This window comes from Caretta caretta, chromosome 2 (assembly GCF_965140235.1).
Source record: "Caretta caretta isolate rCarCar2 chromosome 2, rCarCar1.hap1, whole genome shotgun sequence".
Lineage (NCBI taxonomy): Eukaryota > Metazoa > Chordata > Testudines > Cheloniidae > Caretta > Caretta caretta.
The window spans coordinates 129573329-129645417 of record NC_134207.1 but is presented as its reverse complement, the minus strand read 5'-3'; positions in this window follow the sequence as shown (position 1 = coordinate 129645417).

Here is a 72089-nt window from a genome sequence, read left to right as displayed (position 1 = left end):
CCACCCGCCTTCTCCTCTTGGGAGTGGTGGTCGTGGAACCCCCAACCTCAGGACATCGCATCTCATACCTTCCAACCAGCGGAGTCTCCTTCTGCTTTCTCGCCCCAGACATATCATCTGGTCCACTCTCCGCAATGGTACGTGTGGAGAGAACAGGTGGACAAACTGTGGAGTTTGTCTTACTGTGGTTCTGAATGGTGGTACAGAGGATCCAGTGATCACTGTCTTGTGGAAGAAAAACAGTGTCTGCCTTTCAAAGTCCAGGTAAGGGTTTCCATGGCAGATCTTTTATTTGAGAAGCAGCCAAATGTTGTCTGAATCAGAGATTATGAACGGTTCAAAACCAGGCCATTTCATACCTAAGAAGTCATAGGAATTTTTTTTCCTTGTTCCTATAATTGTTTTTTAAACATGTATTGAGTGCTAGCAAAAGGTGCTGGTTTGACAGTTCTGGAGACCAAAATATCAGTCCCCAGAAAGGGTGTGCTGTGTACATCCTGGCTCTCCAAACATCTTCTCGTTGCTTTGCTTCATTGTGCCTCAACATGGGAGGCATACACTTCTAGAAGTGAAAGAGCCACTGTACTGAAATAAAGCTGGTCTGTAACTTGATGCCAATCTAAAATAATTTTTTCCCACTGTTGCTTCTGTTCCTTGCTATGCTCAATTTATTCTACTATAAACATTCCAGACACTACAGTATATATCTCTCCCATTTTGTTTTAAAAATATTAATGGGTGGTGGTGGTGGGGGATAATCCAGTAAAATCCTCCCTGCCAGCAACCTTTGTCCTGCAATGTAATTTATGCCAAAACTATATACTGAGGCCATGACCGTACTCAGTATTCAAAGAGAACTATATGATTATGTTGAAAATTAACACTTTACAAAGCTGAGTTAATTGAATACCATTTATTATTTGTCATTACAACCTTTTTCCCTGAAAGAGTGAGGTAACACAGAATGATAATGCATGATTATTCTGTGAAACATGATAATGTGATGTAAATGTTTGACCTTTTCAGCATTTAAGCAATAAGACGCTCCAGGGTGTTCTGTTGAAGCATAATATTAACACACCTCACTTGCACTGAGCTTAGTATGAATGCTGATATTGTACAGTAATGGGCACCCCCTGGAGTGTTTATGGGAATATAAAATGTCAAATTAAATGTTCGAAAGGATTTCTTAAGTCTGTGCTCTTCTGTTTTTCAACAGTCTTTATATACGAGAGAAATCAGATATGAAAATAATTTGCAATTTAAATAATTGCAGACTTGTAATATTGCTTTAATTGTTTTGCTGATGTTTTTGTGTTGTTCATAGTCTATATTGTGTTAAGTGTCTCGGTAATACTTGAGCTATTGTTTTCTTGTGGTCCTACGCATGGGACCGGACAGACGCTTTCTTTGCATTTCCCGGGGTTTTACAATGTCACAACTGCCATGCACTAGTTTTTGAATCTAAGTCAATTGTTTTTCTCAGGTATGTGAACCAATGTAGGTGGCTTGTTAATATGGCAATGTAATGTGCAAGGAAGCTCATCCAGATTCTTGTTGCATATGTTGGCATTTGAAATATAACACAGAATGTTATGTGCAATAGCGTCCGAGTCACTGCTTTGTTCTCAAGGAGTACAGATGATGATTCAGTTTAAGGAATTGTTCAAATATAGAAAAAAACAAACAACTAAAGTAATGGAGAGAAATGTTAGGAACCCATTTGCGCAGGGCCGGCTCTAGGCACCAGCAAAACAAGCTGGTGCTTGGGGCGGCACATTTCTAGGGGTGGTCTTCCAGCGCCAGCCATGCTGCCCCTAAAAATGTGTCCCCACCGCCCCAGCTCACCTTTGCTCCCCCTCCACCTGCTCCCGTGAGCGCTCCACTTCCGCTCTGCTTCTTCCCCCTCCCCCCTCGCGTGAAACAGCTGTTTCGCGCTGGGAAGCCTGGAAGGGAGGGAAGGAGGAGAAGCCGAGTGGCGGCGCGCTCGGGGGAGGCGGCAGTGGTGGAGTGGAGGTGAACTGGGGCAGGGAGCAGTTCCTCTACCCCCCCGTTATTTCCTGTGCTTCCCCCCACCCTCACTCCCCTCTGCTCCGCCTGCTCCCCTGAACATGCTGCCTCTCCCTCGCCTGAGAGGGAGTGGGGAGAAGTGGAGCGGCAGCACGTTCAGGGGAGCAGGCGGAACAGAGGTGAGCTGTTGCAGGGGGGGCGCGTAGGAAGCAATGGGGGGGAAATGCAGCACGCCCGGGGCAGGAGGCGGGGTGGGGATTTGGGGAAAGGGCGGAGCTGGGGGGCACAAAAAAAACCAGGGGTAGCCAAAATTTGTTTTTGCTTGAGGCAGCAAAAATCCTAGAGCCGGCCCTGCATTTGCTCAATACAAATGTGGCATTTTGATAGTGGTTATTCTGCAACACATTTTGTCTATAGTTTTAAAAATTAGGTTAACCAGCAGCTTAGCAATATTGGTTGATCTTGTTGTCAAGGTTCCTTCCCACTCTGAACTCTAGGGTACAGATGTGGGGACCTGCATGAAAACCTCCTAAGCTTATTTTTATCAGCTTAGGTTAAAACTTCCCCAGGGTACAAATTAATTTTACCCTTTGCCCTTGGATTTCCACTGCCACCACCAAACTTTATCTGGTTTCCTGAAAAAACAGAGTTTGGACACGTCTTTCCCCCCAAAATCCTCCCAACCCTTGCACCCCACTTCCTGGGGAAGGTTTGGTAAAAATCCTCACCAATTTGCATAGGTGACCACAGACCCAAACCCTTGGATCTTAGAACAATGAAAAAGCATTCAGTTTCTTTACACGAAGACTTTTAATAGAAGTACAAAGAACAGAATCACCTCTGTAAAATCAGGATGGTGAATACCTTACGGGGTAATTAGATTCAAAACATAGAGAATCCCTCTAGGCAAAACCTTAAGTTACAAAAAAGACACACAGACAGGAATATTCATTCTATTCAGCACAGCTATTTTCTCAGACATTTAAAAATATCATAATCTAACACATACCTAGCTAGATTACTTACTAAATTCTAAGTCTCCATTCCTGTTCTGTCTCTGGCAAAAGCATCACACAGACAGACAGAGACCCTTTGTTTTCCTCCCTCCTCCCAGCTTTTGAAAATATCTTGTCTCCTCATTGGTCATTTTGGTCAGGTGCCAGCGAGGTTACCTTTAGCTTCTTAACCCTTTACAGGTGAGAGGATTTTTCCTCTGGCCAGGAGGGATTTTAAAGGGGTTTTACCCTTTCCTTTATTCTTATGACACTTGTCATCTAGGAAAGTTGGACAATAAAGATTCACGAGATTCACATTTCAAAAATGTGATGGCAGCGTATGACCCATAAATAAATGTTGTTCACTTATCAGCATCTGTGGTGCTACTAGAAAAGGCTATAACAGCACACATCTACTGTTCCCAACTAGGTACAGTTTAGTATATAGTAGGGCAGCTTTTGAGTAGGAACAGGATGAATGGAATAACCGATATAAAGATGTACAATAAATCACAAAGTTGACTTCCTGATGAGCAAGACCAGTTGTTTAAACTCTAAGCTGCTTCTTCCTGTTGACTGTTACTATATGACACCACAGGAGTACAGTAGAAGAAAATATTTTTATTTAGGTATAACATAGAACTATTATGACCCCCAAGAATGTAAGAGCTTACAGATGCTCTGAGTAGTTCAGCACATTGTAGGAGATATTAGTCTATTGGAAATCAGGCTGACAAAAAAAAATCTGTTTCATGAAAAAGTTGGGGAGTTAATTTTGTTTTGTTCCTCATCAGGATGAAAATGCAATCATTTGAAATTGTTCATGAAAAATTTAGATACACTCATTCCAGATTAGACAATAGTGAAATGATTAGGACATTCTGCCTAATTCGGACCAGGGATTTGAATCTGTCTCCCACATCACAGATGGATGCCCTAATCTCTCTTTCACTTGTTTTGACCAGAAATTCCATTCTGGACCTGACCAAACTTCCTGACATTTTTTTTTTTTTGTCGAAACCAATATGTTTCTATGAAAGGTTTTCATTTCATAGACTTTAAGGTGAGAAGGAACCATTGTGATCATCTAGTTTGACCTCCTGTACATCATAGGCCACAGAACCTCACCCACTCACTCCTTTAATAGACCCATAACCTCTGGCTGAGTTACTGAAGTCCTCAAATCATGATTTTAAAGACTTCAAGTTATAGAGAATCCACCACTTACCCTAGTTCATACCAGCAAGTGACCTGTGCCCTATGCTGGTATGAGGAAGGCAAAACCAAAAAAAACAACAGGGTCTCAGCCAATCTGACCTGGGGGAAAACTCCCTCCTGACCCCAACTATGGTGATCAGTTAGACTCTAAGCATGTGGGCAAAACCTACCAGCCAGACACCTGGAAAATAATTCTGTGTAGTCACTCAGAGCCCTCCCTCTCTAGTGTTGCATCTCCAGCTGTTGGAAATATTTGCTATTAACAGATGGGCCAAATGCCATTGTAGGCAATCTCATTATATTGTCCCTCCATAAATTACAAGAAATGTTTCCTCAAAAAAATTTTAACCAGCTCCACTTGGAACCCAAATTAAGGTATTAATGACTTTGAATTGTTTTATCAGATGTGATTTTTTTTCTATAGAACAAGCCCAAATTAACTAGCATTCAGTACTGTCCAAGACAGAAGACTCAAGACTCCACCTATGTAGTAAATTAAACTGTATTTTATTGCTATCCATTAAATTGCACAGTTCATAATTGCACTATATACCAACCAAAATGCAAATTATGGATCATTTCACATTCCCATAAATTAGGAACATTCATTGTCAATTACAGAAACAACAGAGTTAATTTAGACAAGGTTTCTTATTGTATTACTCAAGTAAGATGTTAAAATTTATAGTACTAAGCAATTAATGTAGGCAGGGCTGGTAAAACCACCTATTAAGGTAGCCCATCACTTCCAATTATGAGGCCTTGTTTTCAGTTGCTCATAACTTTGTCAAACCTAAATTGTTGGGTCTGAAAATCTTCATTCTAGGTGCTTGCCTCCGCCTGAATTATTTTAGAAAATTTCAGCTAAAATAGCTCAGCCATTCCTAAGAACAAGGTTAGGAAATATGCATTGCTTTTCAGTGCTAAAAAAAATTAATGCTATCTGGTGGTCTTTGGTTTGGAAAGCCCTAGTTCACCCATGCTCTGGAGCAGGGGCTTTAAATTTGGCAGAGGGGTGACTTGACTTCACCATGAAAATCTGGCCAAATTATAACCCTTTGACAAATTAGTTTAAACATGCTCAGTTGAGACTTGCTAGTTTAACAGTAAAATCTTTGAAAAATCCATCCTCACTGAGCACGAGCCACCTCCGCAGAGTGCCTATGTATTTTCCATCCTCTTACTTTCCTACACATGACAGGACTGCATAAGTGCCATCTCCACATAGCAATTGCATAGGCAACCTTCATTCTAGGCATTCCTAATGATTGAGGGCTTGAGTGTGCATCCTTAATGCTCTTTTAGTGAAGTTTTTGGGTGTAATTATATTCTGTATTCTTATACCAGACTCATCACTCTATTCTGCGATTGCCCTGCAGCTGTGTATTAAGTGATGTGACTAAGGTGTCACATGGTCTGTTGCTTCTCTCATCCTCTGCCCAGGGGTAGACTTGTGTGCAGTGTTGTGTTTGCTTTGGTTGTTTTTAATTTATGCATTGCTGTGTGTTTGTATTAGAGAAGACAGGTCAAAGAAGTACACCTGGTACTTAGAGCAGAAGTTGATGGTCAAAATTCTTAGTTCCTGTGGCAGGTCATTCCCCAGTCTTGGACTGACCACCATGGAACCGCCATCTTCTGCGTAGATTAGCTTATTGTTATGGGTAGGAAATTCTGAGGGGCAGACTTGTTAACCACGGTCCTCATTCCAGAGCTTTAGATGATCTTGTAGCTGTCCTGGGCCAAGGCCTTAAGAGGTCCTTATCTTTGTTACAAGCGTTATGGTGCACAGCATGGTATTTTCTGATTTCTGCGAGGTGAAAAAGTCTGTGTTTCTCTGTTTTTTACATTCCTTGTCCCCAAATACTTGTCTTCTCAATTCGTTCCTCCTCTTGTCACCTCTCCCAAAGCCCAGCGTGAAGAGAAGAATGTCTATGCCTCCTCAGGAGTATCAAGCAGCCCGTCTTAGCAGTAACGTCCTCCCTATTGTCTCTTCTTCTATCTCCCTGCTTTAGTTTACTGCGTTGAAACACTTGTGCAAATCAGGCCCCATGATCTCAAGTTGGATATACAGAAAACAAGGAACACAAAATTAGTGACCACCTTTGACATATATGGTTTTAATGACTTGCTTAGTATCTCTCAGGATTTCTGTGGCTGAGGCAGGGATAGAATCCAATTCTCCAGGGAAGCATTCAACATCTCTTAATCATGAGAACTTTCTCTTTCTGCAGTATCCTGCCTCATTCACTGTGCATCTTCTAACTTCTACAACAAAAGAAAACAAGCAATAGGCCTAAAGACAGCAATCTCCTTCACTACACAGCCTTGATTCATCCACAGAGCTGGTCGGTACTGTATACTGAATGAGGCAGAGTTCCTGTGGAAAAAATATGACATGGTCATCATGTAATTTGAGACTGTATCATAATGCATACACACAAGGGGGCCCAATTAAATTTGCATAGGCAACCTTAATTTTGACATTTCCTAACTTTTAAGTGCTTGAGTTGCAATCTTAATATTTTTAACAGTTTGCGTGAGAGAGAAAATCTGTGTTGTTTTTTTTTTGTTTTTTTTTAAAAAAAGCCCTGAAAAAAACAATTTCCATCATGTGGCATCCGATTGACATCTACATGTATCATCAGCAGAGTACATCCATCATACAGACCCTCTGCCACTTGAGCTACTAAAATAACCAATAGCAATAGGTTGTCATTCCCTATGTAGACTGGAATGAGAGACACACTTTGACAGTGACTTTCAGATATTTGCTGATAGCAGAGGAATGGTGAGATTCTGGAATCTTGGGTTCCATTCCAGGCTTTGGAGGTGAGTGTGCTCTAATAGTCACAGACTCTTCTGCCCATTTCCCCCAAGCTTTTGACCACTTCAGTCCAATCCACTCCAACATATCCCTGTCTGAGTCCTGTCTTTTCCCCACCTCTGGCTCCTTGTCCCAGTCTCTTTGTCCAGCCAATCCTGGTTTCCTCTTCCCCTCATCCAATCTCACTGATTTTTCCCCAGCTAACTGACTCCCAGAGCTCCCCATTTCCTTCACTGACTCTCAGTACCAGTCAGTCTTCCCAAGGCTCCCAGTCTCCCCTCTCCAACTCTCTTTCTCTCCTCTCTCCAATCCCAGTCTAAGCAGTATCCTGGTTCCAATCTACTCCTTTCCCTCACCCTGGTCCAGCATTTGTCCCCTCTACATTCAAATCAGACAGCTTCTTCCTCTGTGCTGTGTGGGTGCCAGCAGGGGGGCTTTGAGAACACAAGAGAGACAGTCTGGAGCAAACATTGCTTCAGAGAATTTAAGAGACAGGCTGACACTGCCTGCCAGAAATTTTTTTTAACATGAACAAAGCAATGTACTTTCTCCTAGCCTCATTCTCAGAAACAGCAGAACTGTTTTGTCTGAAATTTTCCAGAACAAATCAGTCTGAGGTAGATAACCAGCATGGAAAATGTCAGTCCAAATGATTACGAGTTTGGCAAAGTTATAAGCAATTGAAAACAGTGTCTTATAATGGGAATTGTCAGGCAACCTTAATAGGCAGTGTTACCAGCCCTGCCTAGAAAAATTGTTTATAATTTAGACATTGCAAGTAGCAACTTCCACCACAATTTCCTTGAAGCTTCAAGTTGCCATCTCTCATCTTAACATTATAAGTACTTCCTGGAGGATTTTGATCAACCTGTTGGTTCTCTGCTGTAATCAGGGCTCTTCCTCATTATAACAGAGAGTGTCTGAAGGATCCAGGAGGTTAATTCTTTTTTAGGACCTCATATTTTTATCCAAGATCTCTGGCTTTTTTAAGTGGGAAAAGGGTGGTGAATTATGTGGTGAATCAGCAGGTCCTTTATTTATTTGTGTGTGTGTGTGTGTGTGTATGAAAACAAACACCTGCTATGTTCAGTGTAGTGAAGGAATGCCATTAAAAGAATCTGAAGGGGGAGAATGAGCAAAAATAAATAGGATGTTTGCCCTTATCTATCACTATGTTAACATAATTTTACCTTCAATCTATGTGCATGTGTCTATTTTTATGTACTCGCATGCATACGGATAAGGTATTAAACTAAAATTATGTACCTATGGAATATGTATATATTTGGGCTGTCAGTAGACAATGCAAAAATATAATGAAGTATGCCAAATTTTGCTCCAATTTACTCACCTATAACCCCACTTCAGTGGGGCTGCGTGTATGCAACTGAGACCAGAATTTGCATCATTCCGCTGACAGAGATTCTGGTTTCATTTCGACCCATGCAAGCCCTCTGGCTTCAAAAAGGCTTTCAGAAGTGGAACTGAAGTCACATTTTGGCCAGTACTATTGTTATAATATTATGGAATTCCAGTAAGAATATATTACATTGTGTCATATCAGTGACAGAAAATGGGGCATTCATTTCATAAAAATATAAATTTTAGTGCAGAACATAGTCTTATCTAGGCCATGGGTAACCAGAAAAAAAGTTAATTGCCTGGAAAAAGAAGGAAGGTCAAATTCAAAGCTAATAGTTACAGGGACAAGACCTCTTTAAATGATAATGAGAGTAAAAATAAACATGAAATTTCATTACTAAGTGATAAATGTCTTAAGATTGATTTAGTTTTCACCATAGTTACACATTTCAAAATGTCATATTTACACTCAAATAACCTTTTTAGGGAAACAAGGATCTGTATGGATATATAAATATTTTGCTAAATGGTCTCATGCTTCACTGACTTCTCTCCATTTGCAATTCATTATTTTGTTAATTTAAATGACAAGTGATGTAGTATCTTGGGAAAAGTGTGTGTGTGGGGGGAGAATTTCTTTTAAAATATGAGAATCACTTCCTAACTGTTGAGATACAGTGCAAGATATCATTAAACCTAAATGAAACCCATAAAATCTGGACTCAAGGATGAGCTACTTCTAAAGAAATTTATAACAGTTATTTAGACCTCATAACATCAGATTCTTAAAAAAAAGCAGGTATCATGGAAGTCCACGGAGAGAATAGGAGAAAATAAACATTCATATGTTTAGAAGAAATTAATTGAATTAATTAAAAAACCCTTTTGACCTCTGTGCAAATTGCTGAGCCACTCAGGGTGACATACTATGGGCAGGTCATGGAGTAATTTAGTTTTAATTTCCAAGACAATTGTTCTAAAGATTAAATGCTGATATTTTCCTGCATCACTTTGCACTATAGGACACAGCAATAATCATAAAAAAAAACATTAGTGTACAATAGAAAAAAACAAACACAGTGGAAAGAAATACGTAGTAATTTCCTCTTCTGTTAGTATGCTCTTCAGTTGCCCATTAAACTTCAAGCTTGTCACTGTATCCACTTTCATCTGAGACTCTGAAAACTGGTATTATTCAGGGTACAGCAGTGCAGACGCTCTAAGCCAAGGGGAGAGAGTTCTCCTGTTGTCCTAATTACTCCAGCTCCTGCAAGTGGTGGTACCTGTGCTAGCTCTAGGGGAAATACTCCCAGAGAGTTTGAGATCTAGCCTTTTTGAATTAGTTTTTGATCCCTTATGCTTGGGTCTTTCATGTTGTACAAAGGCAAGTGGAAATAGAAACGTGTCAGGTTATGAAATTGGGATTTTCTCCCTCGTGAGCATCTGGTGCTCCATGATCCATTGCAACTGGATTATGTCTCCTCCTCTTCCGAATGTGGCAACTCCTCTTTATATAAAACAAAGAAACAAATCTCTCTGCCTTCCGAAAGGTTTGCGGGTGGAGCAGTATAGACAACTGGAAGCTTCACTAATGCCCCTGTGTTTTCCCTCTGCTCAGAGAAGCAGGAGGTTCCTCTCAGGCTCTTTTCCCTGTATTTCCAGGCAGGATATTTTTTTAGTGGTCTCCCTTTCCCCTTTTTTCCTCAGTGTCGATGGTAGGGAGAGGATTTTTGAGAACCGGAGTCTGCAGGAAAACAATGTTTGATAAGAAAACTCAGCACGCTAACTGTGCCGGCCAAGATGATAAGTTCTCCTCTTATACACCTATAATCGTGCATCACCTTCGCCACGCCACAACAATGTGGCAGGCAATCCTTGATCTGTTTGGAACAGAAATTCAGCAGCAGGAGCTGGCTTTTTAGAAGCCTGGTTACTCAGTGCTCCAGCCAAAGTGAAGCATTGAGATATTTCTCAAACTGAAATGTAATACAAATTAGGTGACACCATCCTAATCATTAGGTGATTCTCCTAATTGTGGAAGGGTTTAGAATACAAGGAAGACAAATAGAGAGGTTCAAATGACAGAAAATTCTGGCTTAGGCCTGAGAATGACCTTCTGTGGGAGGAGAAATGCACAGAAGGAATCCAGACAGATGGAGGCACTCAAAGTAGTGACTCTCCTGGGCAATGTAACCGTTAAGAGGGGAAAAAAAATAATAGTAAGTTTGGAGAAAATTCCTCCATACATTTTAAAAATAGTAATCATAAAAAAAAAATCTGAGATTACCTGAAGGATCAAATCATTCTCCTAGTCTCCTGGTGGCATCTCTGCAAAGGCACAGCTTTAAAGAATTGGAAAATTGAGGGTGTTATAAAACAGGGCTAAAACTGCAAGGAATATGCTGCAAGTCTCCTAACACTAAAACCTGGATGTTCAAGAAGCTTAGAACAGATGCAGTTAAGAACCTATTGAGAGGGAACTCCAGTATAACCCTGTTTGTGAGACAAATGGGATTCTTGTCCTTTTGAAGAGCAACATAAGCATGCAGTTCTCAAAAAGCCCTTGAAATACTCAGATGTGTACAGTTTGTACATTTGATCAGGAAGTCACAACTAAAAATTGCATTTATCCAGTATCTACCTATCTTTCCATTCAGTTAGCTAGTTCAGAAGACTACCTGTAATAGTGCCATCTGGTGATTCACAGTAATATCACACTTGGAAAAGAGTATCTCAAGAGAAATAATAGAAGTTCTTATAGTAAGGCTATGATTTAATCATGGGTATTTTTAGTAAGCCATGGACAGGTCACAGACAATAAACAAAAATTCACAGCCCGTGACCTGTCCACGACCTTTACTATAAATATCCCTGGCTAAATTTTAACTGGGAGATCCCCAGGATGCTGCTTTTTGGGGAGACCCCTGGGGCCAGTCGCACTGGCTGCTGCTCAGGTAGTCCCTGGGGCCAGCTGCTGGGGGCTGCCGAGCAGCAGCTGTCCCTGGGGCCGCTGCTCTGGCTGACCCCCAGGGCCACCCTCCTGCCACTGCTCTGGCCAACCCTGGGACCGCTGCTCAGGCAGTCCCTGGGGTCAGCCACAACGGCTGCTGCTCGGGTGGTCCCCGGGGCCAGCTGCTTGGGGCCCTGGGGTCAGCCACACTGGCTGCTGCAGAAGTCTGAGGTCATGGACATGCAGTCTTACTTATAGTACATTTGCAAGGAAATGGATTGGATTCTCTATATAGCTATTTTCAAATTCTAACTTTGTGATTTGCCCAGTTACAGTCTGATCAGTGCAGATAGACACTGATTTAAATATTGACTGGATTTAATATTTTCATAATATAAAAAACCCAACCACAATGAGAAACATATTTAGTGCAATCCTCAGTTTAAATAATTTAATTTTCTGAATAAGATTTTCAAAAATGCATGTGTGTAATTGCGTCCCTTATTCTTTGTACAGTTACCACAACTGTGCATATAATCTTGAGTTGCATGCACAATTTACCAGCTAGACACAAAACCGGACATCTGTGTGCACAATTACAGTCTGGCCATTGTTGACACAAGTTAGGGGCACAAATATATGTATCTCTGCACTTGAGCAACTCTGAACAAGTTTGAATGGACGTTCAAGAAACAGAACAAATAGGCTATTGCTGTGCTGAGACCACTCTGGAATCATACGGACCAGTATTGTCTCATAGTTGCCTTGTACTCCCCTATTTGTCTGTCTGTAGTCTCTTGTTTTATACTTAGAATGTAATCTCTTTGGGACCAGGACTGTCTTTTTGTTCTGTGTAGCCTCTAACACAATGAGGTATGGTCCATGATTAAGACTCTTAGGTGCTTCTGTAATGTAAATAAATAAATAAGCTCACTTTTTAAAAACACACCTCTATTTATTTGGATTTCCTTGTTCTCTCCAATACTTAACTAAATAAATGAGATTCATGGACAGAGACATAAGGTGAGTAAGGTAATATCTTTTGTTAGACCAACTTCTGTTGGTGACAGAGACAAACTTTATGTCACACAGAGCTCTTCTTCAGGACTGGGAAAAGTACTCCAGGCATCACAGCTAAATGCAAGGTGGAACAGATTGTTTAGCATGAGTAGTTAGCACATATTCTAAGGGATCATTCAAGCTAGAGTTGCCTATTACTACCTCTAAAGTCATAGAACAAAAAGAGGGAGTTAGTGCACTACAGATTGTTGTAATAAGCCGTAAATCTGTTGTCTCTGTTCAGTCCATTATTTTTAGTGTCTAGCAGTTATGAAGTTAAGATCCCAGTCTCATCTTTTGAAAGTGTTTTGCAGGTTTCCTTTGAGGATTAGGACTGATAAGTCAGATATAGAGTTATCACTTTGTGAAAAGTGTTCACCCACAGGTGATAGGGTGTTTTGTTGTTTATCATTTTCCTATGTGAGCTCATCTTAGAGTGTAGTGATTGTCTGGTTTCACCCATATAGTTATTGGGACATTTAGTGCACTGGATGAGGTATACCACATGAATAGTTATAGATATTTTCATGGATATATCCTATATATGGCTTCTCAAAAAGGTTTCTCTTTGTATTCAGATCTATAAGATTTACCAAGAAACTATTGATTCGGATCCTACAGTAAAAAATCATGGGTTTTTTTTTCAATTTAAAAATATAAATTGATGAGTTGGCTTTATTGGAAAACCAGCTTTATCCGTGAAATCCCAGTTTGGAGTTAGTCTCAATGTAGTCTCCCTTTTTGCAGGCAAAAATTATAGCACACAGACATTTCTTACTGCCTAGTTTGTGCCCACAAAAATGGCAATAATTTTAAAAAATCAGGCCCATAGAATTTTTTCCAAGCTTATCGAGTTCTCTCTGGTAACAAGAAATTGCTGGTGCCACGATGGAAAATAAATGTATACAAAGACATTTTTTGTAAAGTTTTATACATGTGTCTTGAAAAAAAACCTCATGAACCAAAATGTTCAGATTTTCTAGCTAGTTTATATAAAACAAAGTGCAAAAGGATCAACATTTCTAAATCGTTGTTTAGCAAAATTCAAAAGCTATTATACTGCAGATGCCTCATTTTATATGTTGATCTAAATTGTTTTTGGTAGTAAAATTGCTGTACGTGTAGGTCATAGCTTTACTAATCAGACTCAGTATATTCTGTAAAAAGAAATCTATCATCTTCACAACCCAGTCAAAGGTCAATTTTGGAACATAATTTAATCCAGATATGTCTTTAAAAAATGCTGCATGTTTTTTGGGTGTGGGTTTATCCAAATGACAAAGGTTTTTTTGTTTCTTTTTATTCACCCTTGCTATTACCTTTTTTTAAACAATAAAAGATTTACTTAAATTTCCAGTCTAGTGTATGGACTGGTTACAGATCCTCTTAATAATACTTGAACAAGTGTGTAAATACATAGCAATATATAAATTCCAATATTTAGTTCTCTGTGTATGTGCAATATATAAAACTGCTTTAGGGGAATACTAAAGTTGCAAAGTCAAGCATATAAAAGAAAGGAAATTCTGATATTAAAGTTTAATGTGCAGGATTTATTTTGCCCCTACTGTGATTATGCACTGTAATAAATTATATGCTTTAAGTCACAGGCTTGGATTAAGAGTGGTCCATGGACACATTTCTCTAGCCAGAGGTCTGAATGCTATTGCATTCAGTACTTACATATTGCCTTTTTATCTATGGATTTCAAAGTGCTTGATACAAGTGGCACAAACTAGTAATCCCATTTTATTGACAGCATATCTATAGAATAAGCACATAGGTTCAAACATTTTTTTCTAACAAGTATTATGGCATATTCCTAGCTTTGTGAGCCAGTTTCTCCATCTGTAAAACTATGATAATATTTAGCCATGCTGGTGTGCAGTCTTACTAAATAAAGGTTGTGAAGTACAAAGTAGTATCAAGGTTAACAAAAAGAATAGAATTTAGAATATCCTGACTCCCAGTGCTGAACATGTTCCCTTAAATCATGGAAGCAATTTGATGAGAAATACAGGAGGAAAATACTTTTTACCAGATCCTGGGGCTCACACAATGTTTAAGACTTGTGTCCTGGAGAGTTTTCTGCAGTCACAGACAGCTCCTGATGCTCATTCTCTCTGTCCCATAGAGGCTGGGGAGGGGAGTTGAAAGGTCTTTCCTCCAGAGAGGCATAAGAGAAAATCATTAATGTATGGTTTGTCACAAATGAGTGCAGATAAAATACTCATGTCACTCTGTCATGTGTTCTGCATATTCCACGTTACAAAAAAACTATTTTAGAAAATGAGATTTATTTTTCAAATGCCCAGAATTGAGGAGAGAAAAAAAAGAAACATTCCTTGGAATATTGTGTTAAAAAAACAAAATAGCTGTTTGAAGCTACTCACGTGTTAGAATACATCCCAGGAAGATAACTTGGTTGATATGGGGCAGATAAGGCAGTCACGTGTGGATTTAAAATTAATTCTGTAGTTTTTCACGTGGATATCATCATGACATATGTACATGGACACACACATTTATAGAGTATTAGTGTAATAATTGATACATATATAAAATACATAGAGGTGATAAAACTAATATCTACAGGTAGTAGTAGATATTAGGTATTCTGCTGTCTCAGATCTTTATAATCAATTGAATTTTAGTTATATTCCAGCATTCCTAGCCATCATCTTTACAGGCAATATCTGGTGTGCAGGGGAAAAAAAATGCAATTTAGGATAAGATCCAGCAGCCAGAATTCACTGTGAAATCAGGAAGAGTTTTGCTTGAGTGAGGACTAGTAGATAGGATCTGTCTGGTAGTAGTTGGCATCTGACTTACTGTATGTCTATAAAGGGGAGAGGGTGAGAATGAAGGTCTGAAAAGCTGTCTGAATTAGAAACAAGTTTTCAAAATATAGGGCCTAATCAAGCAGTATTAATGCAAAGAAAACTTCTGTCGCCATCCCCGTAAGCTTTACCTTCATAAGAACTACTGAACTAAATCTACAATGAGGTTCATTTTATGGATCTACTCATGATTTTTTTTAATTCTATGGTTGGAATCATTCTATATTACATTAAACCATAATATTGGGACCAGAAATGTTTTTCATGCATTTCCACAACACTAGCTTTTTTTTATCCATTTAATGACCCCATATATTCTTGAAGTTCAATCCAAAACTGTTCATTTCCTAAGGGTTTGTCTTCCCCTGTCATCTAAAACCTCTCGTATTTGAATTTCATTACAATAGCAGTACCCTTAACTTGTCATTTCATCAACCATGCCTGAGTTTTGTGGCACTGGACTGGTTATATAATCAGTGATGGAAATTCTCTGAATCTGCACGATGTCAATGTAAATGTAACCTATGCTGGGATGGGAGGGATACATCTTCCAGCCTGTGGATTAGCCACTCCAGAGCCACTGACAACAATGGCCCAAAGACGTTAATAGCTGCATCCCATTAAATTAAGTTACTCTTTGAGTGACGGTCCCTTTGTGTACCCCATTACGTCTGACAGGAGGATAGTGGAATTTCAGGCTTTGGTGGCTGATCCACCTCATAAGACTTATAAGGATAAAGTTAGTATCCAAATCCCAAATTTCTCACTAAGATGGTGTCGGATTTTCAAATACATCAGCCTGTATACTTCCCAAACTTTTTTTGAAACCTCGGTCTCACAAAGACGAGAAAAAACTCCATATTTTGGACAGTCATAGGGTGTTAGCTTTAAACAGTTTAGAATATTTTCACAATTATTCATCACCTTTGCTGACGGGATGAAGTGGCAACCTGTCACTTCACAGGAGACTTCTTCCTGGATCTCTTCTTGTAGTCATCTGTGCTGTGATATTACCAAGGTTCCACTACCTCAACGAGTTTTAGCACATTCTATGAGAGCGCAAACAGCACCAGCTGGTTTCTGTGGTCATTTTCCAACAAGTGATACTTGCAAAGCTATTAGTTGGTCATCTGTTCATACATTCACAGCTCATTATGCTCTCTCCAAGGCCTCAAGAGACCATGCGGGAATCGGAAGAGTGTTGTTGCAGGTCTTGTTTAATAGATGCTGATACCTACCTCCATCTGGAGCTGCTTGTATGTCAGCTGAAATGGAATGGGCATGTGCAAGCATTTGAAGAAGAAAAAATGGTTTCATACCTGTTGTTCTTCAAGATGTGTTGCCCATGCCCATTCCAGGACCTACCTTCCATCCCCTGTACAGTGAACTGACAACATATATTGGCTTCAGGTGTGAAGAAACTGAGTGGGGTCAAGATGGCTTCACACCTTTATGCCCTTGACTAACAGCATGAGCAGAAGAAGAGGGCATGCACCACCCTGATCAGTACTAGTAAGGGAAAAAAGTTCTCTGGCTTTGGTGCACGCACTCCTGAAATGTAGTGGATATGAGCAAAGAACAACCGTTATCAAACAGCTATGTAACTTTTTTCCCTTGTTGCTGCTGTTAAAGTCCAATCCCTTTTTGTAGAAGACAAAACAAGATAAATAGATAGAAGAGGGGAGAGTAAAGAACAACAAAAACAGAAAATACAACTTCACTTAATCTTGTTGCTGCAAAACACAGGTACAGTACATACTTTTATCAGCCACTTTGAGACCTAGCAAACTTGTACCAGGATTGACCTTGTGACAGTTCCCCCTGGGGTGCCACCTGGAACTGGGGTACCACTGAGTCCTCCAACCCACCAGCCTGCACTCCCTCTCACACTGGGCTGCTGTGACAAGCTGCAAAGCCCTCCAGCCTGCATCTCCACTAGCATATAAATAGGTAGGGACACACCCAACTGCAGTTAAGTGCAGGCTCTCTAACCACCAGCTTACTGGCCTAAGACCCCAGAGCAGATCATCCTGCCCTAGTCAAATCTGACCATTATATGGGTTTAATACCTGGTCCACCTCTCCCTCAATGTGAAGAGAACAATGCACACTTGTGGTAACCAAGCAGAGATTTTCCCCCAGAACTCCAGTCAATTCTAACCATTTTGGATTAAAACCATAAAATAAGTTTATTAACTACAAAAGATAGATTTTAAGTGATTATAAGTGATGGGTTACCTAGACAATAAACAAAACACAAACTAAGTCTAAGATACTACAAAGATGGGATATGAGGTAGCAAATTCTCACCTTGGCTGATGAGACAGGTGGGCTTCGATTCTTATGGGACAAGCTGCACTTGCTTTACAGTTTGGAATCCCCAGGTCTTTCATACAAATGCTAGCAATTCCTTTAGCCTGGCTCCAGCACTTCCCCCAGTTCAGTCTTTGTTCCTCAGGTGTTTTCAGGTGTCTTCATGGGGGGAGAGTGAAAATCCCCGCAGAGGATGTCACTCCCTGCCATATATAGCTTTTGCAGATGGCAGGAACTCTTTGTTTCAAAACTTGGTTCCCAAACCACTTTATGGAAAAATACTGACATCCCAAGATGGAATCCAGAGACATCGTCCGGTCACATGTCCTGGCTCAGTCATAGCAGCCATTACCTTCAGGCCGACTTGAGCATTTACAGGAGGACTAAGCTCTTTCTCAGTCCATTGTCTTTGCGGATGGGCTATCCATATTGTCTGGCTTCTTCATTGTTGTACCTGAAAGGCTGACGCTGTTTGTTTTTCAGAGTATGCCCATTTGATATAAAGACCCTAATCAATATTCATAACTTCAGATACAAAAATGATACATGCATACAAATAGGCTAATCATATTCAGCAAATCATAACTTTTCCAAAGACACCTCTTGGGCAAAATGCATCATAATTAGGCAGTAATCATATCATCCTATCCCGGTGAAGAATATGGGCTGCAGTGTCACAGGGCCGTTTTGGGCATTGCTTTTAGCTGCTTCATGGGTCACTGGATAACAGTAGTGTTGCAAAATATAGTCTTAGCCAGCTAAGCCAGATTTTAATACACAGGAGGAAAAAAAAGAGAAATGTGAAAGAGAAGCAGCAAGGTGGAGAATGAAAAGGACACATGGGTGGGGAAGAGAATGACAAAGTCTCGTAATTCAGATGGTGTTCAGAATTTACCCAGAGCCAGTGGAGGTGACAATGTCATCTAGATCCCCCTCTCTCTGGCCTGGTCTGATCAGGACATTTCTCAGCATTAGGGTGACAAAGACCCAATGGTGTCACAATGGATCCAAAGAGATTGTGGCATGACAATTGTGATTGACACTTGCTCCTTCTTTTTTAGTAAGCGATTGTTGAATTTGCTTCCGATCCCCACCCCAGGTTACTTTTACAGATCACAAAAAGCAGATGATTGGCATCCTCTCATTATTTTGTTCACCAATTAGGCCTAATTTCTAACAGACCAATTTTAGTTCTTTGTTTTCTGGTCCCATACTTGCCTTGTTAACAAGAATTCTTTCTTGTAGCACTCCTTGAATTATATCAGTAGGCCTTTTTGTTTTAACTTACTGTGTCTACGTCTACACTAGCAAGCTGACAGCGCAGCTGAAAGATCACTTGTGTGGCTGCTCTATGCCTATGGGAGAGAGCTCCCTGCAAACATAATAAAACCCCCTCCACAAGTGGCAGTAGCTATGTTGGCGGGAAAAGGCCCTGAAGCCCTCCTCATGGCAGGGAGAAAGGTTCATCTCCCCTATTTGGGGGTGAGCAACATAGGACCCTGGGCCAGGACCTGAGGGAGAAGGCTGAGATCAGGTCCCCCTTCAGCTTCCCCAACCAACAATCTAGGCACTGAAGGCTATATTACAAACCTATTTTTGATAGTTTCTAGATCGTTAGAATGATTAAGCACTTTTAGGGCTCTGGGGGTATCCCCCGCCAACAGCTCCCTGTATGGGTGTGGCTAATATGACCAAGATCCCAGGATTCAAGATCTGCATGGCTTTTCCAGTCATCGGCAACCATGACACTTGACTCTACAGTCTTGGGGAAGCTAATGGGGAAGCTAAGCCCCCAAGTGCAATATCTGCCAATCTTTTCATTGCTGTAGCTGTCAGTCCAACTAATTCAGACTTAAAAGTTTCCTAGTGGTCCACTTAGTGAGACCCCAGTCTGACCCAGCCCATCAGGCCGAGATACTGAGATGCACCCTCTGAGCATGGTGGTCTCGGGGACTGGGGTTACTCAGAACAGGATTAAGGACTCTTCCAAATATTGCAGACATGAGGAGGGTAAAGTCAAATATTCTCAAAAGAACTGAGATAAATCTTCCTCCAAAGTCCTCATACGAAAAAAGAGGACCTCCTATCTGCCATCCTGTAAGTTATGTGAGACTGCACTCTGGTACTCTGTCAGGAACTCACAAGGAGCATGCTACTAATTCCTTGGTACCGAAAAACAAACAAGCCCTGAAACCATTGATAGCCAAAAAGTGGGGACCATCTTTGGTATTGTCAAGGAAAAGAAGGAAGCAGACACCTCCTACACTAATGATGATAACATTCTGAGAAAGAGTCATTGGTACCAAAACCCGCTCCCCATCTTAAGCTGGAACTACAAGAGACAGAAGCTCAGTCCGCTCTCTAGCCTCAGGCTAGATACATGGTCCCAGAGGAACTTATATATTCAGAACCAGAATTGCCAGTACTGTTGGACCTGGTCCTAACCAGGGAGGTCCCTACACTGTCAGTTTTCTGCTCTTCGATATCATTGACCAGTTGAATTCCTCCTAATGTAGAGACCAGTTTCTCCTCTGATGAATCCAGAATCAGTGGGAGAGCTTCACCATTTTTATCAAGGTCATCACCAACAAAGGCTCCAAGATCTCTTGGGCACCTTCCCTCTCATAGGAGGGACTATCCGTATCAGGTATTCCTAATATGTAAATTCACACCCAGAATTGAGAGGGGCTTCCCGCATAGATAAGAACCTCAACCTATTTAGGAACACTCTGAGGAAGAGGAGCAACCTGACCAGGCAGAATCACTCACTCCTGAGTGGTTATCATCAACGGAGGAGGTGGTGACAGCTGTTTCACCATCACCACCTGATGACTACAGGCAATTTTAGGACTTCATTAGGAGAATTGCAGACACATTTCAGGTCTTCCTGAAGGAAATACAGGACACCCTTCATAAGCTATTGGATATCCTTCAGGGTGCTAGTCCCAGTAAGGTGGCATCACCAATTAAGAAGGCCATCTTAGAACCAGCCAAAGCAGTGTGGCATGCTCCATCCACTTTTGCTCCCACCCATAAAAAATAGAGAAAAAATATTTCTTATCTAAGGGGCCAGAATTTTTATTTTCCTTCCCTGTTTCAAACACTTTATTGGTGGAGGCTGTCACTGAAAGGAACATATAACTACCCTGGATCCACATCCACAGAGGAGGAGTCCAAATGCATTAGCCTTCTTTGGGAGAAAGAACTTCATTTTGGCAAGCTTTTAGTTCTGCAAAGCAAATTACCAAGATTTAATGTTGAAATATGATTTTATTAATTACAATAAGTTCTCTGAATTCACTAACAGACTCTCTCAAGTAGATAGACTTCAGTTCCAAGCAATTATCAATGAAGGATAATTGCTAACTATGTTGGCCCTTCAGACTTCAGCGGATTCAGCAGATGCAACATCCACAGTCATGAGAAATGGGGCTCATGGCTCCAATCCTCTGGTTTCCCAAAGAAGTCCAATCCACCAAGGAGGATCGGCCTATTCAGTTAGAAGACAGATGAATCATTAGATTTCATGCAAAACTCAAAAGCAACTCTTCACTCACTAGGTACCCAGCACAACAGAGGAAATACACTAAGACTCAGTCCCACAGACAATAACCAGGCCCTCAACTATTCTACCACAAAAGGCCTTGTGAGCCACTTACGAAACTCCAGAGAATGGAACATAGTAAATCATATGTTCCCCCTTCATTCACTTCATCCCACTAAGAAATCCTTTTGACAAAACTGTTGAGAGATGAAAATCAGTCTCAGTGCTACAGTAACCAACTCAGGATTTGTACACCCTATTCAGTGTCCACCTAACTCATTTTTTCGCAGGCATGGAACCCTATAACATCAGGCAAATGAGTTCCGGAGATAATTAGCACTGGTTAAACATTTAGAGTTCCTCTTTCTTTCCTGTCCCCACAAAAGAAGAAAACCCTTCTCCATCCCTTTTCAGGGACCCCTCTCATGAGAGGATGCTAGATTCCCTGCCATAAAAGCAGTACCTCTTCAGCTCCGGGGAAAAAGATTTTAGTCAAGATATTTCCTGATCCCCAAGAAGAAACAAGGCCAGAGGCCCATACACCCATGCATTGGTGATGCCACCTTCAGATAGCTGAATGTCTTTACATCAGATTGATCAGATAGCTGATCAATGTGGCCTCTTTATTTCCCTCCTGAAACAAAGGCAACTGGTTCACAGCTCTCAATTTAAAGGATGCTTATTTCCACCTAGCTGTCCGCCCTGCAAGAAGAGATTGCTATGATTTATCGTAGGCCTAGATTATTACCAGTACAAAGTGCTCCTCTTTGACTTCTCAGTGTTACTAGGGGTATTCACAAAGGTGTTAACAGTAGTGGCTGCTCACCTGCATCAGGGTTCATCAGTTTCCCTTTTCTGAATGACTGGCTGTTCACAGGGAAGTCATATCAAGAAGTATGGACAACAACCAACATTCATTAGCAATGTCCATTTTAGCTCCAACATAGACCATAGACTTTATTGGAACAATCCTAGTTTCCATCTGGCTCAAAGCTTACTTAGCTCAGGATAGATTCCAGGAAATGAAGGACCTCATTACTTGGCTTTGGCTGAACACTCAGATGATAGTTAGAACCTGTGTCATCCTTCTAAATTACATGGTCTTGTGTACTTATATGACATCTTTCATGAGGCTTTATCTTCACCTGTGAGTACAGGCTTGGTCACAGACTATCTATGTATCAAGGAAGCTCAATCTGCACATATTGATCTTGCCCCTCCACAAAGTTCTGACTTCACTCCCCTGGTATAGGGGTGAAGGTATAGGGAGACTGTGGGGGGAGGGGGGAAGAGGGAGCTTTCATCCTTCCCCTACCCACAAAAAAAGATTGATTATAGATGTCTGCCTGCTAGAGTAGGAAGGCCACCTGGACAAACATGCAACTGGTCCCACCAAGAATCCCAGCTACATGTAAACCTTCTGTACTGCATACAGGATATGAAGTCTACAAACGTCTCCTACCATTTATTAGGACCTTGCATGTCCGATTAACATCAAACAACATGACAACAGCTTTTAATCAATAATCAAGGGAGACCATGTTCCACCCTTTTTTGCATAGAAGCTGTCAATATCTGGAACTAGTGCATTCACCACTAGATCACCACCTTGGCAGTACACAATTCAGGTGTATACGACACATAAGCAAGCAGCCTCAGCAGAGGTTTCTCCAGAGATCACGAGTGGGAACTACATGACTCAGTGGTATGGGCCATCTTTCAGCAGTGGGGATTCCCATCTTGGGGTCTCTTTGCATCTCAAGAGAATGAGAAATACCCAACCTGCTGCTCCAGAGCAGGTCAAAGCCATGAATCTAGAGGGGGACACATTTCTAGTTCAGTGGTCAGAACAGCTGAGGTATACATTTCTGCCCATTCCTCTCCTGCCTCACATTGCCCCTCCACAAAGTTCTGACTTCAGTCCCCTGGTGGGATAATAGGGAGACTGGTGGGATAATAGGGAGACTGCAGGGGGGAGGAGGGGGCTTTCATCCTTCCCCTACCCACAAAAAAAGATTGATTATAGATGAGAGGAGAAGCTATCTCAAGCTAACTGTGACTGTCCAAATGGATTTCAGGCTAAATACTGCTGTGTTATGAGCTGATGGAAACCCCTCCCCCTCAAGGTGACTCGGTTGGAGCCCAAGATATACTTGCTGTGATATGTCCCTCTCCTAGAGATTTACAGAGTGGTAACATGGGGCTCCATCCATGCCTTGTGAGAGATTATGCCCTGTTTCAGACCTCAACAGTGGGTACATCTTTTGGCAGAGCAGTCCTCCAATCAGTGGTACAGGAGGGTTCCTCGCATTCTCCTTCTCAATGAATACTGCTCATGAGTCATCTCAGGTAGAATACACATAGGGACTACCTCTTGGAGAATAAAGTAAGATTACTTTCCTTATACAGTAACTAGAGTTCTCTGAGAGATGTGGTTGCTCTCTATATTACACTACCTGCCCTCCTCCTTCTCTACTCAGAGCCTTCCTAAAGTCATTTATGGTAGAAAGGGAACTGGAGAGATGTTCCATCCTAACCACCCTTGTTTCAGAGTATGAGGCAGAGAAGGGCATAGTCCAAGACCAACAAACATAGCTAGCAAAAAATCTTCCTGTCTCAGGTCCCTGGAGCACATGCTCACCTTGAGTGGAATATAAATAAGGACTGCATATATTGAAGAACTCTGGTTACTGTACAAGGTAAAAAAACCTTACTTTTTTGGCCAGTGGACCTGAGAAATTTGCCAACCCACTTACACAGTTACAGTAGTAGAACAAAAATATCTAGGGAATGTTAATCTTCATGCTTTAGAATATAAACCAACTGTGAACTTCGTGGCCTTAGGAAAAGAATTTCCAAATAGATATATTATAACTTAATTGTGTATGAGAGATTTATAACTGTATCTACAGAATTAGATATTGGCCCATTTTGAGTTCAGAAACATCAAATCAGATTTCCCTGAACAGTAGTACATCATAAAAAGAACTTTAGTCTAGTCACAACGGTGACCTGGCCAAAAGCCTACCAGTTAGAGATGGTTTCTGTTGCTCTTCAATTGTTCATGCTGCTATGCATATCACTGAGCATCTACTCAAGGATGAAAGACAGTTGGAGGATTATATTTCTATGCTATTGTATATGAACAAGAGGGATCCTCATTTTATCTCTCGAGAGCAATGTAGTTGTACAAAAGGTCACTTTTTTTTTTCTCCTGGACAAAACAATCTTGTAACTAAAAAGAGAATTTTACCAGGAGAACAGGTGCTAGTGTAAATTATATACTACATCCAAGGGATTTGAAATGGAATTATGGTCTCTCTGTGATACAATTAATGAGAAGCTTCGAGGACACGAGGGAGAGTGTTAGCAATATTCTGCCACAGCCATGCGTCTTCCATCTATTAAAGCAGATGGCAGTTGGAACTTTTATATGTAAAAACATACAAAATAGGTATGGGGAGAAAAGTTACTTTCTTGAAAAGAAGGGTAAGTAGAGTGAAATGCACAGAGGCAATAATTATCCATCTCAGATTGCACTGTGCCTATATGAGACAAGTAGTCACTTTTTTGGAAGTGGAATTGTGTAGTATCAGAATAGTATTACTTGGTTTCTTTATCAGTTTAACATACTTTCTTAATAAAAAAATACCTTGGCTGCAAGAAGGGCCTTGTGATTGTGTAGTAACCAGCACATGTGCTGCTGCTGCTTCTGCTTCTCCTGCTGTCATAATCACTCTTTTGGATTCCTAAGTATGCATAGCAAGACGTATCTCAGACTCTACGTCCTTGTCTTTCACAGTGTGTATGTTCACCCTTTTGGATGCCAGCCTGGTTCTCCCAGAGCCTTGGGAAGGACATGGACTGGAACTAGACAAGAGCGGATGAGGATTAATTAATTGGTCTTTAACTATTCATGGTAAATAGGCGCAATGGCCTGTGATGGGATGTTAGATGGGGTGGGATCTGAGTTACTACAGAGAATTCTTTCCTGGGTGTCTGGCTGGTGAATCTTGCCCACATGCTCAGGGTTCAGCTGATCGCCATATTTGGGGTCGCGAAGGAATTTTCCTCCAGGGCAGATTGGAAAAGGCCCTGGGGGTTTTTCACCTTCCTCTGTAGCATGGGGCACGGGTCACTTGCTGGAGGATTCTCTGCTTCTTGAAGTCTTTAAACCATGATTTGAGGACTTCAATAGCTTAGACATAGGTGAGAGGTTTATTGCGGGAGTGGGTGGGTGAGATTCTGTGGCCTGCGTTGTGCAGGAGGTCAGACTAGATGATCATAATGGTCCCTTCTGACCTTAATATCTATAAGTCTAACCAATATCCTCATATACAGTAAGTCCTCGTACTGTCAAGATGTCACATATGGCAAGAAATCAGTTCTAATCAATGATGTCCATACATACAGAGAGATTGCTTGTATATGTTTTTCGTCTGTGCAGAAGAGAAAGCTGACGAAGCTATGTGGTAACATAAGAGAATTTGATCGACTTTTTAAAGTTAACTGATTAAATATATCATATTATAGTTCAGTACTCCGAAGTCTGCTCTATGGGGGTTTTTTGTGGAATTTTTTAGTGTTTTTAATTTTTCTAACTGTGGTAGATTATGGAGGATGTTTTGGGAGTAGTTCAGGGTGAACTTGTCTTCAGTGTGATGTGATTTATTTTAGTAGCATTAAAGTAAACAGTATACTTGAATCAAAGTAACAAAAATTAAGTGGGAGTGGTGCTGAATATAACCTGCTGCAGCGCAACAATTTTGAAAGCAGGTAAAATCCTGATTTATTTATTTGGGGGAGAGGGGAATCTCCTTACAGCTTGAGCTCTTACAAATGCCTGCATTATGAATTTCTCTTTGGCTTGTCAACCCACTAAGCTTTCTTGTGTATGCAGATCCAGGCCTACAATCTAGATGCTGCAGTTTAGTCTCCAGCATCATCTTCCGATTGTTAGTTACCATTATTTCATCTTTTGACTTAACCAGTGTGAGTAGTCAGGGAGATGGAAGCATGTCCTTTATTGGAGATAAAACTGCTGGCACTGGAACATAGCAATAAAATACAGACATGCCGCCCCTTCGCCCCCCCCCCCAAAAAAAAAAAAAAAAAAAGACAGACAGACAGTCACACTTCCTGATGCATTTCTGCACCTATCTCTGTCTGTTCCCTTTTCTGATAGTAACTATGCATTAGGACCCCATAGTATTTCCTTTGGGCTCTTTTCCAATTTACCAGTGCAATTCAAGTTCCTTGGAAATTATGGCCCTGTGTTACACTATGTGCACTCTGAAACCACAGAATGCCCCTGAAATAGAAGAGGTAGATAAAAGCAGGGCATAGTGGAGGGCACTCTACTGCAACCAACATGAGGAGGAGAAGATGACACCTTGGAAAAAGTGACAGATTATCAAAACCAACAAGATTGGGCCTATTAGAGATCTGGGGGAGGGCAGGGGAGGTGTAGGGAGCCTCAGACAGTATACACTTATTCAAAATAAACTGTTGAAGCTTTACTAGTTCAAACAGCACTGTTACAATTCTCCATAGTTCCATTTATCTCTACATAACAGCACCATTATGTTCTGTGTTTTGATTCTCATACATAAGTTTTCCTTCTCTAAATAAGTATTCAACTGTTGGAGCCATGTTTATTAGCACTTGATGCCATGCTGTTTCTATGTGTGCTTTTTAAAAAGGAAGGGATGGAAGTTGGTTAATCAGGGGATAAAACCTATTAAGACATTTTAGGTGTAATTATCCAAATCAGAGATCTGGTTCTCCTTTAGTTGATTGACTCTGTCAAACAGAAGCATAGTATAATTTTTACTTTCAATATACACAAAATTAAATATATGGTAGTATGGTGTGACATAATTTATATCAGCACAATTTTATGATCATGTTACCCACAAGTGAGTTATTCAGGTAATCTGAAACAAGTTCCAATACAATCTTTATACCACTTCACAATAGCATGTATCCTGTACATATTACAGAAAAAAATAGTTTAGGAATATTTCGGAGAGGTTTCACAATTTATATTGGATATTTTTTTATTCTATATCCTTCTGACCATAAAGCCTGGTTCCTAAGTTACCATGAGGGCTTAGAGAGAGAAATGAAAACCTATAAATGTGTCCTAAAATAGCTTTAATACTCTGGGGGGTGGTGATGGGCGATAGGTCCAATATATCAGGATGTTCCAAGGCTGGAAAAAAGTGCTGTATGTCATTTCTCTTAACAGGTATATAAAGCTCCTGTTTCTTGCTCTGCAGGATTGTGAGATATCAGACTTTAAATCTGTCACTGGTGCAGGACTGAAACTTGCCCATTCTAGCCTATGGGCCAATGTAATTATTGAGAAGAATTCCTCATTTGGGGTGAAAGAAGGAACTCATTCTCTGAATGGTTGATTTTTTTTTTTTTAATAAAAGGTCAATGTTTGAAGCTGCTTGACAGTTTAAAGTTAAAAATAAGTCCTGGGGAGAAAGATTTGTGACTAGATAACAGGTGAGGCAGTCAAAATTGCATGATAAAATAATTGTATCATATGTCTATCACCACCACATACATGATGTGTGTGATTATGCACATACATAAAAGTATGCAGAGTGAAAGCTGTCCTGAGTGGCTACTTAAGGGACCCATAAAAATTGGTGGTCTTTATATAATGTATGCACACCACATATGTGGAGGTGATGGCCAAGCATTAAAGACTGCTGTGAGAGAAGGTAGGGAAGACAGAAGACATTCAGTGTATCTAGTCACAGATACAGGAGCACCTTTATGGGTGCTACTGAAGATATAGGCTCATGGATCTTTCCACCAGTGGTCTCTTTTTTTTTTTCTCTTTGACCTTCTGCAAAATCTGGTGTCCCTCAAGGGAAATTAACTGCTCAGATTGACAAACACAGGGTCAAGATTATTTCCAATACAAGGTATCCATTGAAGAATTTTAAAATGTATCACTTTCTTTTGGAGGGCCATTGAATTATGTATATTTGAGTGTACAGTTCCTGTTTGTAGCAGAGATGTGTTCCTTAAATAGCTTCATGAGTTTATATTGGGTACCTAGGAGTTGTTCAAAAATGTGTATTTGAAGACCATGTTGGAAATTCAGTTAGAATGGAGTTTGTTTTTCACTTATGGTGGATGGTTAGGCTTGTGAGTTTTTTGGGGTTCTGTTATTTTTTCCTCACATATCAGCCCAAGTTCATAAACAGTTCAGGAATATGAGTTGGTGGTGTTTGCATCTCTCGCATAGGTCACTTCTCCTCAGTTCCTCAGCTGCCTACACACACTCCAGGCCCTGGGACTTCTGCATCTTTATTTCTTGGTGTCTTCAGGGAATGTCTACCTGTCACAGCTGGGCTCCTTGAATTAGCTAGGTTGTTCCCTTCTCCTGTGCTCTGGGTGACTGCTCACCTCAGAAGGATCTTTGGGGTGGACAGCCTACTTTGGGCTGTTGCTTCCCTTAGTCTTTACAATAACCTTCTGGGGGCAACTTATCCCTGTACTCTCCAAAGAGAGAAAACACACTCCCACTCTTGTTGAAGTGTCAATATGACTAAGTACAGGGGCAGAACACCCATAGTCCTTACAGTAGTAGCTAGGAAAACCTCATAATCCCCAATGCATGGTTGTTAGGAAACCTTTGAGGGTCTCCAGCAACTATAATAGAAATTATGTGGCATATCTCAGCCTGGGAGCTGTAACAGAGATTGTTTCCCAGAGGTTCTATACAGGATGAGGTAAGGGTGGACACATCTTCTCCCCATCAGCAAAGTCCCTTATACAGGACAGAGGGGGCAATGGTCCATACTGGGAAGTTCCCCAATGACTACTCAGGAAGATAGCCTTTTGTTACTTCGGAAAACTTGAGGGGAGATATATAAGCCATTGAGCTCCTAGAACCTAGTGTTGGGGGACACTGTCTCTACCCTCCAAAGACAAGTAGAGGTAAGGAGGATTCCTTGAGAATGAGGGTTCTCTTTGGCAGTTTTTTTTCCCAAGTACCTGAACCTTTGAGTTAAACCCACTGGGACCACTTGAATGGGAACAAGACAATATAGTGGAGTACATTATAAGCACATGTACTGTATTAGATGATTATGGCAAAAGAAGATGCTGAACATTTTTAATTCAAAATATCTCCTTTGCTGAAAAACAAAATATAGTGTATAAAATGAGGCAAATCCAGATCTTTCTTGAACTCCATTTTGTAGCGAAAATCTACATATCCACTCTCAAAAAATTGTTAGCAATAGAACAGAGAGTACATAGATGCTGATCTTCTAGACTCTTCCTTTGAGACAGATGGTTCCTTGGAGTTATGGGGCTCTTTTTAGTTGAACAGGCACTAATGCTTTCAAAGAACTAACTTTCTCCTTTTGCAGCTATTTCTTCAGCATCAATACCGAAATTGTATTACTTTATATTTTTAGCATAATCCACCCTAGACTTGCAAATAAGTGAAAGACTGGTTCTGATACACTGTGAAACCTATGCCTACAAGTGCTCCCCAGAGTGGAGGGACAGATACTTATAGAATCATAGAATCATAGAATATAAGGGTTGGAAGGGACCCCAGAAGGTCATCTAGTCCAACCCCCTGCTCGAAGCAGGACCAATTCCCAGTTAAATCATCCCAGCCAGGGCTTTGTCAAGCCTGACCTTAAAAACCTCTAAGGAAGGAGATTCTACCACATCCCTAGGTAACGCATTCCAGTGTTTCACCACCCTCTTAGTGAAAAAGTTTTTCCTAATATCCAATCTAAACCTCCCCCACTGCAGCTTGAGACCATTACTCCTCGTTCTGTCATCTGATACCATTGAGAACAGTCTAGAGCCATCCTCTTTGGAACCCCCTTTCAGGTAGTTGAAAGCAGCTATCAAATCCCCCCTCATTCTTCTCTTCTGCAGGCTAAACAATCCCAGCTCCCTCAGCCTCTCCTCATAACTCATGTGTTCCAGACCCCTAATCATTTGTGTTGCCCTTTGCTGGACTCTCTCCAATTTATCCACATCCTTCTTGAAGTGTGGGGCCCAAAACTGGACACAGTACTCCAGATGAGGCCTCACCAATGTCGAATAGAGGGGAATGATCACGTCCCTCGATCTGTTCGCTATGCCCCTACTTATACATCCCAAAATGCCATTGGCCTTCTTGGCAACAAGGGCACACTGCTGACTCATATCCAGCTTCTCGTCCACTGTCACCCCTAGGTCCTTTTCTGCAGAACTGCTGCCTAGCCATTCGGTCCCTAGTCTGTAGCTGTGCATTGGGTTCTTCCGTCCTAAGTGGAGGACCCTGCACTTATCCTTATTGAACCTCATCAGATTTCTTTTGGCCCAATCCTCCAATTTGTCTAGGTCCTTCTGTATCCTATCCCTCCCCTCCAGCGTATCTACCACTCCTCCCAGTTTAGTATCATCCGCAAACTTCAACTGTGATTTCCCATATATTCACTACTTGCAATAATTTGCTGTGTAGAACACACAGAGGAGGCAAAAATTAACTGTGTATTGCTTCTGGGGTAAGATTGGAGTAAGGATTCTCCTGCTAACTGTCCTCCACTTATCTGGCTCTCTGGGCTTAGAGAAGGGAGTGCCTCTCCTATTTGGCAGCTGTGCTTGGGTGCTGACCCTAGCTGTTGAGTTTGAAAGGCGTATTATCGGGCTTGGCTGGGGACGGAGGTACTATGAGTCTGCCACCAGTTTGGAAATGGATCCAAGGGTGTAGTATTTGTCTTTCTGGTTAGTGAAGCTGTCATAAATATAAAGGGAAGGGTAAACCCCTTTGAAATCCCTCCTGGCCAGGGGAAAGCTGCTCTCACCTGTAAAGGGTTAAGAAGCTAAAGGTAACCTCGCTGGCACCTGACCAAAATGACCAATGAGGAGACAAGATACTTTCAAAAGCTGGGAGGAGGGAGAGAAACAAAGGGTCTGTGTGTCTGTCTATAGTCTGTCTTTGTCGGGGATAGACCAGGAATGGAGTCTTAGAACTTTTAGTAAGTAATCTAGCTAGGTACGTGTTAGATTATGATTTCTTTAAATGGCTGAGTAAAGAATTGTGCTGAATAGAATAACTATTTCTCTCTGTGTATCTTTTTTGTAACTTAAGGTTTTGCCTAGAGGGGTTCTCTATGTTTTTTAATCTAATTACCCTGTAAGATATCTACCATCCTGATTTTACAGGGGGGATTTCTTCATTTCTATTTACTTCTATTTTTATTAAAAGTCTTCTTGTAAGAAACTGAATGCTTTTTCATTCTTCTCAGATCCAAGGGTTTGGGTCTGTGGTCACCTATGCAAATTGGTGAGGCTTTTTATCCAACATTTCCCAGGAAAAGGGGGGTGCAAGTGTTGGGAGGATTGTTCATTGTTCTTAAGATCCAAGGGTGTGGGTCTGTAGTCACCTAGGCAAATTGGTGAGGCTTTTTACCAAACCTTGTCCAGGAAGTGGGGTGCAAGGTTTTGGGAAGTATTCTGGGGGGAAGGATGCATCCAAACAGCTCTTCCCCAGTAACCAGTATTAGTTTGGTGGTGGTAGCGGCCAGTCCAAGGACAACGGGGGGAATATTTTGTACCTTGGGGAAGTTTTGACCTAAGCTGGTAAAGATAAGCTTAGGAGGTTTTTCATGCAGGTCCCCACATCTGTACCCTAGAGTTCAGAGTGGGGGAGGAACCTTGACAGAAGCCTTTTAGGCCAGCTGCCAGGACAGAGAGCTGTAGAAGCCTTAACTCAGGCTAAGGGATTCATTCCCTGTTGCCTCAGTGCTGGTATGGAGGGTTGGCGTTCACCTTTTCTCCTTGAAAAATATCAAGGACTTTTCCTTAGCAATCCATAAGCCTGGATAATTACATAGTTGGGTACTATGGTATATGGAGTATCAGCTTTCACTTCAATTTCTCTGTAGTTTTTACAAGTGTCACAAATAAGTAGACTATTAGAGAAAGAATGTTCTACAATATATATAGTTTGCTGTGTGCACTTCAGTACTTAAGCACAACTATCTGTAATGTCAGCTTTATCTTTAAATACATGCTTCATGTAGATTGTTATATTATACTGTTATTTTTAATATATAAATGTCCTTCACATTTATGTCCTATATAAAACAGTAGTAGTAAAGCTCAGTACATTGGTTTTCCAAAAAGAGCTGCAAATCGTTCATGTGATCAGCAGATGGTGCTCTTTGCATTTCTTCTGAATTTAGTACTGTATAGCAGCAATTTATATCCTATTCAACCTTTGAGTTGTAAATTATTGAGGATACCTTTGCAATAGGAGCTGTTAATGCATCCTTGCTCCTAAGGCTTTTGCATTTGCAAATAATTTGCATAACATTTCCACATGAGAGATTAGAAAATGTACTACTTCACCAGTAATCTCACATTAATGTAACTTGATATATTGAAGTAAGCCCAGTTATCTTCTGCCATGAAAACACTTGAATGTGAAAATATATTAGATTAAAAAGCTGTTTAACTTTGTTAGTGTATTAAAATAAAAATGCACTGTGCAATGTATCAAAATCACAAACATATCATTTACTTATTTGAGAGAAAATTTGGTCCCCTATATTGAACTGTTTAGCAAGGGCATTTGCAAATTTTTTGGTATGTTAATTGTACACTTTATGAAGTATGGATATATTTGTGTATATAATTGGTATAGAAAGGTGCACACAGAAAGTATGCATAAATGAAGCTTGGCTAATATAATAGATAAATTGAAGTGTCCAACTCATCGTGTGAAAAATAAATCTTGTTTGCACGATTGTTGTAGCCGTGCCAATCCCAGGATGTGAAAGAGACCAAGTGGGTGAGGTGATCTCTTATTGGACCAAATTCTGTTGGTGAAAAAGACAAGTTTGAGATACGCAGAACTCTTTTTGCCCAGACCTGAAGAACTACTCTCTCTAGCTCAGAAGCTTGTCTCTTTCACCAAGTTGGCAAAATAATACCTGGGTAGAACCTCACATCTGAGTATTATAAACCACATATCACATTCTGTTTGTGCCTGCTTACATAATATTTTGCATTTGTATATTTTCTTCCATTTTAGAATTTCCACACAAGATGATAGTACTGAGTGCAAACCTCAGGTATTATCTGAATTTTATAGATGGGGAAACTGAAGGACGTGAAAGGTAAGTGACTTTTGTGCAAAGTCACATAGCGAGTCAGAGACAGAACCAAAAATAAATCTCACAACTCACAATTTCCTTCTAAAAATCACTAGATGCAATTCCTAGCTAGCAGTTCAGGCCCAGCCCCTCAGGTATCAGTTTACATCCAACCACTCTCATGGCACTGTGGATATAATTAGTTGACAGGTTTCAGAGTAGCAGCCATGTTAGTCTGTATTCACAAAAAGAAAAGGAGTACTTGTGGCACCTTAGAGACTAACCAATTTATTTGAGCATAAACTTTCGTGAGCTACAGCTCACTTCATTGGATGCATCGGATGAAGTGAGCTGTAGCTCACAAAAGCTTATGCTCAGATAAATTGGTTAGTCTAAGGTGCCATAATTAGTTGAGTTGCTCTGTGTGTGTGGTTTGAAGATGGGATTAACAACATTGGAAAGAAATACTAGGAGGGATTGGCGGAAAACGGGATAGAAAGTGAGAGGAATTGGATTCTTGTAGTATCTGAAAGTAAAGACAAATTTTGAATTATGGAGATATAATGTGGTGAATAGAAGCAGCTTAGATGTGAACAAAGATAACTAATAGGGGTGTTTTCAGACTCTGCTTGGAGGAAGTTGAATTGGTGAGTGGTACATTTGGTCCGTCTGTGGGTTCTTTGGCTGTTCTGTTTGCATTCTGTTTATTGGCTGCACAGGTGGGCCATGGGTCCCAGAATAAACCGCTAAGACTGGTCTATTCCTTGGTGCCTTGGTAAAGGGCATGAGGCTCTGACTTTTGGCGCTTTGATCAACCCTGCTGTTTGAAGTCTGAGTGGCTAATTGCTCCCTGGTAGTGAGGGGCATAGCTGAGATGAGCTAAGCAGGGAGACTTGGTATAAAAAGTCACTTCTAGACAAGCTCAAGAGCTGTAAACAGAGGCAGCTAACAGAAAGCTTCTGAGGGAGCTGAGAGAGGGAGTGTGAAAGGCTTTCCTTCTAGGTCTAGCTCTATATAATAAAAAGTATAATATCAAGATGGCCACTAATGGAACAGTGGACTGCAATGGATGTGCTGTGTTTTCTTTCCTGTCTGAAGCCAAAAGGGACTTCCTGTATATGAAGTGCAAGTTAGTTGCTGTGCTGAAGGAAAAGATTATTGGATTGGTGGGGCAAGTGAAGATGCTACTAAGAATCAGAGGAGTTGAACATTTCCTAGACAATCAGGATTGGGAAACAGGGCAGTACCCCAGGTTCAAGGAAGAAAGGGGCTGGCCATCAAGGACTCAGGGGGAGAGGGGAAGTCAGAGCAGAGGAATGGTGGTTTGTAACCACCAGAGGCAAGAGGTCATGGCAGCATTCTGCACAGATGGAGACAGATGAGGATGGGCAGGTTATGCCCACCAGAAAGAGGAGGATCAGGAGGAATTACATACAGCTAGAAGTTTCCAGTAGATACCACCTGGTTAATGTGAAAACTGTGGAGGATACCCCTCCAGATCTAGTAAGTCCAAGGGAACAGAGATGTTTACAGGATGCACTTGTGGATGGCAGTTTGGCTCAACCTGTAATAAAATCAAGTTTTCCCACAGACAGGTCTCCAGCTTTCCCAGGAAGACAGACAATCCTTGTTGGGAATTCGGTAGTCAGAATAATAATAGTAAATCTGCAAGGGGCCAGCGAACAACATGATGGTGTGCTACCTTCTCAGAGCCAAGACATAAGACATCACTGTAAGATTGGATAGGCTTCTAAAGTCTACGGGAAAAGATCCATTAGTAATGGTTCCTATCGGCACTAATGACGCTATCTTGTGGGATGTCTCTCAGACAGCAGATGACTTCAGTGAACTCTGAAGTGTTCTGAAGAAAAAAAAAAATAAACCAAACACACACATGCTTTCCAAGCAATCTTCTCTGAGATCCTTCCTTTCCCAGGAGTGAAGGAAGAGAGAAGGCAGAAGATTCTGGAAGTGACCCGCTGGCTAAGTAAATGGTGTAGGATTGAGGGGGTTTGGTTTTGTGAACTATTGGCCCTCCTTCCATGGTGTGAGGGAGACGTATAATTTGGATGGCCTCCACCTCAGAGGGGGGAAGAATGATCCTTGGAGACAAGCTGGCTAGAGTAGTCAGGGGGACATTAAGTTAATAACAAAAGGGGAGGGTTGATGAGGGAAGATGAGCACTTTGTACAAAATCAAGATCTTGAGAACAAAATCAAGGAACCAAAAGACATGAGGATAAGAAATCCTTTTATTGCCTATATACCAATGCTAGGAGCCTGGGTAACAAACAAGAGGAGTTGGAAATGTTTATGATCATAAATTTGATCTCATTGGTATTACTGAAACCTGGTGGGATGATTGACATGATTGGAATATTAGAATCAATAGGAAGGATCAAATGCGCAAAAAGGGGGGGGGGGGAGAAATACTCTGTCAAATACTCTGTCAAAAATGGCATTACCTCTTTATGAGTCACTGATAACTTGAAGAAAATTATCTTGAATGTTTATGGATCAATGTGTCAATGGACAAAGCACAAGATGGAGTATTAGTTGGTGTCGGCTACAGACCACCAGATCACACTACTGAACAGGACGACCAGCTCCTTATGAACTTTCATGTCTGGAGGTAAAGAACAAAAAAAAGAAAAGCTGTGTGATCATGGGGGACCTCAGTTGGAGTGATATATGAGGGAGGTCTTATGCTGTCACTGGTAAAACATGCTTGGAAATTCTAAATATTATATATAATGTCCTAACTCAATGTATAAAACCAGTAGGATTATGAAAACCTGTGTAGCGTGGGTTACACTGACAATCTTACTAACAGCCTTGTTAAAAATTTAAGTATTTCAAGTGCTGCTTTTAAAATGCTTTGTTCGCGTGTCCTCATTAAATGTGAATACTTCCACACTAAATAATGATGTGGTATTTCTCTTTGATAGTACTTTAAGCTATTAAGACTTAAAATCAGAGTTTAAATAGTGTCCTAAATTTGGCTAAAAAACTACTACTTATTGTCCTTAACTCTGCTGCCCATAGATATCCCTTTGTGGTGCTATTCTTACTTTATCAATTATCTACAATTCCTAGCTTCTGATTTATATTCATTACTATCAATTACACCTTTCTTCCATTTGTTAGACATGCATGCGTGCACGCACACTCACACATTGCTTTACTTCTTCACTATACCAAGTCAATTTTTTAGCCAATGTTCCTCAATTGTAGTTTTTGGGCTTCTAGTATAGTATTCTTAAACACTTGTACTACTGCACCATTGTTTTTTAGTTCCATGATTATTTCCTCTCTAGATGTCAAGAGAAGGTCTAATATAGAACTCCCTTGTGCTGGATGCAACACTTCTTGAGTTAGGACATTATATATAATATTTAGAATTTCCAAGCAAATCCTATTGGTTTGTAACATCTGCATCACATTTGTATAATTTTAAGCAGGACATTTGCACCTCTTTGTTTAGCAAGCAGACATATAAAGATATATGTACACACACTCTGATCTTCTCCAGAGATGATCTCCCAAGTCTATACTGTGGCCTAAAGTGTAATGCATATCTCTTGTGTCTTCAGAAACTGAAATGGAATTGCAGCATGTCTCAAGCCACAGCCAAATACTGCTTGCTGATAGCCAAATTGTAAACTGCTTTTGAAAATGTCTCAAGAGCAGCCATGTTTTTTCTGGCCTTCAATCAATCATCTGTCCAGTTACTCGACACTCATCCCACAGGTTCTGTGGGATGTCTTTCCAGGGGGCAGTGTTCACCCTCCACTTGGGGCATCTTGAGTGACTCGTCCCCTCTGTGTCCCTAGAGATGCCACCAGACAGCCCTTAGTCATCAAAACAAAGGTAACAAAAAACCTGTCAGCAGCTCCATCCACGATATGGGCCTCTTACTTCAGAGAGGCCCTGGGAGTATCTGTGTCCTCTTCAGAGTTCAGTGGGTTCCAGTGCAAACCTCAGTTCTGTTCCCCTTCAACTCAGGGGTTCTGCATCCTCCTTCTGTGAGGACAGGGGCGCTGTAGGCTGTAAAGCCTCTCTCCTGGGTTGGAGAAGCTCAACTGTCTGTTCCTTCCCCAGGGTTTCCCTGTCTGAATGCAGTTCCCTCTTTTTAACTCCACTTCCTCTGGCACGATTTTCAGATGCAGCAGGACAGGGCCATTCTAGTGCCATAACATGCAGCTTTTGAGCTTGTTCAATAACTATTAACACTCTCCTTGGGATTTTTCCTCTTATGTCTGTTTCTCTTTTCTACACATATGCAGAAAAAAAAAACATTTGAGTCCAACAAACCCCATCTTTCCCTCTGCTGCTGTCACTTTTCTTGACCTTAAAAAAAAAAAAACTGAACAGTATAAATGTGTGTTACTCTTACTCAAGCAGGCCTCCTCTTGTGGGCCTCCAAAGTATTTAAAAATAGAAATGTAAAGAAGTGTTTCTGTAGGAAAAATAGCCTGATCAGTTTGAGATTTTGTTTATGTGATGGGTATGTAGTTGGTGTGTGGACCTTCAGGTGGACTTTATATGAAGTGACTAATCAGAGGTATAAAGTAGATAGACCGGGGGTTCTCAAACTTCATTGTACCGCGACTCCCGCATAACAAAAATTACTACATGACCCCAGGATGGAGGGGCTGAAGTGTGAGCCTGCCTGAGCCTTTTTGCCCCAGGCATGGAGGCCAAAGCCTGAGCCCCACTGCCCTGGGTGAGTGGGCCAAAACCGAAGCCCAAGGGCTTCAGCCCCAGGCAGGGGGATCTGTAACCTGTGCCCCACCACCCAGGGCGGAAGCCCTCAGGCTTTGGCTTCAGCCGTGGGCCCAAGCAAGTCTAACGCCAGCCCTGGCGACCCCATTAAAACAAGGTCATGAGGTCACACAGTTTGAGAACTGCTGACAACTTCTTTTTTGAGGTTCCCTTTCTTTCTCTGCTGCTTGTCCTCCCAAAAACCATGTACTGCCACCTACAGTTAAGACTGTCTAGTATTTTACATTATACAAGCCTGTTTTCAGTTGCTTATAACATTGCCAAATTGTAAGTATTTGGAGTAAAATTTTCCATGATGCCTGTCTACATTCGGTTGAAATTTTTTAAAGAGTTTCAGCTGTTTCTCAGAAGTAGGTTAGGGAAAATGTCTTCTCCATGTTAAACTGCTACAGTTGGTGTTTATTGATAAGTTTCTAATGCATCCGTGCTTTGGAACAGAGTGTCTTCAAATTTGACAGGGGGGTTGCCCTGGTGTCAAGGATGTGTCTTTTTTCAGTCCCTATAAAAATGGTTCTAATTTGGCCAATTTATAAGCCTCCAAAAAATCTCAATTTGCATATGCTCAGTAAATACTTGTTAGAATTGGGCAGCTAAAGTCTCAAGATTCTGTCTGTACTGAGCATGCTTAAGTTCTTTACCATTCCTGCCGGTGACTAGACAGTGTCTACACCATCCTCAAAGAGCAATTGTGCATGCTCCAGCTCATGAATAGCTTCTGAGTAAAACTTTACCTGCAAGTGTTTTTGCCAGCTGTCAGGTGCCGCTGTGGCAACAGGCCCAGGAACTAAAAGTAAGGAAACTCTTTCTCCTGTGCTCTCAATGCTCCCTCTCCTTCCACCCAGACATAGGTATGGGTGCCTCATTTTCTGGATGCACAACATGAGACATCTGGGCTCGATTTATAAATGTCCTGAGCACTCAGCTGTAACTGGAGACAATTGAAGGAGTTTGAACATAAAAGTACTATAAAAATGCTAAGCACTCTGAAAAAATCAGGTCCTAGGTATCTCAAGTTAGCCACCCAAAGTTAGCGGACACCTTACAATTTTGGCTGTAAACTCTGTGGCTCAATTCCCCATCTGTAAAATTGGGATAACACCAAACAATCTCACAAGGGTATTGTAAAGATAAATTATTTAATGTTTGTGAACTAATTAGATACTGTGGTGATGGGACCATGCAAATGGCCATGAGGAAATTAATAATTTTGTATTCAGTTCAGGGGTACATTAAATAAGACCTGGGCCCCACACTGAATATGGAGGATAAAAAGAAACATTCCTACCCATCCATTGAAAAGCAGGCATCTTTAGAAAAATTACTATGTGATCATAAAATTAAAAACTATATCATACTGCATATACACAAGAGAGCTGAATTAAGGCCACTCAAGCAATCTTAATTCTGGCATTTTTTAGTTTTTGAGCGCTGGACTTTGGAAACGTAACATTCTTTTAATGTACATTTCTTTGACAAAACTTTATAGGTTAGCATACTAACCCACTGTAAATGGTTGTATTTGAATTTTAAAAAAATGCCCTATACTGTAAATACCAAAGTTATCATTCATGATTCAGCCATACTTTTTTGCCATTATTATAGGTTCTAATTTCAGCATGGTGAATCAGCCAATTAACTTGGAACAGGAAATAAAATGAAGAGGAAGGTAATATATCTCACAACTGGAGAATAAGATAAATCACTGGGATGTTAACAATGAAAATATTCTAAAAATAGATCCAAAAATCAATAGTGTCTTTAAAGATTTTTAAATGAAGGTGTTCCAATAGGCTAACTGATTTTAAAAAATTGCATTCTACAAACACTTGATTTATAAGTACTTGTTTATTTGAATGTGATATCTTCTGACCAGATTTTTTTTTTAATCTGAGAAAGGGGATAGCATTTCTTTAGCTATAAATTGATGTAATATGCAATGAGATAAATCAATGAGATGTTCTGTCCTAGCATGCTTTAACACAGTGCAGTACAATTTCCGGTGCCTGATTTGACATTTGAGTTAACCACAAAGTATGGTAAATATCAATGTTTACTTCTATCTTATTAATTTTCAGTATCTTGGAGTGATGTTTTTGATCTCTTTACACTTTGCATCAGATCATGAGATTTATTTTTTAAGCAGAATTCCCTGATAATTTCAGTAGGAAGTTCTGCTTAAAAATTGATAGCCCAATATGGCTCATCATTATTTTACCTATTGTTATTGAATTTAACGTGAAGTGACAATTTAATATGATTAAGTATAATTTGCTAGACCTCATTAAACAAACAGCAATAGAGATTAGTTTGCATCGAAGAAAGCTTGGAAGAGTTACTGCAGCTCAGCATCTGCTTTCATTTATTTATTTTTCTTGCCTTTTGCTGCATTTTCATTGGACTTTGAGGTTTGCTTGAAATATAAAGAGACCTCTGTCAAGTTGTAGACTACAAAGTAACAAACTTTGAATATATCTGGGGCCAAATTATCTCCACTAAAAATAATTAGATCTTATAGCTAGGTTTTCATCACTGGATCTCAAAGCCACCTTCCCAAGAAGTTAAACACTCTACCCATCTACAAGTGGAAAAAACTGGGGAAGAGAGAGGAAATGATTTTCCCCATGTCACAAAGCAGATTGGCAGCAGTGCTGGGAATGAAACCTAGGTCTTCTGACTCCTAGTCAAGTTCCCTATCCACTGATCCACACTGCCTCCCTGTGATAAAATGTGTACCCCTCTCACACAGTGAAAGAGTTAATGTGGGCCTGAGCAGCCAATTATGCTACTTGGCTGCACCTGGAGGATGAAACCAGCTTGGGAGGGAACTGGGTTGTGACTATAAAGAAGGGAAGCACAGATTAAAAGGGGGCTAAAGAGAAGGAAATCTGCAGTCTCTCTTTTGGTTGTAGAGGGCAGAGAAAAAGGAAAGCTCTGCAGGAGCTGGCCCAGCAAAGGTTATGATGGAACTAGCTAGACCTGGGATACCCTGCTGGGAAGAAGGCTTATGCAGGGCCCTGAGGTAATGAGAGAGAGGCCTAACTCAAAAAGCAGGAATGCTCAGCTGGAGTAGGACTTGTAGGTGGAGAGACCGGATGAGTGGAACACTTCTGGGAGCTGGACATGAGGATTGTGATGGAACACAGCCTGGGGCAGAAACCAGACCTCCGAGGAGGTGTTGCTCATTACAAGATCCTGGAAAGGGGCTGGGGAGAAGGCCTAATAAAAAAGGATAGGCTAGAAAGAAGTCCAGGGAGGCAGCACCAAGGAGTCAGACAGAGCAGATCTTGGACACTGGTTACAGGGTCCCTGGATTGGAATCCAGTGTAGTAGGAGATCCTGGGTTCCCTTTACAGCTGCTGGACTGTAGGGTCGTTGAGGAGTGAAGGGATGTGAGGACCCTGGGACCCAGAGTTGAGGGCCAAAGACCAGACATAAGGATTGTGACTATTATTTCTTAGTCCGTTTGTTACCCTGGAGGGGAGGGACAAAAACATGACCTGACCAGAGGGCTGAGTCACAAGAAGAGGCAGACTACCACAGGGTCAGAGCAGTGCCAGAGGGTACTAGAGAAAGAGTTTGCTATGCCACATGCAGCCATGAGAGTAAGTCCACTCTTTTACATGTCCATGATCCAGCCTTTGAGGAGGCCCTTCACAGATTGATCTCTTCCCAGGGGTCCTAGGGATGGGCACTAGATCCAGTACACAAGGATGTAGCCTGAGGATATCCTAAGTCTCCTGTGGTTCTTTGGCGGTCTGTCAGGTTAAGGAGCAGGCTCCAACTTTGTAAAACTGATGATAGATTTCAAAACCAGTACTCTTGCACTAAACATTGCTAATATTCTGTTGACTTTTGTGTATATACACTATATATTATGCCCCTCACCCACCCTCAAAAAGTTGGATTTAAGGTTTCAAGCATATATTCGTGTGGGGGCATGGTGAGGGAACATGGAAATATCAGATGGAAACTGAGTTTAGCACTGAAGGAGGAGGTGGGGGGAAAACACTAGTGCTCCCTTGGCCTCTGCAAAAGACTGATCTGTGGTTAGTCACATGGGAGTACCACTACTGCAAACCAGCAGAAATCTGTGAGGTGGAGCAGGGTGGGTACCACTAGTCATTTCCCCACCCCTTTCTTCTACTTCACCTTTTGAACCTCTCAAAAACATTGAGCAGCTGGAGAGGGTGGGCAGGAAGGGTTTGGAGGAATGGTGAAATTTACCAATGGTCATAGTGGATTCTCAATTAATTACCATTTTTAATTTAAGATTTTTCTAAAAGATATGCTCTAGGAATTTTGGGGAATTCTATGGGCCTGGCCTGCATTATGGAGGAGGTCAGACTAGATCACCACAACAGTCCCCTCTAGCATTGGAATCTATGAAATGGTGTGGGGAAGAATGAATTGGGACTTGAGGCTGATGTGTCTGGGAGACTGCCAAGAGCAGAAAGGTTCTGATGGGACACGCAGTGCTCAGGAGCAAGCTCCTGAGTGAAGAAAGGAATGGTGAGGGAAAGTGCCACAGTACTTCCTTACCTTTTCTTCCTGATTTGACTTTGTGTGGCTCACCAGGGATGAAGGACTAGGTATGGGGAGAGGAAATCAGGGCAGCATCCCCCACGCTTAATACCTTCTCAGTTATGTAGGAAGGAAGAATACTTGAGAGGCTCTCTGACCATCCATAGTTATGGGGGAAAAAATTCCATTGACAAACCTACATTGTGATTGGGTTATACTTTGAGCTCTTATCTCTGAAAAGGAAAAGTTTAGACTTCTGAGAGGGGGAAAAAAATTAAAAAACCTTCAATCTCCAACAATGACTGGGGTTCCTAGTGCTACAATAATAAAAATGATAAAATAATGTACTAGTTACCTTGTGCTTTTTGTTTAGTATTGTTATTCTACACTATTAATTTTACCATACTCCTCCTGACTCAGCCTTCTAGAGTTACGTTAGTAATGTAATACCGCATCTTCACTGCACATGGATGAGCGGGGGAAGGGGGGAGTCAAACATCACTACATCACATCAGTTAGGTAGGATCAGGGTAGCACAGCAGCAATCACTGACATGGTTCTGAGGGACCCAGGACTGTTAGGACATTTGGAGTAGTTACACTGACATCAGCCAGGCACATAACATAGTGAATAGGTAATATCAGGATTCCGATTGCACAGTTTTGTGGTGTCATGTGGTATAGGACAAACAATCAGTGCCAGCTCTGATTTGTTAATAAATGCAGGATGTGAGATTGTTTCTTGGACAATCTATGTTCAATTACTATCATGCTGTCATATTCAAATTCTAAGTGCATCCAAAGCTTAGACTAAGCAACCTAAATCATTTGCACCTGTTTTAAATGTTTCTCAGTACCTGGGGATCATCAGATAAAAATGTGCATCTCTTTGTTTGACTTGAATACTAGAAGATGGTATGTCTGCTATTATTGGCTTAGGCACAGACAGACTCACTTTTTAACTTGTCTAATAGAGCTGATGCTGATTTATTAGGAGGGTCTCCAATGTGGAAGATGTGCACACGACAGACAAAATTCTATTCTCATGTACAGTAGTGAAAATAGAGTAACTCCACTTCAATCAATAGAATTAATCCACACTTACACAGATGCCTCATAGAGCAGATTTTTTTTTGCCTGCGTGACTCAAATTACCTTTTGGGTGAATGTGATAATTGGATGAGTCTTTTCCAGTGAGCTGGGATTCCTAGGATGGGAGATGTTGCAGAGAAGCACCTGCTTATGTGTGCTTTTTGGCAAAAGGAGTTAATCAAATCCTACCAGAAAATTTATAGAGTTGCCAGTGCAAAATGTTAACTGCACCATGGGTGCATTGTTCTGCAGTCTGAAATTCCAGAAGTAGATTTCTATTCTAATTATAGAAGTTTCCAGTGGACTTCCAAGTCAGTGGCCCATTGTTTGTTCTATATTGCTTTCAAAAGTCAGTTAAAATATGAGAGCAGTGGCTCAGAAATTGACACCAAAAGGAACCACAGCCTGCTGTCTCAGTGAATGTTGCTATAATATAGGGCTAGAGATTGGTGAAATGTTTTACTGTGAAACCTGAATTCAAAAGTAACATGGATATCTTCAAATATTATCAACATTAAACCTGGTCCATATTGGTTCACAAAGTTTCACAACCCTTGTGAAAGAACTTAGACTTACTTTTATTTTAAGCAAACCTTGATCTCTGGTTTCACATCAGACTCAGGAAATACCTCAGGATTGTGACGTGGTGTGTTGGGGCTTTTTTAAACTGCAAATTCAAAGCTAAATTCAGGGTATATGAATGAAAGCCTTGAACAAACCCCTGTGAACTGAAACCATTAAGACTGACACCGGTACAAGCAGTGTCCTCGAGAGAGGGAAGGAATGTATTTCCATTTATATGAAGCTGTGTCAGCTTTCATGGGAGTAAAATACTGGCTGCCCTCTCAGCTTCTACAGAGAATTTCATGTATGCACTGGGAACCTCTTTGGTAGATGTTCTGAGGTTACTGGCATGCCCAACTCAATCCTGATTTTTCCACCTCCCATGTAGAGTGGAGTCCTTGAACTGCCTTCCCCAAGAGAATGTTCCTGTGGATGGAAGTGGGCACTTCACCTTCCAATTTAATATTTCTTTGGGTTGGGAAGCCCACCTAAACAAACCAGTGTTTGAGATGTAGTGGTAAGTACTTTATCCCTAATGGACTCTACCTGCAGCAGGATAAATCAGAGAGAGGGTCAGAAAGTCTTCACACATAAAAGGGCTACAAAGAATTATGCAGGAGTGTGTTAGTCATGAGAGCAGCCTTTGTACTGCTTCCATCTGTGTTCTCTGTTTGTAAAATCCCATCCTAGCAGCTGGGAGAACTGCTAGTAGGGGATTCCTGTACAGAGAGTTGCTTCTTCTGATATATTCTTGGGTGATATTATGCCTGTCATCCATCTATAAGCAGATATTTGTAAACCAGCTCCCAAATCTTAATTAGGAGACAACCTAAAGCCTATTATAAATTTTAGTCTCTTGTGTTACAAAGGAATAGTAATTTGTAAGCTTCTTTGAAAATAGAACCATAGCCATATTTGTCTTCAATGCATTATTTGGGTAATAGTTTTTATCGCTTTATTCTCTGAGTTGATTAAAAACAACATTTTAAAAGGGTATTTCTTTTGTGGTTTCCAGGATGTGTGTGGGGGGGGGTGTCTGTTTTGTAACATATTGTAAGTTACATTTTTCTAAAGATTTTATTTTAAGTGTTAGTATTTTGAATTATTTATACATGAACAGTAGTGGCGGATGTTACTATATATGCAATCTGGATGAAAGATCTGGCAGTTAGAGAGGCTATAAAGATAAATCACTAGGAAAACCTTTCTGCCTGAAAATCTCAAGAGGGAAATAACTCAAAATTGAAGTTATGGCACATAATCAGGAAAATATTAAAAGGACTTTTTAAAGTCATAGACTAATAAATTTCCTATGAAATTTAATACTTGGAAAATAGGAAAATGTTAAATTTCTCTGTTTCTCTCGTGAGCACTCTTTGTTAAATGAGACCAAATGCTTCAATACACAACACAAACATATTATCAAATGAAGAGACAGAGGATCAGACTAGTATCTTTCATTGTGTTCCTTTGTGGGCCTGGTTCAAATCCATTGAAGTCAGTGGAAAAATTCATTGACTTCAGTGTGCTTTGGTTCAGGCCCCGTAACATCTTCTCCAAAGAGAGCAGCAGTTCTTTTTCTTCAGAGAATAGGAGTAGGTTGTCTCCTTTGGATATGGTATTTTTCTGTCTGCATGTAGATGTACGTTATGCCATTCCATGAATGGGGAAGAGTTACAATCATTCCAGTTTTACAGTAATCTTTAATAATAATAATCCAAAAAAGCCCACACCTATAAAGTAAAAGTTGAATGCACTTTTTAAAAGTATGGAGTAGTGCTTCTCCAAGCAAAGGAGACAAAGCTGTGCAAGAGTTAGATAGATCAGGTCATAATAGGGGGAAAAATATGGAAATGGAAGAAGCCAAAATTCAAGATAACTATTTACAGCAAATTTCTCCAGCACTACAGGATGGTGTCATTTAGCAATTCTGCAGCCTGGAGACATGTGGGTTGTCTATTTGAGAGAGATGTTTCTGGTGCATTTAAAAATAAAACTGATATTTAAGTGGGTTGGGATGACAGAATGTTAAGAACTGTCATTTGCAGTTAAAAAAGTTGTCCTTTTCATTCAGATGCTGACCTCATCTTGGTTATTCAAGTCTTCAGTGTGTGTCACATGGAGGTGTTTGTTAAAACAGTTTGAAAATGGAAAGTAATACAGATTAGGGCTACTGGTGTAGGACTCTGTTCTTTAACACGTGTGTCATAGCGTATGCCATTGCTGCACTAAAACACCCAGGGCTGGCCTCTGTCAGTTGACTTGCAGGGCTTGGAACGTGGGGATATAAAATTGCAGTGTAGATGTCTGGGCTCAGGCTGGAGCCCAGGCTTTGCAGAAAATGGAAGGCAGGAGCTTGAAGACAGCTTATCAATGACCTTTGTGTTGCATGGGTGTCCAGCACTTATCCTCATCAAAGGGGTGCCTGATCCAGTCCAGGTATGCAGCAGATAACTTTGTCCTGGTCTTGGTGGTGTTTAGCATATGCAACATTTCACTCATTCTCTTCCTTAGAGAGTAGTCTAGCTATTGCAGGGTCTTTGTAAATTCCTGAAGCAGTGATGCACTGAAATGATAGTGTAGACCACGCTGTGGCTATAAGAGCCCAGAAACTTGGAGAGGGGAAAGTATTTATTTAAATCTGTTTTGTTGAGAGATTTAGGCATCAGCTTGTTTTAGAATAAAAAGTCTTCTCTTCAGAGGGGGTGCAGAGCCAGGAGTAATTGCTTAAACAGGAGTTTGGTTCGTTAGATGTTTGATATATCAGAGATGGCTGCTACTTCAGTCAGCTTTTCCTGCTTCTCCATTGCAGAACCATTGTCTAACCACTGGGAAAGCAAGTCAGAACTGAATATTAAGTAGACAGCTCTCTCAGAAACCAACTGCATCCCATCAAGGAATTGAGAGATATTTTTATGAGCCCAAGGATAAATTATCTCAGGGGTCTCTGTTTTAGCAGTATACAGTGAAGGGCAAATTCCCTGAGCCCAATGCCCTCTTCAGTTTGCTGACAGAATCTTACCAATGGAGTCCTAGGACACTCTGTATTGCCCCTCCAGCAAATTAGCCTTGGAGGAGGTGGTGTCAGGACCATGGTATTTAACCCAGGCCTGTCAGGTTGCTAGACAACATCCTTCACCGCTGTGCCATGGTGGCACACTGAATTGCTACCCCTGACCAATAGTTTTAGTGCTAAAGTCCTATGGACTCCCAGCATCCATGCCCCTAGCACTGATTTGCTGGATAGACCCTGAGGTAAGTGGGAAAGCGGGATACCGGGAGGAAGCACAGGCAGGAATGTCTGTGAGGGGAGGGCTCCTGCCTCATACTGGGAATGAGGGGTGATCAACAGGTTATCTCAAGTTCTTATATACAAATGCACAAAGCCTTGGAAACAAGCAGGGAGAACTGGAGGTCCTGGTGATGTCAAAGAACTATGACGTGATCGGAATAACAGAGACTTGGTGGGATAACTCACATGACTGGAGTACTGTCATGGATGGTTATAAACTGTTCAGGAAGGACAGGCAGGGCAGAAAAGGTGGGGGAGTAGCACTGTATGTAAGGGAGCAGTATGACTGCTCAGAGCTCCGGTATGAAACTGCAGAAAAACCTGAGTGTCTCTGGATTAAGTTTAGAAGTGTGTGCAACAAGAGTGATGTAGTGGTGGGAGTCTGCTATAGACCACCGGACCAGGGGGATGAGGTAGATGAGGCTTTCTTCCGGCAGCTCACGGAAGCTACTGGATCGCATGCCCTGATTCTCATGGGTGATTTTAATTTTCCTGATATCTGCTGGGAGAGCAATACAGCGGTGCATAGACAATCCAGGAAGTTTTTGAAAAGCATAGGGGACAATTTCCTGGCGCAAGTGCTAGAGGAGCCAACTGGGGGGGGCGCTTTTCTTGACCTGCTGCTCACAAACCGGGTAGAATTAGTGGGGGAAGCAAAAGTGGATGGGAATCTGGGAGGCAGTGACCATGAGTTGGTTGAGTTCAGGATCCTGACACAGGGAAGAAAGGTAAGCAGCACGATACGGACCCTGGACTTCAGGAAAGCAGACTTCGACTCCCTCAGGGAACGGATGGCCAGGATCCCCTGGGGGACTAACTTGAAGGGGAAAGGAGTCCAGGAGAGCTGGCTGTATTTCAAGGAATCCCTGTTGAGGTTACAGGGACAAACCATCCCAATGAGTCGAAAGAATAGTAAATATGGCAGGCGACCAGCTTGGCTTAATGGTGAAATCTTAGCGGATCTTAAACATAAAAAAGAAGCTTACAAGAAGTGGAAGGTTGGACATATGACCAGGGAAGAGTATAAAAATATTGCTCGGGCATGTAGGAATGTTATCAGGAGGGCCAAATCGCACCTGGAGCTGCAGCTAGCCAGAGATGTCAAGAGTAACAAGAAGGGTTTCTTCAGGTATGTTGGCAACAAGAAGAAAGCCAAGGAATGTGTGGGCCCCTTACTGAATGAGGGAGGCAAACTAGTGACAGAGGATGTGGAAAAAGCTAATGTACTCAATGCTTTTTTTGCCTCTGTTTTCACTAACAAGGTCAGCTCCCAGACTGCTACGCTGGGCATCACAAAATGGGGAAGAGATGGACAGCCCTCTGTGGAGATAGAGGTGGTTAGGGACTATTTAGAAAAGCTGGACGTGCACAAGTCCATGGGGCCGGACGAGTTGCATCCGAGAGTGCTCAAGGAACTGGCGGCTGTGATTGCAGAGCCATTGGCCATTATCTTTGAAAACTCGTGGCGAACCGGGGAAGTCCCGGATGACTGGAAAAAGGCTAATGTAGTGCCAATCTTTAAAAAAGGGAAGAAGGAGGATCCTGGGAACTACAGGCCAGTCAGCCTCACTTCAGTCCCTGGAAAAATCATGGAGCAGGTCCTCAAAGAATCAATCCTGAAGCACTTGCATGAGAAGAAAGTGATCAGGAACAGCCAGCATGGATTCACCAAGGGAAGGTCATGCCTGACTAATCTAATCGCCTTCTATGATGAGATTACTGGTTCTGTGGATGAAGGGAAAGCAGTGGATGTATTGTTTCTTGACTTTAGCAAAGCTTTTGACACGGTCTCCCACAGTATTCTTGTCAGCAAGTTAAGGAAGTATGGGCTGGATGAATGCACTACAAGGTGGGTAGAAAGCTGGCTAGATTGTCGGGCTCAACGGGTAGTTATCAATGGCTCCATGTCTAGTTGGCAGCCGGTATCAAGTGGAGTGCCCCAAGGGTCGGTCCTGGGGCCGGTTTTGTTCAATATCTTCATAAATGATCTGGAGGATGGTGTGGATTGCACTCTCAGCAAATTTGCGGATGATACTAAACTGGGAGGAGTGGTAGATACGCTGGAGGGGAGGGATAGGATACAGAAGGACCTAGACAAATTGGAGGATTGGGCCAAAAGAAATCTGATGAGGTTCAATAAGGATAAGTGCAGGGTCCTGCACTTAGGATGGAAGAACCCAATGCACAGCTACAGACTAGGGACCGAATGGCTAGGCAGCAGTTCTGCGGAAAAGGACCTAGGGGTGACAGTGGACGAGAAGCTGGATATGAGTCAGCAGTGTGCCCTTGTTGCCAAGAAGGCCAATGGCATTTTGGGATGTATAAGTAGGGGCATAGCGAGCAGATCGAGGGACGTGATCGTTCCCCTCTATTCGACATTGGTGAGGCCTCATCTGGAGTACTGTGTCCAGTTTTGGGCCCCACACTTCAAGAAGGATGTGGATAAATTGGAGAGAGTCCAGCGAAGGGCAACAAAAATGATTAGGGGTCTGGAACACATGAGTTATGAGGAGAGGCTGAGGGGGCTGGGATTGTTTAGCCTGCAGAAGAGAAGAATGAGGGGGGATTTGATAGCTGCATTCAACTACCTGAAAGGGGGTTCCAAAGAGGATGGCTCTAGACTGTTCTCAATGGTATCAGATGACAGAACGAGGAGTAATGGTCTCAAGCTGCAGTGGGGGAGGTTTAGATTGGATATTAGGAAAAACTTTTTCACTAAGAGGGTGGTGAAACACTGGAATGCGTTACCTAGGGAGGTGGTAGAATCTCCTTCCTTAGAGGTTTTTAAGGTCAGGCTTGACAAAGCCCTGGCTGGGATGATTTAACTGGGAATTGGTCCTGCTTCGAGCAGGGGGTTGGACTAGATGACCTTCTGGGGTCCCTTCCAACCCTTATATTCTATGATTCTATGATTCTATGACAGCATTCTCATTGGATATCTGGACTATATAAAGACCCCGACAGGAAGATGAAGCTGTCTGAACAGGCGGCACCTGCAGATTGCTGCCTGGACTGCCTTGCCCTGCTGCCTTGCCTGACCCTGCCTTGCTGCCTCACCACCTCTCCGAACCTCATCTGTCTAAACTTGGACTAGATCTTCTGGCTACTGACCCCCTACAGGAACTCTGACCATGGCCCAGGCTGCCTCTGATACCAATTGACTCCCCTCATCTCTTCCCCAGCTACCTAACCACCCTTGCACACTCATTGTTGAATTGTCAGAATATGAGGGATGCTGTACCACACTGACAAGTAGTGGATCCACTGATAAGGATGGTGTAGCTCTTTCCCTGCATATATCTTCCCACTGCCAAAGACAATGCTGGTGTCATCACACACCTTCCACATCCACGGCCTCCCAGACCACATCAACTCAGACTGGGAGTCTCAGTTTGTGTATCTGTTTTGGAGAGGGGTGTTCTGACTATTACCCATGTCTCCCCATGCATCTTCTGCCTATCATCCACAAACCAATGGCTAATCAGAAAAAGTAAACCAGGTCTCAGAACAATACATACGATGCTTCACAAATTACCATCAAAATGACACTGATTCCATATGTGGAATTTGCGTACTACAATGCAGACCATGTCTTGGTCAAGATAAGCTCCCCCCCCCCCCAAATTGTGAGTTTCACCTCTGTTTCCACCTGAAGTTACCATAGCCTCAGACATGGTTTGTCAAATCCATCAAATACAGAACTGAAACAAAACTGAGATGAGGCCAGGATGGCATACAAACATCATGCTGACCATCACTGGTAGGAGGGTCCTACCTTTATGAAAAAAAGTATGCCTATCAGCCAAACACCTCAAGTCAGGCAGACACATACATAAACTGGACCACAAGTATGGAGGACCCTACCAGATGCACAGGCAAATCAACCCAGTAACTTTCAAATTTCAGCTTTCCCTCTACCTTCAGGTATGCCCTGTATTCAATGTCTTCCTCTTTAAACTCTTCTCTAACAATCCCTTTCCTGACTTAAAAAGCCCTTCCACTCTGCCAGGCTAAGGCTAAGAGTACCTTGTCCATGAGATCCTAGATTCCCATGTATAGAGAGAAAATATGATCCCTCATCCTGAGAGCTTGCCCATTATGTGCATACTCCTGAAAAGGTCAGAGCCTTCCAGAGATCCCATCCAGACAAGCCCAGTCCTTTGGCACCTTGAGGTTGCCCCAAGGGAGAAGGTGTTGTAAGAACTCCAATATTTAACCCAGGCTTTTCAAGTCCCTAGACAACCACCTTACCTGCTCTGTCACAGCAGCATGGGGAACCACTGCCCTGTCCAACAGCCTATGTGCTAATGGTCCCTGGCACCCAATCGACTGGACAGACAGCATGTTCATTGTTTGTCTGGACTATATAAAGACCCCAACAAAAACAGGTACCATATCACCTTCGTACACTTTACTACTGATATGGACTGTCCCCTAGCCTGCCTCAGCCACTGGGCATTAGAGGTGGGTAGAGCACGCAGGGGACATAGCTGAGGGGACTGTATCTGAAGGGGAGGAGCAATTGTTCCTTATGAAAAGTGTCATTTAGTGTCAGGTGAAAAAAAACTGGTGACCCACTGATGTAAGTCCTTTCTATAAGGGAAGAAACAATGAACTTTTAGGCCTTACCCAAAAACAAAACAGCTGATGGGAGAGGGACTGATGGAAAGCCATTTATCACAGGTTCTGTGCACGGCTGAAGCCTCTCTACAAGTTCCCCAGAGCATCTAGAAATATTTACCTGGCACTCAAAGTTGCTCATCCTATGACAGTTGTGTCTCTTTTTGCATAAGTAGTCTGTCTCATGTGAAATATAGTCACCTCAAGTAAGGAAAACCTTTGTAATGCATGCAAATGGCTTTTTTTTAAAGAGGCAAAGTGACAGTTATTTAAGATTGATTTGTTGGTGAAATAATTTAGCAAGCAGTGATCTAATAAAAAAATTAAAGGACAGAGCATAAGTGTATTTAGTTTGGTGGCCTAGCAAGCCTAATTGTAAATGGGGAGAAAATAGCTTCAAGAGTTTATGAACATTCTAGGACAGCAAAAATATTTTGGGTAAGTGTGTATAAATCAATTCAGTCACACTCCAGGACACTGTTTTATAGTTTGTTGCTTTATAATAGAAAAGTCAGTGTTCAGCAGGAAGGGCAGGGGAGAACTAACTTTAGAAATGTAAAGTCTGTAAAAAGGGAATTCAGGTTTACATTGACTGACAGACTCAGACTTAAGGGTCAGACTCATTAAGACAGTTGGTAATTTATAGAATTTTTTATGAAATATTAAGCATTTTTTAAACATTAAACCTCTTTTCTGTCTGTATTAGTTATTTCTTATACTCTTGGGACAAATTACTCTGTCATACTAATTTAATGACACTGAAGCTAGTTGAGTTACACTTGATTTTTCATTGCTGTGTTTAAAATTTGACTCTTCAGAAATGCAGTCATGTTTTATGTGCTTGCATGCAGAAATATTTGTTATAAATATCACTGACTATTTAACACCTTTTTTCAGTGTCACCTGCATGGAGAGCAATTAAAAACTTTTTTTAATTTCCAGTAAACCCCCCTGATATATATATCTCCACCCACCAAATTTCCTAGTCCCATTTGTTTTTTAAAGCACGTAAACTGGAAGAATTTTCCCCTCTAACCATTTTCTTCTTTTAGAAATTGGCCTGAAGTACACAAGGTTTTGGATAGAATATGTAAAGTTCCTGGAACATACAGAGAAGTAAAATCAGTTTATGTAAATATGGAACTATGTATACAAAAAACTGAGCAAAAATGTGGTCATTGTAAAAAAAAAATATGTTAGTAGATGTTTGTTGCTGGAGGAAAAACAAACTCCTCATGGAAATAGACTTTCACAGAATGCAACTTAAGCCCTGATTCTGCAACAGGCTCTGTGTGGCATGGACTTGGTGCCTGTGCAGAACCAGTTGCAAGATTGCGATCCTGTATTGTATTTTCCCATTTCTTGTCTCTTTTCAATGCTTTTGGTAGTAGAAAACTGACTCCTGGAGTTTCTGTTAAGAGAAATCTCTGCAAATTCAATACCAAAGCAGTGTTACAGGCTCTTGCATTTTGTCTTATGGCATTTATACACACACACACAAATATTCTTATGTGGATAAAATAGTTTATGACCTGGAATTTATAGTAAGCACCACACTTATTTATGTGTACTATTGAAAAATACTTGACTATTTTGCTTCAGCATAAATGCCTTGATATAAATCACTGGCTGCTACTGTGAAAATAGACATTTAAAAAAGGCATAACTTCTAAACTGAACTGAGACAGTTAATGCTGTATCTTTCCTGTGCATGATAGTGAAATTCACATGAAAGCAAAACTCTTAACTCCCACTCCTGTACTACAGGTCACTAAAAATTGAGACTCCCTACATTTGGACTGCAGGATCAGCCTCTATATGAAGTGAGCCTCCTCCACTGAAATACAGTCTATGAGTCATCTCTTGCCCTGTAGATCCTCATATTTTAGTTAAATATTATAATGTCTAAGGAGGTGTGTGAAACATTAAGATGCTCTGTGGCCCTGTGAAGCTCATCCGCAAACTTGGTGGATCCATCGACTATCTGTACCTCAATACTGGTTCTGGCCCTTTTATGCCTTTGTGCTCCTCCCAGCCCCCTACCTCCTTTGGAGACCTGCTGGCAGAGGTTTTTTTTTTTCCTTGGGAGAAGGAATTCTGTGGAAAATATGGCTCCAGGCTGTTTTTTTTCTTCCCGACTCCATGAGACTAGAGGAGGGATGATGTACATGGTCTCTGCGTAGTATCTACCTTCTTCTCTTGCACATATCCCAAACCCACAGAACAAAGTTTGAGAAGCTGGAGGAGTAATGAGACAGTGCAACAGAAGGCCATGTCACCTTGCATGTGATGAAATCCTGTGTGTGAAGGTTGATATGGGCCATTACTATTTAGATTGTGGCAGTGCCCAAAGACCCTATTGTGCGAAGTACTAAACATTCCTATAGGAATACATAATCTCTGTCCTGAAGATCATACAACCATAAAAGAAAAAAATAAAACAAAACCCACAACACCAACAATGTAAGGTGATGAAAAGTGATGCAACATAAAAGGAACGAGGGTGAAGGTGAATTTCTGAGCTCTTTAACATACTTTCATATTAGCTTTATCTATATTACAAAGTAGTTTCAGATTGTAGGGTGCCACTAAGGATTGATGAGAAGAAGGAAAAGATAATTGAATGAGGGGCATTGGCCACTTTTGGAAGATTGGATACTGGGCTGGATGGACAATTGTTTTGACCAGTATGCCTGTTCTGATGTTCTTATGTTATGTTCACATGGGGAAAAGGCTCTTTAAAAATGGCTCTTTAAAAATGGAGATCATGTCCATCATGGATATTTAATACGTTGATGTTGGAAACTGTGCCAGTCAGTATGATATTATATAGCATTCATAGCACTAACAATTCTGAATTGCATTAATCACCAGTACATCGTTACAGGTAAATAATCTGTTAAGGACTCCACAGCAGTACCAATATCTGCTGTAGTCAAATAACATTTCCCTTTTTGCAGGTGCGGTTTCATATATTTCAAAACCTCTCGATATAATTCTTAAAGCTACTGAAAACAGTAACTGATTATGGCTCAATTTCTGGCTATATGATAAATAATGTGAAAGTACAAACTATGAGTCTAGGCAGCAGGAACCTAGAAGATAATCACATTTTAGGTAAAAGTAAGTGGAAAGGGGACTGAATATCTAAGAGTACAAAATTTCAGACACTGGATTTCATTATAACAATATGTAACCAGTGATGAGCTGCCACAATCTTAACCAGTTCCCTCCTCACCCCACGAGGGGGTCATTGCCTGCCCCCCCCAGGACCCCGCCCCATCCAGCCCCCTCCCCTGACTGCCCCGAGAACCAGGCAGGAGGGTCTCGTGGGCCACCGCAGTGGGTGCCCACCCCACCCCTAAGAGCCAGAGGGACCTGCTGGGGGGCAAGGTGGGGAGTCCTGGCTGTGCTTAGTTGGGGCAGCTCCCAGGAAGCATCCAGCAGGTCCCTCTGGCTCCTAGGGGCGGGGGAGTGTAGCTGGGGGGGAGCAGGGGCAGTGGCTGCTCCCCCCACTGATCACATCAAAAGTGGCTCCTTAGTCGCCGAGTCCCGGGGTGCTCCGGGACTGGAGCACCCATGGGGAAAATTTGGTGGGTGCAGAGCACCCACCAGCAGCTCCCCACCCAGCCCCAGCTCACCTCCTCTCCTGAACGCAACGCCCCGCTTCTCCGCCCCCCACCCAAATCAGCTGTTTGGCGGGAAGCCGGGAAGGGCTGAGAAGCAGGCCGCAGCTTCCCGCTCAGGTAGAGGGTGGCGGAGGTGAGCTGGGGCAGGGAGCGGTTCCCCTGCCCCCCCCCCCCCCCCCCCGGGTTACCTGTTGCGGCGTGGGCAGCCCTCCTCGTGCCCCCGCCCAAGCTCACCTCCGCTCTGCCTCCCTGGGCCTGAGCGGGAAGCCGCCGCTTGCTTCTCAGCCTGTCCCGGCTTCCCGCGTGAACAGCTGATTTGTGGGAAGCTGAGCTGGGGGCGGGGAGGAGCAGAGAAGCAGAGCAGGGCTGTGCATTCAGGGGAGGAGAGGGAGGCGGAGTGGAGGTGAGCTGGGGTTGGGGGTGGGGCAGGGAGCTGCCGGTGGGTGCTCTGCACCCACCAAATTTTCCCCTTGGGTGCTCCAGGGCTGGAGCACCCGTGAAGTCGGCGCTTAAGGCCCCACTTTTGGCCGGTTAAATTTAGAAGCCCTTTTAGAACCGGTTGTCCCTCGTGAAACAACCGGTTCTAAAAGGGCTTCTAAATTTAACAACCGGTTCTAGCAAACCGGTGTGAACTGGCTCCAGCTCACCACTGTGTGTAACACACTAACCCTCCTTTGTCCTATGTCTGAAGGAGTGTTAACTCCCACTTCACCTTGAATGGTCTCTTGCAACATATATTCACTCCTTATAGTTAATAATCTGTTCCACCTTGAATTTATTTGTCACACTGAGTACATTTCCTAGACTTGAAGAAAAACTCTGTAAGCTCAAAAGCTTGTCTTTCACCAACAGAAGTTGGTCCAATAAAACATAACTTCACCCACCTTGTCTCTAAGTTCAGAAACAGTAATTTAAATACAAATTACAGCAAATTGTTCAGCAAATATGATGACTTAAAGAGATGGAATGTTCTGTCCTTATTTTTTAGTACTTAGAGTAGATCAATTGAGATGAATGTGTTCCCAAGAGTACTAATTTTATACAGTTCCTTCCACTGCAATCCTCAAGAGTCAGGTAGAATTGATTGAAAAGCAAATATCAAGATTCAGATGGAATGGGGGAGCAGGGGGCATAAACTAAGAGTAAAGTATTAATCATTACAGCTCTTGGTGGAGTGCAGGAGGAAGCATATAGTGCTGCTCACAGTAGAGCTAGCACAAGTTCCCTTTAATGGAGGAAATGCCTGTGGAAAAGCATTGTCTATATTTTGCCCACCATAATGGAAATGTGGGAAATGTATCTTTCTTCAGTTTCAGAAAATGTATGACATGTGCAGAATTCTTGTTACTGCAGCCAATAAATATTTAATCCATATGGGCTGACTGAGCATTTGCTTCTAGCTCTACATTAAGGGGCAGTGTGCAGTTGTACAACTCAAGGGGGTGTCCTGGGAAAGAAGTGTTCTCAGGGGAGCATAGATTCAGTGGTGCATCAGTATACCAAGACTTCACCTGCTCCCCGTCCATCTGCAAATGGGTCCTTACTGGGTCTTTGATCTTTATTCTCCAAACATGCAATCATGATTTAGTAGTCATGGGGTGGCTCTTACTTCCCCTCTGTACAGCTGCATGTGGCTGGGCAATAAACTGACCCTGTGGTTGTGCAATTCCCTCTTTCTCCCACCCCCAAACCAAAGTACTATAAATATGTGAATGACACAAATAAAGGATTTAGAGAACTGGAATGATTTCCTGCCTAAATTATATTGCTAATGGAACTACATGAGGATAAGTCTACCACCATCAGTCTAGGCTAGATTCTTATACTGGTCTCCAGCTTCATATAGTATATGAGCACTTCTCAAGAATAAGAATGACAAGCATATCATCTCTTTCTTCCTTCCCTACTGACAGGAAGATGAATACTGCCAAAGCTCTGTGATGTATTTCTGCATTTTCTTATATCAACCTCTTTTAAAATTATGTAAGAATTCTTGTATTTTTAAACTATTGTTTATCCCTAAAAATAATATTTACTTAAAAAAAAATCTGCATCAGTCTCATATGCAGAGGGTAAAATTGACAGGTTACATCTTCCTTGAGAATGTTCTTACTTGTGTCCTGTTTCATGCTGTTTATGGTGCAAATCGATTTGGCACTGACTGCACCTCCTTCATTGAACACCATGACCAGTATTTCTGCAGCTTACCCTCCTTCCTTAAATCACCACCCTTTACTCACAGGGATCATAAAACAGCATGTGGTTTGTTGTATCATATGGTCTCGATTTACTTGCCAGGAAAGACATTCTAAAAATGAAATATCCTCCAGTCAAGTAGGAAAATGTACCATGGGTAGACCTAATTATGTCTTTAGCATGATACATAAATGATCATCATCCAGTCCAGAGCTCTGGAGATGCACAAATCACAATATTTGTCAAGCAGGTCACAAAAACATGGATCCTTTAGTTTTCCATTTAAACAAATGGAAAAATGTATCCAAGTGTTGCACAGAAAATGACAAAACCACAGACTGATATAAGCATTGTTTGGTACCAAAGTGAAAAATTATCAAGCCATTGTACTAACAGAATTATTCTGGTCTGGAAGCAGGTACATGAAAGAAACAAATATGAGAAGGCTGGAGGTAGTAGAGATGAGAGTTCTTTGAAAAAATGGCAGGTGTAAAGTAGAATGATTTTAAAACAAAGTTAGGAAGTAAGGTGTGAAATCAGGGTTCAGAACTGGTGAGAATTGAAAGGATTATGAAGGAGGAGGCACTGCAGAAAACAGATGATAGGATGCCATAGCATGTAGTGCAAACACAACTGAGGTCAGCCACCAACTAGATGGTGGGACTTTGTATCTAGGCACATGGCCAGCCTGGCCTTACTGGAGAAACAAGCCATGGATAAGGATGGATGGAGTGCCGCTCTGCATGTCTGTACAATTGCTCTGGGATGAAAGAGAAACCCAAGAATATAAAATTGCTTTAAAAAATGTTACTGTTGAGAAGATGTTTGCCTAAACAGTAGTAGAATATGTTCAGGCGTTACAGAAGATTTATTAATTCTCAGAAGGCAGAGTGAAGTGAAAGGGAAAAGATTTAGGGCCTGATTAACTAGTGAACTATGGCTCCTTAATGCTGACTCCACTTGATTTGTCCATTTATTTGCTGTAATTGTCATGCAAAAATGAATGATCATTTTGTGTGCAGGTTTTTGCTTCTACCACTAAAATTCTCATTCATGGGGTTAATTTTTAACTTAAAATTAAATTTTAATTGAATTGACTTGACATTCTTTCCCATTGTCCCATAGGAACAGACACTATCATGCCAGCTAAGGTAAATGGCCCATCTAATCTGAGATCCTGTATTCAATATTGGTCTCCTTTCCAGGGTCAAAGGAAGGTGTAAAAAAACCCTATAATAGACAATTGTGCAACAACTTCCCTATGGGAAATTTTCTTTCTAATCTCAGTAGTAAATTGTGGTGGTTGTTTTTTCTTGAAGCATGAAGGTATATTCCTTCTACATTTTTATTTAGCTAGTGGAATTGTGGATAATACTGTGGGTTTTATGGGTATTCTTATTCATTTAATTATTCCAATTTCTAATTTTGAATCCTTTAAAAATATAATCGAATTGTTTACATCAATGGTATCTTGTGGCAGTAAGAGCCTCCAGTAAATAAAAATATGACTAGATTGTCTACTTCTCATTTTAATGCAAATACATTTTTAACAATATGGTGTCTCCTGACTGTATGTAGCAACAGTACTACTTGATGCTGTTAAAGAGAGGTCAAAACGAGAACCCTGAATCTGAACTTGTTTATTTTTTGAGCTTGGACTCAAATCCCTGAATCAAACTCCTTCCTTGCAGGTCTGATTCAGGGCTTACTCCAAAACTGAGGAACTACTTGCTAGTCAAGATGTGGGGCTAGGGAATTGTGAGGGGAGACTGGGTGAGGAAAGTGGTCAGTGGAACCATGTGACTAAAAGAACCAGGCAGAGGAAAAGGTGGGCTAGTGAAGGAGAAATAGACCTCAAGAATAGGTTTGCAAAGTTGGAAAATGAAGAAGGGGCTCAGCAGGTAGTCACTGAAGGTGGAAGGGCAAGGAAGAAGAGAAGAGTGGCTAGTCCTATAGGAAAAGGGGAAGAGTCAGTGGAGATACAGGTTGGGTTAAAGAGGATTACAAGGGAGAATAGGAATGGAAAGAATTTGCAGCCAGAGGGAACAGGGGATAGACTGGAGAATAGCACCGTCACTAGGAAAAGGCAGGTCTATGTGATTGAGGTCTCTTTACTGAGAAGAATAGATAGGCCTGTAACCAGAGCTGATCCAGAGAATAGGAGGGTGTGCTGTCTTCCAGGTGCTAAGATACGGGGTGTAGACCTGAGGTTGAAAAGGATTCTAAAGGGAGCAGGAAAGAATCCCCTAATTATCCTTCATGTGGGAACAAATGATACGGCTAGATTCTCGCTAGAAAGTATTAAGGGAGACTGTGCTAGGCTGGGGAAGACGCTTAAGGAAATCGAGGCTCAGGTGATCTTTAGTGGGATTCTGCCTGTTCCTAGAGAAGGGCAACAAAGGTGTGACAAGATTATGACTATCAACAAATGGCTTTGGCAGTGGTGCTATAAGGAGGACTTTGGGATGTATGGTCACTGGGAGGCATTCATGGACAGAGGACAGTTCTCTCGGGATGGACTTCATCTGAGTAGGGAAGGAAATAGACTTCTAGGATGGAGGCTGGCACAACTGATTAAGAGAGCTTTAAACTAGGAATTTGGGGGAGATGGTTGGGAGATGTCCAGGTAATCTCCATGCCGAATTTTAGCATTGAGAGGAAAGAAAATGAAGTAAGAAAGGATACAGCCGTGGGTAGGAGGAAGGGTGGTATAGATACAGTCTAATAGGCTATACTGGCTGTAGAATGACCGTGCCCAATAGGGTACAGAATGTGAGTGAGGCCAAACAGCAAAAATTAAGATGTTTGTACACCAATGCGAGGAGCCTAGGTAACAAAATGGAGGAACTAGAGCTACTGGTGCAGGAAGTGAAACCAGATATTATAGGGATAACAGAAACATGGTGGAATAGTAGTCGTGACTGGACTACAGGTATTGAGGGGTATGTGCTGTTTAGGAAAGACCGAAATAAAGGTAAAAGTGGTGGAGTAGCATTGTGTATTAATGATGAGGTAGAATGTAAAGAAATAAGAAGCAATGAAATGGATATGACTGAGTCCGTCTGGGCAAAAATTACATTGGGGAAGAAAACTACTAGAGCCTCCCCTGGGATAGTGCTTGGGAGTGTGCTATAGACCGCCGGGATCTAATTTGGATATGGATAGAACCCTCTTTAATGCTTTTAATGAAGTAAATACTCATGGAAACTGTGTGATCATGGGAGACTTTAACTTCCCAGATATAGACTGGAGGATGAGTGCTAGTAATAATAATAGGGCTCAGATTTTCCTAGATGCGATAGCTGATGGATTCCTTCAGCAAGTAGTTGCTGAACTGACTAGAGGGGAAGCCATTTTAGGTTTGGTTTTGGTGAGTAGTGAGAAGAAGAAGAAATGGTTGTAGGGGATAGTCTTGGCTCAAGTGATCATGAGCTAATTCCATTCAAACTGAATGGAAGGATTAACAAAAATAAATCTGCAATGAGGGTTTTTGATTTCAAAAGGGCTGACTTTCAAAAATTAAGGAAATTAGTTAGGGAAGTGGATTGGACTGAAGAATATGTAGATCTAAAGTCAGAGGAGGCCTGGGATTACTTTAAATCAAAGCTGCAGAAGCTATCGGAAGCCTGCATCCCAAGAAAGGGGAAAAAATTCATCTAGACAAAGCTGGATGAGCATGCATCTCAGAGAGGTGATTAAGAAAAAACAGAAAGCATACAGGGAGTGGAAGAAGTGAGGGTTCAGCAAGGAAAGTTACCTTATTGAGGTCAGAACATGTAGGGATAAAGTGAGATAGGCTAAAAGTCAAGTAGAGTTGGACCTTGCAAAGGGAATTAAAACCAATAGTAAAAGGTTCTATAGCCATATAAAAAAGAAGAAAACAAAGAAAGAAGTGGGACCGCTTAACACTGAGGATGGAGTGGAGGTTAAGGATAATCTAGACATGGCCCAATATCTAAACAAATATTTTGCCTCAGTCTTTAATAAGACTAAAGAGGATCTTAGGGATAATGGTAGCATGACAAATGGGAATGAGGATATGGAGGTAGACATTACCATATTTGAGGTAGAAGCAAAACTCAAACAGCTTAATGGGGCTAAATCGGGGCGCCCAGATAATCTTCATCCAAGAACTTTAAAGGAATTGGCACATGAAATTTCAAGCCCATTAGCAAAAATGTTTAATGAATCTGTAAACTCAGGGGTTGTGCCTTATGATTGGAGAATTGCTAACACAGTTCCTATTTTTAAGAAAGGGAAAAAAAAGTGATCCAGGTAATTATAGGCCTGTTAGTTTGACATCTGTAGTATGCAAGGTCTTGGAAAAAAAATTGAAGGAGAAGGTAGTTAAGGACATTGAAGTCAATGGTAAATGGGACAAAATACAACATGGTTTTACAAAAGGTAGATCATGTCAAACCAACCTGATCTCCTTCTTTGAGAAAGTAACAGATTTTTTAGACAAAGGAAACGCAGTGGATCTAATTTACCTAGATTTTAGTAAGGCATTTGATACCGTGCCATATGGGGAATTATTAGTTAAATTGGATAAGATGGGGATCAACAGGAAAATTGAAAGATGGATAAGGAATTGGTTAAAGGGGAGACTACAACGGGTCCTACTGAAAGGTAAACTATCAGGCTGGAGGGAGATTACCAGTGGAGTTCCTCAAGGATCGGTTTTGGGACCAATCTTATTTAATCTTTTTATTACTGACCTTGGCACAAAAAGTGGGAGTGTGCTAATAAAGTTTGCGGATGATACAAAGCTGGGAGGTATTGCCAATTTAGAGAAGGACAGGGATATCCTACAGGAGTATCTGTATGACCTTGTAAACTGGAGTGATAGTAATAGGATGAAATTTAATAGTGAGAAGTGTAAGGTCATGCATTTAGGGATTAATAACAAGAATTTTAGTTATAAGCTAGGGACGCATCAATTAGAAGTAACGGAGGAGGAAAAGGACCTTGGAGTATTGGTTGATCATAGGGTGACTATGAGCTGCCAATGTGATATGGCCGTGAAAAAAGCTAATGCGGTCTTGGGATGCATCAGGAGAGGTATTTCCAGTAGGGATAAGGAGGTTTTAGTACCGTTATACAAGGCACTGGTGAGACCTCACCTGGAATACTGTGTGCGTTCTGGTCTCCCATGTTTAAGAAGGATGAATTCAAACTGGAACAGGTACAGAGAAGGGCTACTAGGATGATCCGAGGAATGGAAAACTTGTCTTATGAAAGGAGACTCAAGGAGCTTGGCTTGTTTAGCTTAACTAAAAGAAAGTTGAGGGGAGATATGATTGCTCTCTATAAATATATCAGAGGGATAAATACCGGAGAGGGAGAGGCATTATTTAAGCTCAGTACCAATGTGGACACAAGAACAAATGGATATAAACTGGCCACCAGGAAATTTAGACTAGAAATTAGACGAAGGTTTCTAACCATCAGAGGAGTGAAGTTTTGGAATAGCCTTCCAAGGGAAGCAGTGAGGGCAAAGATCTATCTGGCTTTAAGATTAAAGTCGATAAGTTTATGGAGGAGATGGTATGATGGGATAACATGGTTTTGGTAATTAAATATTCATGGTAAATAGGCCCAATGGCCTGTGATGGGATATTAGATGGAGTGGGATCTGAGTTACCCAGGAAAGAATTTTCTGTAGTATCTGGCTGATGAATATTGCCCATATGATCAGGGTTTAGCTGATCACCATATTTGGGGTCGGGAAGGAATTTTCCTCCAGGGCAGATTGGAAGAGGCCCTGGAGGTTTTTCGCCTTCCTCTGTAGCATGGGGCACGGGTCACTTGCTGGAGGAATCTCTGCTTCTTGAAGTCTTTAAACTACAATTTGAGGACTTCAATAGCATAGATATAGGTGTGAGGTTTTTTGCAGGAGTGATGGGTGAAATTCTGTGGCCTGCGTTGTGCAGGAGTTCAGACTAGATGATCATAATGGTCCCTTCAGACCTAAATATCTATGAATCTATATGAAACATTGCATTGCATTGTTTTGCTGCTGTCTTATACTGCAAATTCATGTCCAATTTGTTGTCCACTATCACCCCATAGTTTCTTCATAGTTACTGCTTTCTGAGTTTTTCTGCTTTCTCCCAGCTTGATCCATTGGCATTTACTGTGACCAAGCCAGTGACATTTATCATTTACAGTCCTTCAGCAAGTTTGCAAAAAACACGATAGTGTTCCGATCCAAGTCAATTTGACTAATTAATATAAGACTCCCTCTTGATTTGGTTTCCTTCCAACTTATATCAGTGGTAGTGAATGCCGCTAGTAATATTTTATTTAAAATAAAATAATATTCAAGTAATGCTTGGCTAAGGGGATTTGCTTTCCTGAACTGTTGCAGTTAATCTTACAGCTAATAGCATGATGGTTGTGTCATTAATTCTGAGATGTTGTCCTCATTGCATTTCCCTGATATGAGAGACATCAAGGGATTTGTTTATGCAGGCTGTGTTCCTAGTTACACTGGTGATGCTGGTGATTCTTTGAATTAGGTGTATGAGTTTTGTTTTGGGATTTGTAATGTGGGGTTTGTCTTATTATACATCCATAAATCAAGCATGGTAAGGACTCAAGACTGTCATGTCAGGAACATATCTCAAAATAGTTAGAAAAAATATGGCTATTGCCATCTTGGCTTCAGTTTAACAAGCAAAACAAAAAAATCAAAACCTGAGCCTAGCTATTAGAATTCTTCCAGTGTTTCATGTTTGTTACTCTTACATTTTTCATTGCCATTTAACAAAGTACTGTATCTCACATTAGAAATATTTGTTTCTTGTTATATTTTCCTCACCCCTAGCCTCTTGTTTTCTGCAGTCAAAGAATTAGCATGTTTAATTATTTAAGAGTGTAGTATATTCCCCAAGGCTTTCAAACCACATTTAAGATGGAAGTGTATGTTCTTGAGAATATACACAAGTGTAGGGTCAAATTCTGCTCTCAGTTAAGTTGGGGTGGTTTTGGAGTGAATTATACTGGGGAGCAGCTGTGGGAATGGGTATAGTTTTCAGTGTATAGTATTCAACAAAATAGATACACTATGTATTATGGCGAGATACCCATACATATAAGTTGGATTTTAGACCTCTCACATGCTATCTACAAACTTCATCAAAATCAAAACAAACCACCTGAAATTTCAGACATGATTTCCTGCCAGAGAAGGGTATGTGTGTATATGTTTAAAGTTAGTGCAAATGGAACAAGCCATTTAGGAGACGTGAGGACTGAAAAAATGAGACAATCTTATTTCTTGGTACTTTAATCATTTATTTTGATTTAATAGAAATCAAATATGCTTCAGCCAAGAAAAAACATATTTGTTTTAGTACATTGGTCTTAGTGGAAACTGATCCCTCTGACTAGTTTTGAGTGATTTGTTATGGAATTACTGAGTTATTAAAGGTTTCAGAGTAGCAGCCGTGTTATTCTGTATTCGCAAAAAGAAAAGGAGTACTTCTGGCACCTTAGACTAACAAATTTATTTGAGCATAAGCTTTTGTGAGCTACAGCTCACTTCATTGGATGCATTCAGTGGAAAATACAGTGCGGAGATTTATATACATAGAGAACATGAAACAATGGGTGTTACCATACACACAACAACCAGAGTGATCACTTAAGGTAAGCTATTACCAGCAGGAGAGCGGGGGTGCGGGGGAACCCTTTGTAGTGATAATCAAGGTGGGCCATTTCCAGCAGTTGACAAGAATGTCTGAGGAACAGTGGGGAGTGAGGGGAAGATAAACATGGGGAAATAGTTTTACTTTGTGTAATGACCCATCCACTCCCAGTCTCTATTCAAGCCTAAATTGATTGTATCCAGTTTTCAAATTAATTCTAATTCAGCAGTCTCTCGTTGGAGTCTGTTTTTTAAGGTTTTTTGTTGTTGTTGTTGTTGTTGAAGTATTGCCACTTTTAGGTCTGTAATCGAGTGACCAGAGAGACTGAAGTGTTCTCCAAGATTGAAGTGTTCTCCAACTGGTGGCTGAACTTTGTGACTTTGTCCTCACCCATAACTATTTCACATTTGAGGACAATGTATACCTTCAAATCAGCAGCACTGCTATGGGTACCCGCATGGCCCCACAGTATGCCAACATTTTCATGGCTGACTTAGAACAACGCTTCCTCAGCTCTCATCCCCCTAATGCCCCTACTCTACTTGTGCTACACTGATGAGATCTTCATCATCTGGACCCATGGAAAAGAAGCCCTTGAGAAATTCCACCATGATTTCAACAATTTCCATCCCGCCATCAACCTCAGCCTGGACCAGTCCACACAAGAGATCCACTTCCTGGACACTACGGTGCTAATAAGCAATGGTCACATAAACACCACCCTATACCGGAAACCTACTGACCACTATTCCTACCTACATGCCTCCAGCTTTCATCCAGACCACACCACACAATCCATTGTCTACAGCCAAGCTCTACGATACAACCACATTTGCTCCAACCCCTCAGACAGAGACAAACACCTACAAGATCTCTATCAAGCATTCTTACAACTACAATACCCACCTGCTGAAGTGAAGAAACAGATTGACAGAGCCAGAAGAGTACCCAGAAGTCACCTATTACAGGACGGGACTAACAAAGAAAGTAACAGAACGCCACGAGCCATCCCCTTCAGCCCCCAACTAAAACCTCTCCAACGCATCATCAAGGATTTACAACCTATCCTGAAGGACAACCCATCACTCTCACAGATCTTGGGAGACAGACCAATCCTTTCTTACAGATAGCCCCCCAACCTGAAGCAAATACTCACCAGCAACCACACACCGCACAACAGGATCACTAACCCAGGAACCTATCCTTGCAACAAAGCCTGATGCCAACTGTGTCCACATATCTATTCAAAGGACACCATCATAGGACCTAATCACATCAGCCATACTATCAGAAGCTCGTTCACCTGCACATCTACCAATGTGATATATGCCATCATGTGCCAGCAATGCCCCTCTGGCATGTACATTGGTCAAACTGGACAGTCTCTACGTAAAAGAATAAATGGACACAAATCAGACGTCAGGAATGATAACGTTCAAAAACCAGTTGGAGAACACTTCAGTCTCTGGTCACTCAATTACAGACCTAAAAGTTGCAATACTTCAACAAAAAAAACTTCAAAAACAAACTCGAATGAGAGACTGCTGAATTGGAATTAATTTGCAAACTGGATACAATTAACTTAGGCTTGAATAGAGACTGGGAGTGGATGGGTCATTACACAAAGTAAAACTATTTCCCCATGTTTATCTTCCCCTCACCCCCCACTGTTCCTCAGACATTCTTGTCAACTGCTGGAAATGGCCCACCTTGATTATCACTACAAAAGGTTACCCTTCCCCACCACTCTCCTGCTGATAATAGCTCACCTTCAGTGATCACTCTGGTTACAGTGTGTATGGTAACACCCATTGTTTCATGTTCTCTATGTATATAAATCTCCACACTGTATTTTCCACTGAATGCATCCGATGAAGTGAGCTGTAGCTCATGAAAGCTTATGCTCAAATATGTTTGTTCATCTCTAAGGTGCCAAAAGTACTTCTTTTCTTTTTAAGTTATTAAATTGAGTTTCTATGTGCATTGTGGTCTCAGCTGAGTATAGGTAAGTGTCCACTATAAATTACACTACTTTGAATGATCATAGTGAGAGAGCCTCTCTAGTTATCTAAATAAAAGATGTATTGAGGCCCCAGTTCAGCAAAACTTAGGCCCATGTTTAAGTCAACCCCTATAACTTAAGTTATATATTCACTGAGGTACTTTGGTGAATCCCAAACTTAAAGTGTAGTTTCTTCATTTAATGTGAGTTCCTTTAAAATAAAACAATCCCAGATAGGGAGTGAGCTGCTTCTTTCTTCAAGCAGTCTTGACTTTGAAAGGAAACTGGATCTCGTTCCTGCTAATGGACCCTGGATCAACACACTCTTTCCTTCCAACCATCGCCTAATCAATCTTTTCAAGATTCTTTTATCATTAAGAGTTAGTGCTAAGATTAATTTAAAGAAATTTTAATAATCTGTTTGTTTTTTAAATGGATAGTAGTGAGATATGCCTTTCCCAATGAAATAAAGCCACTCAGTGTTACTAGAAATATTGGGGAGCAGAGGTCTTCTTGAGGCAACGGAAAACCACTGCTACTCATGAAATATTATAGTCATTCTAGTTTACAAGCAATATCTATCTTCCTATAACTAGGCTGCAGTTATCACAGGGCATTTTCCTAAATCCTCTCAAGGTTGAGAATGAGGGGAAATTAAATGTTAGTGAACTTTGCTTTATTTCTCCAACATGAGAGAACCTTTAGCTATTTAAATGTTATTTGCTACACTCTTGCTGTGATCCCTTAATGTTTTGTGAGTACAAATAACAGCTGAGCTTTTTAATGTATTTTGATTCCATTACTTAGCCATGGTGTGATGTGACCAGTATGAAATAGCCTTCTTAAAGGAATGTTATCACCTCCAACACCTGGCATTGTATCAACATGTTCAGTTTTCTGTCGTTTATATTTAGCAAAATACACTAATTACTGTAATCCATTTTACACTTATGTGGTCATCTTTTTTTCATTTTTTTCTCTCTCTCCTGCCTTAGTAGTTTCTGTCTCTATAGCACATAATATGTTCAGAGCACTGTACATAAAATGATTTAATGTAAACATAAGTGCACACAAAAATGTATTGTCAGATGAGTGAAAATGACCCTTCCATCCCATTTGATTAGAGTTTAGATACTTATAAGTGAAAGAAACTCTACATTGTAACGTAAGAAGTTGGAGTAGCTTCACTTTGCTCACAAATGTCCTGAAGACACTCCCCTGGTTATTAATCTAAACAGATCCTGGAGGACTTTGATCTAGTCCTGAGAGATATGCAGCAGCTGTATCTCCCACCTCTCATAATCAGAACTTTAGTTCAAGTGACACTTTAGTGCCATATATTTAAAAATAGTAATAATAAAAAACCCAGTCTCAAAAATTGACTAAGCAGCTCATCCTCAAACTAATATTTCTGGCTCTTGCAGAAGGAACAAATAGGACAGGAAAGTCACTCAGAGCCTTTCTTAGGCTGCTTTCTCTGCCACTTTTCTGCAACCTTTTGTAACCACTTATATTTTGTTTTTTAATATGCTCTTATACAGGACTTTTAATCTTATGGTACCAAAGTGCTCAACAGACTATAATTAATGATGTTTCAACACACACTCCTGTGCTGTTAGATACAGTAGGTAAATTGTACTGTACACATTTTACACCTGGGTAAACAGAAGTACAGAGTATTTTAAAGCCAAAGTTAAAAAAAAAGTTTACCTAAAATCATATTTAGTGTCCCAAACATACGGGCTTATTTTCAGAGATGCTGAGGATTCACAACTTTCATTGACTTTTACTGGAGTTGTATGTGCTCATCACTTCAGATTATGAGTCCTATTCATTGTGTCTAACTTTAGACAACTAAATATGTAAATATTGCCCAAAAGGACTTTCCCAAATGTACTCAATAGTCTCATGGCAAACTAAATAATAGCACTAAGGAGTCCTGAGCCCTCCAATGACAGCTAGATCATACAGTTAAAGTGTTTGTTCTTTTTCTTTTTAGCATAAAAGACAATAGGAAGAAATACTTAACTGTCATTATTCTGGTGAAAGTCCCAGTGAAATCAATGGGGCTTTTGCCAATGTAAGTCATCATCTTCTTTGATTCCCATCCATCAGGTCAACAACAATGACTGTCCACCAGAAAATGTAGTTTGTCCACCATTTTCGATCTTGTACCAGCTTCACATCTTTGTTCATCTTTAAACATTTTTATTCAAAGTCATTTTTCATTGTGTCTATCCAATGTGTTGAATTGACATTGGTGCCTGAGTGAATGCAGAGTAGTAATTTTAGTATTTGACTATTTAGGGATAGATACATTGTATAAGATATGCAGGATTACATCCATCACATGTAGAAACATGATGCCACAACAGCTATTGGATCAGAAAGAAAAGGAAATACCTGAACTGATAAGCAGAGAGTACCTGGAAGAGTTGATTCTAGGCAGCAAAGTGGATAAATACTTTTAAAGGAAAACATGGTTGAAGAACATCAGGATGACTAGAAAGAGTCTTTATGTGAGTTCATTCAATATGTTATCCCACTGTGGTACCGTATCTCTTTGGAGGATGACCTCAGAGCAAAGACAATAAGTCTATGAAGTCTACTTTCTCCATTGATTTGTAATGTATTTTTATGCACAATTGTTATCAGTGGAAATTAAGCCAAAAATGAAATGGGGGAATTAGTTAAGACCTTCCCAGAGTTAATCTAAATACTTTCTTATTATTTCTACTTTTTGTATTTCCTTTGTGCATTTTTTAAAACATTTTTAATATTCTTGGGGGAGTAATTCAGTGAATTTGGCCAGGAGGAGTTCAAGTAATTGTAACACCTCTTTCTGGATATTTTAAATTTGTCTCTGAACACACTTCATGGTATAGTCATGTTTTGGGTCATTTAGTTTAAAGTAAGAAGGAAGGCTGATACCTTTACATGTGATACATGACTGAGGGAGCAGATCCAACTTCAATGTAAGTCAGCAGAAAGATTCCAATTGACTTAATTGGGAGCTGGATCAGGACTATGGGGAGAGCTGCACATACAAAGTCTTTTTAAACTGTAGCTTTTAAATCAAAGTTAAAGTACTACAAATAGGGGGTCTGACATGTTCCTAGGAGATGGTTTCCTTTAGTGTACTCTTGTTGAGTGACCCCAGGTATACTTGATACATCTGTAGTTAGTGATTTTGAGGAAATATCCCCAAAATTCTCACAGGTTTTTGAATTGATTAAGTTAAACCACCTTTAAAATTGTTTGAAACTGTAGTGTTGTAGACCCTGTCTGGACCATGTCTGAATAATTTTACTCAACAAGTTACAAGACCATCTTAACATGGTCTTTTTTAGCTGAACTGGTTTTAAAACTATACAACTGAACACGCTGCACCTTAAACCGAGGGGGAGGGGGCGATATTTGACTGGCTGGCCAAATTAAGGAAATGGTGCTTTGTGGCTGGAGGAGGGGTGGGGGGGAGATGAAAATTGATCAAAAGAGCAAAAAGATTAGCCTGGTCACTGACTCATCCCCTAGGAATGCAGGATTTAAAAGGGGCAGCTTCCCTTTTACACAAGTGAGCTGGGAGAATGGTGTTCCCCTATAGAGCTTTGGAGCACTTTTGTTTTGGCCAACATAAAGGGGGTGCAGTAAAAGATGTCTGGGAACCTGATTGGGTTGGGGTTGTAGGCAGACAAGCTAATTGCCACCGCCTCCCTGTGGCATAAGTCCAGTGCAGGTACTCCATAGGGAAGTTTTACGGTGACTGGATAAATGGCTTGGAAAATAACTTAAAAAGAGATGTTCATTAAAGGAATGAATGGGGGGCAGTTGGGGACTCCTATGATTGGTACAACAGAAAGCCAACCTCCTATTCTCATATCCCACCTTAACTCTTCTACAAGGTGGAGGGGATGGTAAGTTCCCGGCAATGGATTTGCTGGGGGGACCTGGATGGAAAAAGAGGGAGAGCTGGTAAAGTCCCCTGGATAACTACAGAATAAACATGCAGTTACCTGCACTGTACACTGTTATGTTCCAGGTAGTCCCAGACATCTAATAATAAAGTTGCGGCCTGATTAAACCCATGTTAAATGTTTCCTGCTCTTCTTCCAGTAAAGTCAGACAATTTAAGAGAAGTTTCCTCAATGTACAGAGGCATACTGCATTTTATATGAAATGCTGCAAACTTGCCTGAAATTTTGTATGTTGTCTTATTCATACAAAACATTGTGAAACAGCAGCTAAATAAGATGAAGATTGTGTTCAGCTTGATCTAGAAATTGGTATTGAATTTCAGACTTGAAATAGTTAAAACTATTAGCCATAATGTATCTGTTTGAGACAAGACGTCTACCTGGAGTATGGATGTATGTAATCCTGTCATTGATTTATGGACCCAAATTTCCCCAGAGGTGTGGATTTGTGCAGTTGATTACTTTTTAGATATCTAGTATGCATCTGACGTTCCACATTTTAGAAGTGCTGCT